Below are 72,089 nucleotides of genomic sequence, written 5' to 3'. Positions count from 1 at the left end.
GGAAACTCTTTTCTTCTCGGGATCTTCGGGCTTCGGGACTTGCTTCGGGTCTCGGGGTTGATACCGGGGCTTCGGGGGGTTAAAATAGAGCTTAGAGAGTGTATCGCGAGTGGGAGAGAAGAGATGGAGCAACCATAATCGGCTGGCCCTTGATTTCTATTTATAGGGCAAATTTCTCATTTTCCACGTCGTGAACAGTACTTTCACGTCGTGGGCTTGATCGTCACTGCATGCGTCATCGCAAGTTGGGTTTGGCAGACTCCAGGAGGCGTCAGAAGACATGCCACGTCGTGACCACTGATTTCACGTCGTGGTCTCTGACAGTTATGGGGTTTCGCGCCCCGAACTTCAGAAATCCATAACTTTCGCATACGAACTCCGTTTTCGACGTTCTTTATATCGACGCGTAGGTAAAAACAAGATCTACAACTTTAATTTAGACTTTGTCGGCTAATTTTGACTTTATTTTTATTATATTATTTTTATATTATTTTTAGTAGGTCGGGACAAGAAAACTCCGTTATAAACTCATAACTCCTTCGTCTGACATCCGTTTTCGTCTGTCTTTCCGTCGTGGGACTACTATCGACGATATCTTCAATTCTCGTTTAGATTGTTTCGGCTAAATATCGCTCGATCTCATATTCGAACTTCGGGCTGTACACTGCTAAGCCGAAACTTCGAAAAATCATAACTTCCTCATACGAAGTCAGATTTGGGCGTTCTTTTTATGCACGCTCTCGGTTTAACGTATTCTATGACTTTCATTTAGATTGCTAAGGCCAAACATCGCTCTAACGTAAATTCACTATTTACGTCGCGTTGTGTCGTGCCGGTTCTGTCGCGAAACTTCGACAGGTCATAACTTCTTCGTTATAACTCGGATTTCGGCGTTCTTTATATGTACGAAATCATTGTAACATATACTACAACTTAGTTAAGATTAATCCTTCTAAATAATATTCCATCAAAAAGTCATTTTTGATGCTTATCGTCTCTAAATTGAATAGCCCGAATCTACGGGCGTTACAAAAATCTTCTAATTTCATTTCAATATGATGGTAAATATCTAACAAAGTCCTAAAAGCCCTATAGAGCCCAAAAATCAAAATTTATAAACTTTAAAACCTAAAAACTCTAAAAGATTTGTTATGAACCTCATTATATCAAATTTAAATAATTAAGTTATGAGATATTATCAATGACATAAAAATATAATTATCAAACATTAATCATAATTTATTAGTTAAAAACAAATATTTTTAATAAATCAAGAATTAAATAAAGAAACCTTTTTATAAAAATTGGGAGGGGTTTTATAAAAATTTAAGGGGAAATTATATAAATTTGAATTAGGAGAGAGAGGAACTCTCTTATACTCATGAAATCCATTCTTACACTTCACATCCCTCTCTACAATCTCTCTCACACTCCACCAATTACCACACTCAAACTCTCTCATTTTCTCTCCAAACCCATGAAATTCTCCAGCCAAGAACACCTCTCAACCTTCAAATCTTCATCTTCTAGGGTTGTTTTTTAAGGTAATCACAAAAATCCTTCATTTTCCTTCACTTTTCTTTCTTGTTTTAAAGGTTTTTCTTGCACTTCTCATTCTTCTACACCATTCTTTATGAACATTCATGAACATATCCATGAATGTCGAGTTTGATGATGATGGTGGTAGGGTTTCACCCAAGAACAGCATGCATGTTGTTTAATGGTGAAATCCAAGGACCAAAACCTATGTTAAACCCTAAAATACGGATTTTTATAAATTTTAAAGGTTCGTCTACCTTGTGCATTCAAGTTTTTCCTTTGAAAACATCACTATGAACAAAATATGTCCATGCATGGTCTTCAAACCGTGATGCATGTGATGAACACCAAGCTAAAGAGCTTGATGATCAAAGTACATTGTTAATAGTGCATGTAAATGATTTTATTTATAAAAAAAATCTAAAAATCCTTTTCTGTTCAAATCAAAATTTCCTCAGAATCCCAGTAAGATAATATGAGGATTTGAAAAATCCCACGAGTTTTTATCATTTCCTTGATTTATTAAAATTGTTACAAGAAAAAAAAGCCATAAATCATATAAAATACTTTCTGAGGTCTATAAATTCTAGGTAAATTTGTGCTTGACCCCTATGGTAAATAATGATCTCTCACTAACTTGCATCGATTTTTGTTACTGGTTAGTATGGTTTTCAATTTCTATTTTTTTTGTCTCAATAAATCATAAAACCACCTTATAGAATTTGAAAAGCGTATATAATAATTTTCGCAGCTCCTACCCAGTGTGTAAGACTCAGAAAAATATTTTCAGAATTTTGTATAATGCATTCCTATTTTTTCCCGATTTTTGTATTTAAAATGTACTAAAAACAGGAAAAATAGTTCTACTCATCCAAAATTCATGAAAATTTACCAGAACACCTTATAATACATTAGGATGCTACATAAACATTTTGATGATTTTTCACTTCTGTATGATATTTTTCTTCTATTTTCCCAAGATTAAATACACTTAAACCCATGTTTTATTAGAATAAGTGAACAAAAAATCATAAAATTGGGTTAAACAGTTTATAAATCCATTTTTATATTTTTCTCAGCTTAATAATATTTAATAACAGTAATACAAAAAGTTTGGGTAATTTTGGAAACTGTTTTCTATTTGTTTCAATTTTTATTAGAATAAATTAACAAAAATCATAAAATTGGGTTAAGCAGTATAGAAATCCGTTTTTATATTTTTCTCAGCTTACGAATTTTTAATAACAGTAATACAAAAAGTTTGGGTAATTTTGGAAACTGTTTTCTATTTATTTAAAATTTTATTAGAATAAATGCACAAAAATAATAAAAATACGTTAAACAGTTTAGAAGACCATTTTTATATTTTTCCCAGATTACGTATGTCTAATGGCAGTATTATAAAAATCTTGGGAATTTTTATCATTTTGATGCTATTTTTCACAAATTTATATTGTTATGAAGGCTTAAAAATTTGGAAAAATAGTTATTCACATCAAAAATTCAAGGGAAAATTTCTGAAAGACCTCTACTATATTTAAAATGAAGATGCAAATTTTGAGAATTTTTGAAAACTGTTTGATAATATTTTGGATTTTTAGGAGCTTAAAAGACCTTTAAATGTGTGTAAATACCCTCAATTAATATTACAAAAATCTGGAAAATTAATATCCAAAATTGTCTTAATCACATAAGTTATAAAATTTCACCATTTCAGAAAAATTGTAAACAATTAATATAAAACCAATATTAGAACAAAAAAAATGGCATTTCTCTATATGTAGAATTTAGTATATTAGCATTAGATTTCGACATAGAAACTCACTAGCGTTTGTTTGATGTCGTAGGATCCCGGTAGTAAGGCGTTGGTGTATTCCGAGGCACTACTTATACCTACTTGAAACATTGTGAGTATTCACGACTCCCCCTATTTTCGGTTTTTAAATGTTTTGGGGTGGAAAAGCATGTCGTTTATTTAATTATGTTCGTTGTACTTATTTTCAATTGTATCAAAAGTGATTTGCTATGTATGTGTATGCTATTGTTAATTCATGAGGTCATATCGTGTTTAAGTCCCTTGAATCAGTTCACACAAGTCATTAACTCATTTGAGCCCATAGTCATTGTGGATAGCGCGATTAGGAGGTAGACAACTCCTCACTCGTACGATTCGCTTCAGTGCATTTTACCATATTTCCCTATGTTAGCGATAGACATAGAAGAGGGCACCCTCGGTCATTAGGCTTGGGTTGTGAACTCATGGTATAATAATTATGCACATACGAACCTTGTATCTCGTTTTAGCAACAAACTTTATTTCCCATGAGAATATTGTTGGATTAATGTCTAAGTCCATAACTATAATTGGTAAGACTTGACCCGACCCGGCATGGTCCATTTGGGTTGCATGGCATCATGCATTTGGATAGACTATAATGAGAGAAATAACACTTAAGGTTGGTTAATATATTATAAGTTCTAATATATTAATAAGGTTATTTAATTACTATTGATCAAGAATTAATTTGGAATTAATTAAGTGATCAAAAGGAGACTAATTAAATATATGGGTTGATTGTGTAAATCATTCATTGTGATATATGTGGGCTTGTGATCCAAGATTCCTTATGTTGGACTAAGTCCATGGGGTGACCCATGGATACTCCATGGAGGTTAAAATCCATGGAGCATAAGGAATGGGTAAAGTTATGAGTTACATGGTGTAACCCTAATAGCCACCATATAAAAGAATCCCATGGCTCAAGAAATCGTGCACTAATGTGTGAATATGAGGGCTAGACGATTTCAAGGAGTGTTCCATTTCTCTCAAGTCATTCCATGTGCATTTGGTGTTGTGTGAACCATTTGAGGTGTCACACTTGGGGCACTAGGCACTCAAGCTTCATGAAGATATTCTATATCAAAGAGGTATGTATTCAATCTTGTTATATTTATTATTTTGTATGCTAGATTAGGATAATACCTTGGATGTTCATAATTGTATGTATAATAGAGAAAACATAGATCCAAGGTATTTAGGGTTTCATGTACACTTAGGAGTGTTAGAATGCGCAAAACCCAACAGTGGTGTCAGAGCCTAGGCTTGTTTTCTTTTTATACTTGCAAAAGTAGCTGAAAAATCGAGTTGGATGCATATATTCGATTGTTTTGGCTGGAATTGGACTAGGAACATTACCCTAAGACGTTTTTGGACTTATAAACTTGTTTTTGATGTGGTAATGTTCATGCTAATCCAATTTCTAAGATAATTGTCATAATTTCAAGATTTGTATTAGTTTGTATGTTCATGCTAATTTCTTGAAGATTGATGATTTGAATTATCTTGTTCTTATGAGGTTCTTAGATTAATAGAAAAGTTGTGTGAAATAGTTGTTTTCAATCCATTTTAATCTAAGAGTTGATTCCAAAGTGTGTTTTTGTAACTTGTCCTCAAGTTATATGAAAAGTCACATTTAAGAATCATAAAACTCATAAAAGTTGGCAAAGGTTACAAAATGAAGAGTCTAGTTCTAATTAAATGGTTTTATGACTCCATATCTTGTCCTCAAGTTATGGAGGTTCAAGAGTCTCTTCATTAAATTAAAAAAAAAAGTGTAACCTTAATTAGTTCCATAAGTTACAATAAAAAAAAGTTATTTTTTTTTATTAATTAGTTTAAAGTCTTCCATAACTTGTCCTCAAGTTATGGAACTTGAAGAGTTTTTTTTTAATTAAAACTACTTTAAACTCATAAGTTATGGAATTAATTAGTTTTGAATAGTTTCAAAACTTGCCCTCAAGTTTTGGAATTTGAAAAGTTTTCACTTATGAATACTTTAATTCCAAGTTAGCCCTTAGAATTTTAAAAGTTAAAATTCAACCCTTATACTTTATAATATTATAAGTTAATAATATTTATATATATGTATAAGAGTAAAGTCAGTCTTACCGTTAGTAGGCCTCATTCACAAAGCCGGTCTATAAGGGGGGTATAAGGTTACTGCCTATAAAATGGCAGTTTAATGGGTGTCCACTCTCACCCACCGCTTCCTTGACTGGTGGAGGGTCGTTAGCCGAACGGGTAGGACAAGGACTATAATTCTCCTTTCATTAAAAGTATTAATGATAAATACTAAGTAACTAAACTCTTATTAATACCCAATCTTAACTACTTAGGAAAATGTGAATTTGGTGCTAACCCATGAAATTACACTTCGCACTTTGCTTAAGTCGTTAGTGGAGCGTGTGTGGTTAACCGGCACACTAACCTGGACTTAACAAGGTAGGCAAAGGGTAACTTAATATTTATCATAGTATCGGTGGAGCGTGTGTGGTTAACCGGCACACTGATTAAGGGGTAAATATTAAGGGTACCAAGTATATTTGCATGGTTATTCACACCTTGTTTTGTGATCCTCGGCATCCCAGTCACAAAACCTGAAGGGCACACTCGAGATTAAAACATGCCTTTGAACAGTTCATTGAATCTCAAAGATCTAGGACTTTCAAATCCAATTAAAACCTAATAAATTATTTCGTTTTTCATGGTGGAAATTGGTGAATCGCCATTCACCTACCTTCAAATATTTTATAGCTTGGATTACGGCATCCCTCTTCTAAGTTATAAAATAGTTTGTTGGGTCCTAGCCTTAATATTTCATATTGGGTGTCATATTAAGGACTTTAAATCAACTATCTTGAATATCTCCCAAAAAGATGTCTGGTCTAGACATTTATGATCTTCCCAAATCTCTTGAAACAAGCTTTCCTAAATGAAGATGATATCCCATGGATATCATACTTCTTTCACCTCCTCCAATTATTCTCCCTAACCCACAAGTTCCTAAAAAGTTTAAGGTCACTCAAACCCTATTGGCAAGGCAAGGTCTAGGTGTGATCACATCTTGGAGATGTAGTCACATATTGACAAGCCGGGAGATTTGGGTGTCAAAGTCTTGAGAAAGTTGGTGGCTCAACTACTTTCTAAGTCACATAGTGAGTTCTTTTGGGAATCCTATGAAACAGACTAAGACAAGACCCTTAATGATCTTATCTATTTGCTAAGATCAACTTCCTAAAACGCTATGGACATTGACAATGATGACATTGGATATCCAATAAAGCTCTCTCTTCCCAATGGAAAGGGATCGGTCATAGTCAACTCGGTTGACCCAATGGTAAAGAGAGAGGCGAAGTCTGAGATAGTCCCATTATCAAGGGTCCATAGGTAACTATTGCCAAAGGAAGGGGCATTAGTTACGAAGCTGCCAAATTTACCTAAGGATGTTAAAGTCAATAAGTTTGGCTCTACTTCAGGTAAAGTTCATTGTCTAACTCTATTAAGTACATGCTGATTCTGATCGCGAAGATGGATTTCAATCGCATGGTTCGGTGATCAGAATTTTGGGCTATTACTTAAGAGTTATGATATTTATATTGCTTAGGAATAGATAACAACAAGGTTTTCATATGGATTGTAAGGATAAGTTTTTCCGCAAAGTTTTAAAATAAAAGAAAAAGGTTTTGATTTTATTTATTTTAAGTATCCTTACAATGGCATTTGTGAAAAGTTGTTGCTTATAAGATTCCATTGATAGCAATATTGGAAAAATGGATTTGATTCTTTCGGTTGTGGTAGTGTCTAATATTACCAAATAAGGAAAGATTCTCATCACCCAAGGTTCAATTGGACCGAAACTTGGAATCATGCAAGTTGTATAGTATGATGAATGAGAACTTTCAGCTTGGAAAATTAAGACTAACTCCTTATGTGAATAAGGAAAGGACTAAGGGATCGAGTACACATTCTTGTGCACTGGTCAAGTCCACCACAAAAGATCAAGAAGACTATTCGTCATGATTTACTTAAGTTCAGTAAATATGGTTATACTTATAAGTTTAAGTATAAGTCTGTAGCGTTGGAGAAGTTTCAATGTGAGACAGAACGAATAAGAAGAATCAAAGTATGGCAGAAAGATAAAAGTTTCTCAAATCTGAAAAGATGGGAGAGTACTTTAGTATCATGTTTATGATCATCTTAATGATTAAGATACCATATCACAATTGGTCCTCTAAAGTCATCTTAGTGCATTCTTATGACTAAGAAGAGGAGTCATGAATTTTTGAAATGGTTAAATCAAAAAGATGAGTCATACTTCGTTCCAAAACAATTCTTAGAGTCATACTTCAAGATTGTAACTTGAGTGACATATCTTAAAGAGGGTTTGTTAACACTAGTCAAATGTAAGAGTAAAAGGTTATCTACTCTTGTACATTTGAAATTGGTAAGTTGTGATGTTTTGGATAAAACAGAGACCAACTTATATCCTAAAGTCCTTCACTAGCACACGACTTGAGGTTTATAACCTATCGTGTTGAAATTTTTGTGCCTATTCAAGTTGGCTTTGCATAGGAGTTCTGAGAGTTCTCAATTGGTTGCACAACTACTTGGAAGCAAATGCAGGCACCTGAGCTGCCAAATGGTAAGAATTTAAGATTGCACAAGTTTAATCAATATGAGTTTGGATTTGTCACTAACCTTGTCTTGTGATTATGGTTTTGACAAATCCACATGGATAAGAGCACATACACTATTAAATCTAAGTGTCATAAGGTTTCTCTCCGATTCATGAAAATGATGGTGAGGAAACACTTTCATTAAGTAGATTTTAGCTAGATAGCAATTGTGATATTTGCATTCTCAAAGTCGTTAGTGGAGCGTGTGTGGTTTACTGGCACACTAACATGGACTTGTGAGAAGTGGCAAATGTCTAAACAATTGAGACTATGATTACGGCATCCCTTTTCATAGTTCTAAAATTGTTTAGACACACATGTGAGCTATCTAAGAGAGGTGTATGATTTTGATAAAGATTATCAAAACAATCTAGTATCAGAAATCTGAACTTTGGTAAGAAAGTCAGCTGATTTCTGAGTACATGTCAAAGCTAGTGGGAGCATAAGTGTTATGCTAATAATCATCATGTTAGTGGGAGCATGATAATTATGATAAAGGTTGCAAGTTAGCAATGTTAATTATAGAAAACAAAAGTTTCAATTCGTGAGGTTGCAGGGGTTGAAAAAGTTGTTTTGCTATAATTAAGGGAGAGGAAATTATACTTCATTTCAATTCTAAAAGCTTAGATTGAGATTTTAATCGTATTTAATCAAGGATATATATATATATATATATATATATATATATATATATATATATATATATATATATATATATATATATATATATATATATATATATATATATATATATGAATTTCATGTTGGAATGGCTCAACATAAGGAAATTCTATATATATGGGTCCATTATTTGCGTTCTAGAATTCGATTATGATTACGGCATCCCTTTTCATAATCTGAATTTTGAGAACTTGGCCAATTGAAATGGAAATATTATAGCAAAAGACTGGTTTAGTCTTTATGTGAGACATCATGAATCGTGTCCCATATGCTTCGGATATAGGATCGATTACATGTGCTATATGCATCCTTTCTAAAATTTTCCAAATGCCTGGGGCATTATGAAGGGAAAAGGTCTAGAATTGGATATGACTAAAATGATTAAGCAATTGTCGAGGACAATCTAAGGTTTAACAAAGATTGGTTGCTCAAGGACAGTTGGAAGTATAATGTTAATTCTGGAAGGACCATATTGACATAATCTGTAAGGAGGCAACTCTTGTTCAGAAGTGATAGTCAAAATGGAATATGGAAATGTTTCAAAGTTAGAAATTATTCAATCTGTGTAAGATTAGGAAACTTAATGAAAGAAGGATGTTTCCAAGGAGCTGATCTCCTTTGGAATGCTCTGTAATGATTGTTGTCAAGTCTTTCTGACTTCGTGCATAATCATTAAGAGGATCAATGCATATAAGTTTAGAATCTAACAGATTTCAGCAAATGGCATGAATTTGGAATTCTTGCATTTGCAGTAAGGATTTGGGACTGTGAAAAGAGGATCATTGGAGTGATGTTCAATTGATCTATTTTACAAAGTAAAGATCATAGACAAACATAGTATGCATACTTGGTGTATGGCATGACTAGTGTTTAGAAAACATAGTGTACATGCTTGGAGCATGGGACAACTATTGTTTTAAATTCAAGTATAAAGTTGATAAAACCGAAACAATGAATAATGAGTAATCAGTATGGTGATAAATAAAAGTGTTTATTTATATTTATAGGGTTTGATACCATATTTGATTCATTTATTCTTGTGTTTCACTTTGCATGTTTTGACTTCCAGAATAACTAAGTCGCTCTTCCTGAATGATTAAGTTATTCAAACCATCCACAGTCGGTCATATGTTGGAAGTAGATATGAATCAAGACTGTCATGGGTTGGTTTGTAGAGGTCCAAGTTGGTGGACAAAGTGGTGCTACAACACTCATGAGTGCTCATAAGTTCTGAGTGTTGGATTCAACCCGCGCTCATTTGAATCACTTCATGGATTTTATCACGAGTGATCATGAGACGATAATATCTTATATTCTTCAAACCTAGAGATATGAGTTGCTACTATGAGTTGGTTATACATTGATTGCACGAAAACACATTGGTAACTCGATGTTATAAAACGTGCCTTTGTGTATGATTCAACAAGTAGTAGAACAAGCCATATGAGTCGAAGTTTATCCATTCCTTTTACCTTCGGGATAAAAGCGATATCTGTGGGCCCCTCGATGATTTAAAGATGACACATGTGAGTGCTTGGCCAAGCCAGGACTGATTTGATTTGTTCAATCAGTCAGTCATCATGAATCGGAAATCGGGAAACAACAAATGGACAGAGAGAATGATTGATAATCCATGTCTCAGTCCATATGATATCTAGAATGGAGGAACCCTAACTGGCAATCGTAGCTCTTAAAGCCGCTGTCGAACTCTGACCTTGTCAATGACTTGTCCATTAGATAAGGGATCATATATTCCTCCATTCTAGATATCATATGGACTGAGACATGGATTATAATCATTCTCTTTGTCCATTTGTTGTTTCCTAATTTTCGATTTATGATGACTGACTGATTGAACAAATCAAATCAGTCCTGGCTTGGCCAAGCACTCACATGTGTCATCGCTAAATCATCGAGGGGCCCACAGATATCGCTTTTATCCCGAAGGTAAAAGGAATGGATAAACTTCGACTCATATGGCTTGTTCTACTACTTGTTGAATCATACACAAAGGCACGTTTTATAACATCGAGTTACCAAATGCCTTTTCGTGCAATCAATGTATAACCAACTCATAGTAACAACTCATATCTCTAGGTTTGAAGAATATAAGATATTATCGTCTCATGATCACTCGTGATAAAATCCATGAAGTGATTCAAATGAGCGCGGGTTGAATCCAATACTCAGAACTTATGAGCACTCATGAGTGTTGTAGCACCACTTTGTCGACCAACTTGGACCTCTACAAACCAACCCATGACAGTCTTGATTCATATCTACTTCCAACATATGACCGACTGTGGATGGTTTGAATAACTTAATCATTCAGGAAGAGCGACTTAGTTATTCTGGAAGTCAAAACATGCAAAGTGAAACACAAGAATAAATGAATCAAATATGGTATCAAACCCTATGAATATAAGTAAACACTTTTATTTATCACCATACTGATTACTCATTATTCATTGTTTCGGTTTTATCAACTTTATACTTGAATTAAAAACACTAGTTGTCCCATGCTCCAAGCATGTACACTATGTTTTTCTTAAACAATAGCTTTTCCATACACCAAGTATGCACTCTATGTTTGTCTATGATCCTTACTTTGTGAAATAAACCAATTGAACATAATTTCAATGATTCTAATTTCACACTCCCAAATCCTTATCGAAAAATGTGAGAATTTCAGATTCCTATCATTTATCAAAATCTGTTTAGATTTTAAACTTATATGCACTGACCCTCCTGTAATGAATATGTACAAAGTCACAAAGACTTGTCAACAGTGATTATAAGGTATTCCAATGGAGATCAACTCCATGGAAACTAAGTCTCATATTCAAAGTACATTGCTTTGGACATGCTTCTTGCATTAAGTTTTCTAATCTTACACAGATAACTTCCACCTATGGAGACAACTCCATATTCTCATTTTGACTATCACTTCTGAATAAGAGATGCCTCTTTTCAGAATATGTCAATATGGTCCTTCCAAAATTAGCACTATACTTCCAACTGTCCCTGAGCAACCAATCTTTGGTAAACCTCAGATTGTCCTCGACAATTGCTTAATCATTTTAGTCATATCCAATTCTAGACCTTTTCCCTTCTTAATGCCTCTGGGCATTTGGAAAAATTTAGAAATGACAAATATTATAGCACATGCAATCGATCCTGTACCCAAAGCAAATGGTACATGATTCACGATGTCTCACATAAAGACATGATTCTAGACCAGTCTTTTGCTACAATATTTTTATTTGCCATGTTTTCAAAATTTGACTATGAAGAGGGATGTCGTAATCATAATCGAATTTTGAGAACGCAATATATAGAATTTCCTTAAGTTGAACCAATCCAACATGAAATTCATGTATATATTCTTGACTAAAGATGATTAAGGTCTCAATCTAAGCCTTTAGAACTGAAATGAAGTATATCCTCTCCCTTAATTATAGCAAAACAACTTTTTCAATCCCTGCAGCCTCACGAATTGAAACTTTTGTTTTCTATAATTAACATTGCTAACTTGCAACACTAACAATAATTATCATGCTCCCACTAACATGATGATTATTAGCATAACACTTATGCTCCCACTAGCTTTGACATGTACTCAGAAATCAGCTGGACTTCTAGAAATCAATACTTTATTGACTTTCTTACCAAAGTTCAGATTTCTGATACGAGATGCTTTGATAAAACTTTATCACAATCATACACCTTTCCTTAGATAGCATGCATGTATGTCTAAACAATTTCAGAACTATGAAAAGGGATGCCGTAATCATAGTCTCAATTGTTTAGACCTTTTGCCATCTGCTTCAAATCTACTTGGTGGAAGTGTTTCCTCACCATCATTTTCATGAATCGGAGAGAAACCTTATGACCCTTAGATTTTATGGTGTATGTGTTCTTATCCATGTGAATCGTCAAAACCATAGTCACAAGACAAGGATAATGACAAATCCAAACTCATATGGACTGAACTTATGCAATCTTAACTTCTTGCCACCTGGCAGTACAGGGCCTGTCATTGCTTCCAAGTTGCTATGCAACCAATTGAGAACTTTCAGAACTCCTATGCAAAACCAACTTTAACTGGAATGGGCACAGAATATGTTAACACGATAGGTTATAAACCTCAAGTCGTGTGCTAGTGAAGAACCTCAGGTTTTATTCTTGATTAGTTCTTGAAATTCTTTTTAGGATCTTTAAGACTCCCACTATCCTCTTGACATATAAGACTATCTTGCCAAATATTCAAGAGATAGTGCGGATTCTTTATCAAGACAAACACTTCACACAATTGGCCTTAGTTGGTCTTTGTTTTATCCAAAACATCACAACTTACCAATTTCAAATGTACAAGAGTAGGACACTTTTACTCTTACATTTGACAAGTGTTTTAAACATTTCTTTAAGATATGTCACTCAAGTTACAATCTTGGAGTATGACTCTAAGAATTGTTTTGGAACGAAGTATGACTCATCTTCCTGATCTAACCATTTCAACAATTCATGACTCCTCTTCTTAGTCATAAGAATGCACTAAGATGACCTTTAGAGGACTAATTGTGATATGATTTCTAAATCATTAAGATGATCACAAACATGATACTAAAGTAATCTCCCATCTTTTCAGATTTGAGAAAATTTTGTCTTCCTGCCTAATTTGATTCTTCCCATTCGTTCTGCCATACATTGAGACATTTCCAATGTTTCAGAATTATACTTAAACTTGTAAGTATAACCATATTTACTAAACTTTAGTAAATCAAATAGTCTTAACGAGCTTTGTGGTGGACATGACCAGTGCACAAGAATGTGTACTCGATCCCTTTAGTCCTTCACTTGACTCACACATCCATGTGAACAAGTAATTAGTCTTGATTTTCCAATGCTTGAAAGTTCTCATTCATCATACTATTCAACTTGCATGATTCCAAATTTCGGTCCAATTGAAAGTTGGGTGATGAGGAACTTTCCTGATTTGGTAAATTTAGACACTACCACAAATGAAAGAATCAAATCCATTTTCCAATATTGCTGTCAGTGGAATCATATAAGCAACAATTTTCCACAAATGCCATTGTAAGGATACTTCAAATAAATAAAATTAAACAATTTTCTTTTATTTTAAAACTTTGCGGAAAAACTTACCCTTACAATCCACATGAAAAATTGTTGTTATCTATTCCTTAGCAATATATCATAACTTCTTAAGCAACTGCTCAAAATTCTGATGCGATCGAAATTCACCTTCGCGATCAGAATCAGCATATACTTCCTTTAATATTTCTCTCTATTCTTTGATTCTTAAAACATCAACATGTGACCCAGTCACATCATGTAATGAGGATCTCAGAATAGAACTTAACAGAGTTAGATAATGGGCTCTACCTGATGTAGAGTCAAACTTATTGACTTTAACATCCTTAGGTAAATTTGGCAGCTTTGCAATCAACGCCCCTTCCTTTGTCAAAATAAACATATGGACCCTTTGGTAATGGGACTATCTCAGACTTAGCCTTTCTCTTTACCATTTGGTCAACCGGGTTGACTATTGCCAATCCCTTTCCATTGGGAAGAGAATGCTTTTTCTGGATTTCCAGTGTCACCATTGTCACTGTCCATAAAGTTTTTGGGAAGTTGATCTTCTAATCAAATTTGCTTTACTATCGTTCCAAATCATTGCTGATTCAGCAGCACCAAGCAAATAGATATGATCATTAAGGTTCATGTCATAGTCTGTTTCATAGTAGTCCCAAAGGAACTCACTATGTGACTAAGAAAGTGATTGAACATCCAACTTTCTCAAGACTTTGACACCCAACTCTCCCGGCTTGTCAATATGTGACTTCATCTCTAAGATGTGATCACACATAGACCTTGCTTGCCATTAGGGCTTCAGTGACCTTGAACTTGTGGGTTAGGGAGAATAATTGGAGGAGGTGGAGGAAGAGAAGTATGACTTCCATGAGCCAAACTCGGGAAGTCATATTCATTAGGAAAGCTTGGTTTGGGAAGATCATTGTTGTCTAAACCAGACATCAACAATGGGAGAAATTCACGTAAAGTTGATTTAAGTCCTTAATATAACACCCAATATGATATATTAAGGCTAGGACCCAACAAACTATTTTATAACTTGGAAGAGGGATGCCGTAATCCAAGCTATAAAATATTTGAAGGTAGGTGAATGACAATTCACCAATTTCCACCAAGATAAACGAAATGTATTATTAGGTTTTACTTGGTTTTGAAACTCCTAGATTCTTTTGAGATTCATTGAACTTTTCAATGGCATGTTTCAATCTCGATTGTGCCCTTCAGGTTTTGTGACTGGGATGCCGAGGAACACAAAACAAGGTGTGAAGTAACCATGCAAATATACTTGGTACCCTTAATATTTAACCCTCAATCGATGTGCCGGTTAACCACACACGCTCCAACGATACTATGATAAACATTAAGTTACCCTTTGCCTACCTTGTTAAGTCCAGGTTAGTGTGCCGGTTAACCACACACGCTCCACTAACAGCTTAAACAAAGTGCAAAGTGTAATTTCATGGATTAGCACCTTATTCACATTTTCCTAAGTAACTAAGATTGGGAATTTATAAGTGTTTAGTTACTTAGTATTTATCATTATACTTATAATGAAGGGAGAATTATAGTCCTTGTCCTACCTGTTAGGCTAACGACCCTCCACCGGTCAAGGAAGCGGTGAGTGAGAGTGGACACCCATTAAACTGCCATTTTATAGGCAGTAACCTTATACCCCCCTTATAGACCGACTTCGTGAATGAGGCCTACTAATGGTAAGACGACTTGCTCTTATACATATAATATATTAAACTTTTAATATTATAATAGTGTAAGGGTGTATTTTAGACATTTAAAATACTTGGTGGTTTAATCTATTAATTAAACTAGACTTTTAATTTAATTAAACTCAAACCATATATTTATGGATTAATAATACTCTTTTAATTAAACGCTTTAATTAACTATTAATAAAGTCCATAAGAGTTAATTTGAACTATTCAACAAAACATCATAATTCCAATTATTAAACTCAAAATTAAAACCATTTAATTAATTGTTTAAGTTATGAACCCAAGAGTTTTAGAATTCAATTCTTTTTTTCATAAAAAACTTTTCTCAAATTTCAAAACTTGAGGGCAAGTTTTGTAATTCTTGAAAACCTTTGGATTCCATAACTTATGGAATTAATGGTGTTTTATGATGAAACTTTCCATGTTCCATAACTTAAGAACAAGTTATGGAATTCTTTAAAACATTAACACCAAATTTTGTAACTCCGTAAAAACTTTGAATCAAATTTTTTTAAAAAAAAAAAACTTTCATATCCATAACTTATGGAAGTTTCAAAAACCCTTAAGATCACAACTTTAAAAAACACTTTTGAGCTCCAAAATTTTATGACAAAATATGTAACTCCTTAAAACATTTAGATCAAACTTTTAAAACTAATAAAATAATCATATCATTTTATCTTTTACTAAATTTGACCTAATTCAACTCATATAACAAATGATTCAAATTTTACAAATAATTCGTTTTTCACAAAACAAGTAATTATCTTAAAATTTGACAAACGTCATGTTTTTTTTTTCTTTTTTTTTTCAACTTGAAAATAAAACATTTGCATCAATATACCAGAAAACAACCTATGGCTCTGATACCACTGTTGGGTTTTGAGCATTCTAACACTCCTATGGTGTACATGCAACGCTATAAACCTTGGATCTATGTTTTCTCTATTATACATGCAAATATTAACTATTCCAAGGTTTCATCCTAACTAGCATATTATGAAGCACCTATACTACAAAGTTCTAGTTAGATGACATACCTTTTGATGTAGCTTGATGTCTTCAAGCTTTAAGAGCTTAGCCCCAACAGTGTGGAAGCCTCAAATGGAATCACAAATCACCAAAACACCTTGGAAGAACTTGAGAGAATACGTATGCACACTAAAATCGGCCCACTCTTATTTTCACACACTTGTGCCAATTTTGTGAGCCAATGACCCCTTTATATATTATGGAGGATTAGGGTTACATCCATGTAAACCCTAATACCCATGACATTTCATTTACATAGGATCCATGGGTTAAAATCTCCATGGACCATCCATGAAAGCTTAGTCCAACCTAAATGAACTTGGCCCATTCCATATATATAAGAGTCCATATTTAATTAGTTCTTTTTGATCACTTAATTAATTCTAAATTAATTCTTGATCAATACTAATTAAATAATATGATTCCATATTAATATATTAGAACTTATAATATATTAATATAAATCATAAATATACTATTCTCAAAAGACTATCCATATAAATTGTGCTGGTAAAGTGCAACCCAAATGGACCATGCCGGGTCGGGTCAAGTACATACCAAATATAGTTATGTACTTAGACATTAATCCAACATTTATGGTGTATGTGTTCTTATCCATGTGAATCGTCAAAACCATAGTCACAAGACAAGGATAATGACAAATCCAAACTTATATGGACTGAACTTATGCAATCTTAACTTCTTGCCACCTGGCAGTACAGGGCCTGCCATTGCTTCCAAGTTGTTATGCAACCAATTGAGAACTTTCAGAACTCCTATGCAAAGCCAACTTTAACTGGAATGGGCACAGAATATGTAAACACGATAGGTTATAAACCTCAAGTCGTGTGCTAGTGAAGAACCTCAGGTTTTATTCTTGATTAGTTCTTGAAATTCTTTTTAGGATCTTTAAGACTCCCACTATCCTCTTGACATATAAGACTATCTTGCCAAATATTCAAGAGATAGTGCGGATTCTTTATCAAGACAAACACTTCACACAATTGGCCTTAGTTGGTCTTTGTTTTATCCAAAACATCACAACTTACCAATTTCAAATGTACAAGAGTAGGACACGTTTACTCTTACATTTGACAAGTGTTTTAAACCTTTCTTTAAGATATGTCACTCAAGTTACAATCTTGGAGTATGACTCTAAGAATTGTTTTGGAACGAAGTATGACTCGTCTTCCTGATCTAACCATTTCAACAATTCATGACTCCTCTTCTTAGTCATAAGAATACACTAAGATGACCTTTAGAGGACTAATTGTGATATGATTTCTAAATCATTAAGATGATCACAAACATGATACAAAAGTACTCTCCCATCTTTTCAGATTTGAGAAGCTTTTATCTTTCTGCCTAATTTGATTCTTCCCATTCGTTTTGCCATACATTGAGACTTTTCCAATGTTTCAGAATTATACTTAAACTTGAAAGTATAACCATATTTACTAAACTTTAGTGAATCAAATAGTCTTAACGAGCTTTGTGGTGGAGATGACCAGTGCACAAGAATGTGTACTCGATCCCTTTAGTCCTTCACTTGACTCACACATCCATGTGAACAAGTAATTAGTCTTGATTTTCCAATGCTTGAAAGTTCTCATTCATCATACTATTCAACTTGCATGATTCCAAGTTTCGGTCCAATTGAAACTTGGGTGATGAGGAACTTTCCTGATTTGGTAAATTTAGACACTACCACAAATGAAAGAATCAAATCCATTTTCCAATATTGCTGTCAGTGGAATCATATAAGCAACAATTTTCCACAAATGCCATTGTAAGGATACTTCAAATAAATAAAATTAAACAATTTTCTTTTATTTTAAAACTTTGCGGAAAAACTTATCCTTACAATCCACATGGAAAATTGTTGTTATCTATTCCTTAGCAATATATCATAACTTCTTAAGCAACTGCTCAAAATTCTGATGCGATCGAAATCCACCTTCGCGATCAGAATCAGCATATACTTCCTTTAAGATTTCTCTCTATTCTTTGATTCTTAAAACATCAACATGTGACCCAGTCACATCATGTAATGAGGATCTCAGAATAGAACTTAACAGAGTTGGATAATAGGCTCTACCTGATGTAGAGTCAAACTTATTGACTTTAACATCCTTAGGTAAATTTGGCAGCTTTGCAATCAACGCCCCTTCCTTTGGCAAAATAAACATATGGACCCTTTGGTAATGAGACTATCTCAGACTTAGCCTTTCTCTTTACCATTTGGTCAACCGGGTTGACTATGGCCAATTCCTTTCTAGTGGGAAGAGAATGCTTTTTCTGGATTTCCAGTGTCACCATTGTCACTGTCCATAATGTTTTTGGGAAGTTGATCTTCTAATCAAATTTGCTTTACTATTGTTCCAAATCATTGCTGATTCAGCAGCACCAAGCAAATAGATATGATCATTAAGGTTCATGTCATAGTCTGTTTCATAGTAGTCCCAAAGGAACTCACTATGTGACTTAGAAAGTGATTGAACATCCAACTTTCTCAAGACTTTGACACCCAACTCTCCCGGCTTGTCAATATGTGACTTCATCTCTAAGATGTGATCACACATAGACCTTGCTTGCCATTAGGGCTTGAGTGACCTTGAACTTGTGGGTTATGGAGAATAATTGGAGGAGGTAGAGGAAGAGAAGTATGACTTCCATGAGCCAAACTCGGGAAGTCATATTCATTAGGAAAGTTTGGTTTGGGAAGATCATTGTTGTCTAAACCAGACATCAACAATGGGAGAAATTCACGTAAAGTTGATTTAAGTCCTTAATATAACACCCAATATGATATATTAAGGCTAGGACCCAACAAACTATTTTATAACTTGGAAGAGGGATGCCGTAATCCAAGCTATAAAATATTTGAAGGTAGGTGAATGACGATTCACCAATTTCCACCAAGATAAACGAAATGTATTATTAGGTTTTACTTGGTTTTGAAACTCCTAGATTCTTTTGAGATTCATTGAACTTTTCAATGGCATGTTTCAATCTCGAGTGTGCCCTTCAGGTTTTGTGACTGGGATGCCGAGGATCACAAAACAAGGTGTGAAGTAACCATGCAAATATACTTGGTACCCTAAATATTTACCCCTCAATCGATGTGCCGGTTAACCACACACGCTCCAACGATACTATGATAAACATTAAGTTACCCTTTGCCTACCTTGTTAAGTCCAGGTTAGTGTGCCGGTTAACCACACACGCTCCACTAACAGCTTAAACAAAGTGCAAAGTGTAATTTCATTGATTAGCACCTTATTCACATTTTCCTAAGTAACTAAGATTGGGAATTTATAAGTGTTTAGTTACTTAGTATTTATCATTATACTTATAATGAAGGGAGAATTATAGTCCTTGTCCTACCTGTTCGGCTAACGACCCTCCACCGGTCAAGGAAGCAGTGAGTGAGAGTGGGCACCCATTAAACTGCCATTTTATAGGCAGTAACCTTATACACCCCTTATAGACCGGCTTCGTGAATGAGGCCTACTAATGGTAAGACGACTTGCTCTTATACATATAATATATTAAACTTTTAATATTATAATAGTATAAGGGTGTATTTTAGACATTTAAAATACTTGGTGGTTTAATCTATTAATTAAACTAGACTTTTAATTTAATTAAACTCAAACCATATATTTATGGATTAATAATACTCTTTTAATTAAACGCTTTAATTAACTATTAATAAAGTCCATAAGAGTTAATTTGAACTATTCAACAAAACATCATAATTCCAATTATTAAACTCAAAATTAAAACCATTTAATTAATTGTTTAAGTTATGAACCCAAGAGTTTTAGAATTCAATTCTTTTTTTTCATAAAAAACTTTTCTCAAATTCCAAAACTTGAGGGCAAGTTTTGTAATTCTTGAAAACCTTTGGATTCCATAACTTATGGAATTAATGGTGTTTTATGATGAAACTTTCCATGTTCCATAAGTTAAGAACAAATTATGGAATTCTTTAAAACATTAACACCAAATTTTGTAACTCCATAAAAACTTTGAATCAAATTTTTTTTTAAAAAAAACTTTCATATCCATAGCTTATGGAAGTTTCAAAAACCCTTAAGATCACAACTTTAATAAAAAACTTTTGAGCTCCAAAATTTTATGACAAAATATGTAACTCCTTAAAACATTTAGATCAAACTTTTAAAACTAATAAAATAATCATATCATTTTATCTTTTACTAAATTTGAGCTAATTCAACTCATATAACAAATGATTCAAATTTTACAAATAATTTGTTTTTCACAAAACAAGTAATTATCTTAAAATTTGACAAACGTCATGTTTGTTTTTCCTTTTTTTTTCAACTTGAAAATAAAACATTTGCATCAATATAACAGAAAACAACCCATGGCTCTGATACCACTGTTGGGTTTTGAGCATTCTAACACTCCTATGGTGTACATGCAACCCTATAAACCTTGGATCTATGTTTTCTCTATTATACATGCAAATATTAACTATTCCAAGGTTTCATCCTAACTAGCATATTATGAAGCACCTATACTACAAAGTTCTAGTTAGATGACATACCTTTTGATGTAGCTTGATGTCTTCAAGCTTTAAGAGCTTAGCCCCAATAGTGTAGAACCCTCAAATGGAATCACAAGTCACCAAAACACCTTGGAAGAAGTTGAGAGAATATGTATGCACACTAAAATCGGCCCGCTCTTATTTTCACACACTTGTGCCAATTTTATGAGCCAATGACCGCTTTATAAATTATGGAGGATTAGGGTTACATCCATGTAAACCTTAATACCCATGACCTTTCATTTACATAGGATCCATGGGTTAAAAACTCCATGGACCATCCATGAAAGCTTAGCCCAACCTAAATGAACTTGGCCCATTCCATATATATAAGAGTCCATATTTAATTAGTTCTTTTTGATCACTTAATTAATTCTAAATTAATTCTTGATCAATACTAATTAAATAATATGATTCCATATTAATATATTAGAACTTATAATATATTAATATAAATCATAAATATACTATTCTCAAAAGACTATCCATATAAATTGTGTCGGTGAAGTGCAACCCAAATGGACCATGGCGGGTCGGGTCAAGTACATACCAAATATAGTTATGGACTTAGACATTAATCCAACAGGACTGTCACGAGATTTCTGAGGAAAGTAAGTGGACTCGACGAGTCGCAAGGGTGCACTCGGCGAGTCGGGTCAAACATGGACTGTTGACTCGAGTTTGACTTTTGTTGACTTTGGGGCTTTGATAAACATAAGTAGTAGAGACCATGGAGGGGTAAAATGGTCTTTTATCCACTTCAAAGAGTTAAAGAGAGGAATAATAGCCTTCGGTCATTAGAGTTGTGATTAGAGTATCACTTGGAGATATCCATCCCTTGTGTTAGGTGGAGGCTAGTTCGAGATTCGGGAGCGGGGTCTTTACTTGCTGCTGGTTAGGTGAGTCTTCTCACTATACATTACCTAGAGTGGTATTTATGTGTAGACTGGAGGGTCTTGTATGCTATGTGTATATATGAGATTATGTGAATTGTGTTATATGTATGCTATGTGTTGTATAGACCGGACCGGAGGGTCTAACGATATAGAACGGACCGAAGGGTCCAACGATATAGACCAGACCGAAGGGTCCAACGATATAGACCGGACCGAAGGGTCCAACGATACAGACCAGACCGAAGGGTCCAACGATCTACGGGACTGGAGGGTTCCGCTGAGACACATCGACCGGAGGGTCGTACTATAGCCTCGAGTGGCGTATGTGTTGTATGTGGTATTTTGGGGAACTCACTAAGCTTCGTGCTTACCGTGTTATGTGTTATGCGTTTCAGGTATCTCAGAGGATATCGAGAAGGCACCGGCTTGATTGTACACACCAGAGAGAGAGTTATGTTTTGAGGATCCTGGATTACTAATGGAGTTGTGTTTGTAATTTGAATAAACGAGATTTCTATACAATTTGCTATGAAAAGTATGCGTTTTTAGAATGAAAATTTTGTTTGAAAAATTACGGTGTTACAAGTTGGTATCAGAGCCTTGGTTTGAGGGATTCGGATGCACCTTCGGGCGTATCTGAACTCAAACTGAGGATTTGAGGGAATTTTCATAAAAGAAACAATTTTTCTAAAAAGAGTAAAAGATTTTTGAGAATCAGAATGGAGCAGTGTGTACGATCAGCCAACGCCCGAACGGTGATTTCCCAAAATACCCTTACATTATGTGTTATGAGGTATTATGTGATATGCTATGCATGCTAGAGATAGGCTAGGTATTCATATTTTAGGACTAGAGTTGCCTGATTTGTGATGCCTTAGCCTAGGAGTTGCTGTTATATGTGATGTGCCTTCGAGTATGTGTTGAGTATGAGTATCCAGCAGGAATCCTTTTAGAGAGAGATCTGAGTAGAGGAGTAATCTAGGAGAGATACCTAGATGAGCATTTGAGGAGCCTACTGAGAGAGTAGTCAGATGCCCGTGTGGGGTAAAGTTTCTTGAGTTCAGTGATATCCTTTGAGTATGAGGAGAGCAAGTGGGTAATAACCTAGAGTGGTTTTACATGTTGGTAGAGATTATTCAATGCCCGAATGCTGCTTGCTTCGTGCTTTGTGGAACTCTTGATGATGGGAGTCACCTACTAAGTGAATATGACGATATTCATGAGGTAGATGGCTGGCATCATAAGGAGTTCTTCAGCAGCTGATGGCGGAGAAGTGTGAGAACCTAGGAAGAGCCTAGGAAAGGGTGACCCTAGTCAGATGAGTACGCTGACAGAGTAGAGCATTTCGCAGAGGAGCAAACACACGTGACATGATTGGTGATCGAGAAGGTTGAGCAGCTACTTAGGAACTCGGGGATGGTCCGTGCAGAAAGTATGGGTAGATGTGGCAGGTAGTATGGGCCCGTACTATTGAAAGCAGAGGACCCATACTCGATATAGGGAACATTCTGGAGGATCTAAGTAGCAGATCGAGAGGTGATTTCATGGTTCGAGTATCATGATTTGTAGCAGATCGAGAGGTGATTTCATGGTTCGAGTATCATAATTTGTAGCAGATCGAGAGGTGATGTCATGGTTCGAGTACCATGATTTGTAGTAGATCGAGAGGTGATTTCATGGTTCGAGTACCATGATTTGGAGCAGATCGAGAGGTGATTTCATGGTTCGAGTATCATGACTTATAGCAGATCGAGAGGTGATTTCATGGTTCGAGTATCATGATTTGTAGCAGATCGAGAGGTGATGTCATGGTTCGAGTACCATGATTTGTAGCAGATCGAGAGGTGATTTCATGGTTCGAGTACCATGATTTGTAGCAGATCAGGAGGTGATTTCATGGTTCGAGTACCATGATTTGTAGCAGATCAAGAAGTGATGTCATAGTTCGAGTACCATGTTTCGTAGCGGATTGAGAAGAGATAACATGGTTCGGGTACCATGATTCATAGCTAATCGAGAGGTGGACACATGGTTCGAGTACCATGACCCTTGGTGGTTAGTGTTACTGGTTCTACCAGTTATTCCGTTGTGATTGTCTAGACTGAGATCAGATGTGAAAGAATATGGGGCCAGAGGGCCATGATGATCGAGTTTTAGTGGAGCATCCCTTAAAAGGGAAATCGAGTTAGCTTCGATGGATTGCTGGTGAGATGCCAGTGGGAGTCGCAAGACTCAGGGGTGAGTAGGGATGGTGCGTTATGGGAGAATACGGTTGGGCTGAGTGACCGGCCGATGGTGGGAATGTCATTTTCTGTGACCTGAGCGGTACTATTTCTGTTCCTGTGGGAAACAGGAGAGGTATTGAGATTTTCGGTTTCCAAGGTTGGGGGTGAGCCCTGTGGGGTAGCTTTGGTTACGATCTTTCATCAGAGTATTTAGGCAGTATGTCTGCCGAGAGGTAATGTTAGAGCATGAGAAGGTTGTCAGCGAGGACTGAGATGGTTAAGGGCGAGGATGCACCCTATTTGAAAATAGTAGGGCATATATCAGCTGCAGTGGCAGGCGATCAAGAAGAGGATATTGGGGCGGTGGCTCTTATTGTCTATGATGAGTATCGAGTGTGGTAATGAGGAATCCACTCTTATTACAACCCACATGATGGAACGTTGGTTGAGGAGTCGAGAAGGAGGAGTATGACAGTCCATTATTTCAGATTAAGAGTCAGAGTTACTACTGGACAGTTGAGATGTCCGGTAGTGGGATGGTGCGAGATTCTGAATGACTAGAGGCAGTCATGATGAGAATTTTCTGAGGATTTCATCTGAGATTCGGGGTAGTTGGAGTTGTTTGATCTCCATCGGGGAGATCATCGAGCATTGTGTATCACCTTCCAAGGGTAGGTGCGATGTTACTGGTAAAAACAGTCTGTGGGATAGATTGTTGGTGAACCAATTGGTGATGGTTCGAACCCTGAGTGGGGGAGAACCGGGTACCTTTGAGGAGATTAGAGGTTGTTCAAGAGTGGTTGGAGAACTGGATATAGAGACCTGCAGTGCGGATTCCTGAGACCAGGGTTATTGGTGATCAAGGCGAAGTGTAGAGCGAGATAGTGCATGTGGTATGTGTTAAGTAAAGGATGAGTGTCTCCACGGCAGGTGGCTGTCGATCGAAGACCGTGTGTGGCATGAAGATTAGTGGTGAATCCTGAAGGAACGCATTGTTGTATCTGTGTATGATGCGGTAAGTAGGAGATCAGTGGTTGAGACATGACATCATGAGGTTCTGTGATGGTGTACCGAGGTATCCGAGTACGATGTTCTAAATTTTGGACTATTTTGAGACTTGAGTTATGGGATGACGAGTGGTGTATCAGGTGTCTACGGTTCTAGTGGGAGCCCTTCCAGCTAGTTGACATCAAACGAGATTATTCGAGAATGTGGATTGCAGCAGGGAAAGGTGTTTTGTTATGGCAGATGTCGTCAGAAATAGCAATGCATAATTTGGGTAAGTATGTACACCTATGGTTGGTCCGCAGGGCATGAGTTAATGATCGCAGTGTGGCGTCGACCTGAGGATGAGATTGTGAAGTGGTAAGAGTAAGGTTGTGGTGATGCTACGGGGAGCCGTAGTACTCATTATTCAGTGAGAGGTTGTGGTGATGCTGCGGGGAGCCGTAGTACTCACTATTCAGTGAGAGGTTGTGGTGATGCTGCGGGGAGCCGTAGTACTCACTATTCAGTGAGAGGTTATGGTGATGCTACGGGGAGCCGTAGTACTCACTATTCAGTGAGAGGTTGGGGTGATGCTATGGGGAGCCGTAGTACTCACTATTCAGTGAGAGGTTGTGGTGATGCTACGGGGAGCCGTAGTACTCACTATTCAGTGAGAGGTTGTGGTGATGCTACGGGGAGCCGTAGTACTCATTATTCAGTGAGAGGTTGTTGTGATGCTGCGGGCAGCCGTAGTACTCACTATTCAGTGAGAGGTTGTTGTGATACTGCGGGGAGTCGTAGTACCCACTAGTCAGCAAGAGAATGTTGCGACGAAGTACTCTCTGATCAGAGCATGAGACAGAGGAGTTTTGGGCTTGGGTAGCCCTAATATTTGAGTTTTGTGGGAGCCTGGTGGTCGAATCAGGGGTGAGACTGGAATCTCCATAATTGTCGGGAGTTGTTATATTCTGAATTGAGTAATGGTTGTCGCAACCAAAGGGAAGTGGATAAGTGAAGAACGCATGAGTTGCGGGTCATGAGTCATGAGTTGAGTGGTTCGTTGGGACGAGTGGTTCCAATTCTGTGCCGGATCAGACTCTCGAGTTGAGTTCGATTCTAGTAGTGTATCGAGTAGACAGAATGAGATTCCAGATTCAGAGATGCATTTCATTTGGAAGGGGGTATTGTTCCATATGGTGCCTTGGACCAGAGTTGGTCAATTCGTTGGTATGAGAAAACCGTGAAACGCATGGAACTAATAAGTAGTGGACGACAGAGATCGAGAGTGATTCGAATACAGTATCCGCTTGAGGTACAGCGAACTCCGTGACTGGTGTGTGTCACACTGGGCCGAGATAGTTGTTCTGGAAAGGAAGTAGACGAGACGTTTTGGGACATGCTAGGGGTAACCTTAGAGGTTCAGCTGCTGGGTCGGGTGAGGACCCGGTGCTCAGTTTTGAGAGGGGAGCTGAGGTTTATGTTTGTTAGATGTCGGAGGATGCTTCAGAACAAGCATGATCATTATCTGTGTTTGAGGTCAGGGTGTTGAGGATTCGTTGTTCAGATGGGTTTGATTGCAGTACAGTGGATGAGTCCCTGGTGTGATGTGATCCTTTCATTCCTTGGTATATGATCTGGGTTGTTTATCATGTTTGGGACGAGTGATCGGTAGCCAGTTTTGGGCATGGACTTGTTTTTATCGGTCCCCACCAGAGAATCAGAGGTGCAGTGAGCTATCGGGGTTTATTATTCGAGGAGCGAATAACGAGTTGACACCTGAAGAGAGCGGTCTGGCTGTGTATCGAGATACTAGAGTTTCCAGACTCTTGAGAGTCAGGAGGGGTAGCGTAGTGGCAGTGAGTCTGTCCTTTTCCAGAGAGGAGTTCATGTTGGATTCAGGTGCCCAGAGAGAAAGATAGTTGTGTGGTATGAGATCCTTTGGATGGTGCTGTTCGATTATTGGATTAGATCTATATGTTGTTGAGAAGCGATTTCGAGGGCGAAATCTAATTCAAGTGGGGGAGAATTGTAACATCCAGATTTTCAGGGACATTATTGTGTATGTTAATCTTGAGATTTAAGGAGGGACTCGACGAGTTGAGGGACCAACTCGCCGAGTCAAGTCGAGTTTCTCCCGTGGATTTAATGAGTGGACTCGACGAGTCCGAGGAGAGGGACTCGCCGAGTAGGCGCTGATTTGAGAAACCCTAATTTCCGGGGTTTGGGACATGTTTAAAGGCACTTATAGCCTCATTTTCGGCCACCCTTTCTCTGGAAGCAAACCCTAAAGGTCATTTGAGCTAGAAAGTGAGAGAGAAGCTATATTGAGATTTTTAGTGCATCATTTGAGAAGAAGAGAAGGAGATCAAGCAAGGATCAAGAGGGGGAAAGTTGGATCCAGTGATAGATCGTCCAGAGCTTCTGAGGAAGGTAAAAGTCTGCACCTTTCTCATTATTTTGGTTAGATCTCATGTGTTTGGAGTTCTAGGGCTTTTACCACCTTTGGTTTGGGACTTTGAGTAAAATGGATTAGCTAGAAGCCCAGTCCTCAGATCTGGACCTTGTGAGGTCCTTAGAGTCCAAAGGTCCCAACTTTATTCATCCAAATGAGGATTGTTGTGCTTAAGACCTTAAAAAGGGCTTGTTTTGGCATTTTGAGGCATTTATGCCATGTATGAACGTAAAGGTCGAGACTTTATGTGTCTCTGGTGTATTAAAGGGCTAGATCTAGGGTTTGGAATGAGAGATCTGACTTTGGACGTCTGAATGAGGAATCAGACCGAGGGGACTCGTCGAGTCCATGAGTTGACTCGACGAGTCAGTGAGGGTTTGTCCCGATGAGCTTGAGCATGCGATAGCTCGACGAGTTGGGCGTCAACTCGACGAGCTGAGCTAGACTGTCACGAGATTTCTGAGGAAAGTATGTGGACTCGACGAGTCGCAAGGGTGCACTCAGCGAGTCGGGTCAAACATGGACTGTTGACTCGAGTTTGACTTCTGTTGACTTTGGGGCTTTGATCAACATAAGTAGTAGAGACCATGGAGGGGTAAAATGGTCTTTTATCCACTTTAAAGAGTTAAAGAGAGGAAGAATAGCCTTCGTTCGTTAGATTTGTGATTAGAGTATCACTTAGAGATATTCATCCCTTGTGTTAGGTGGAGGCTAGTTCGAGATTCGGGAGCGGGGTCTTTACTTGCTGCTGGTCAGGTGAGTCTTCTCACTATACATTACCTAGAGTGGTATTTATGTGTAGACCGGAGGGTCTTGTATGCTATGTGTATATATGAGATTATGTGCATTGTGTTATATGTATGCTATGTGTTGTATAGACCGGACTGGAGGGTCCAACGATATAGACCGGACCGAAGGGTCCAACGATACAGACCGGACCGAAAGGTCCAACGATACAGACCGGACCGAAGGGTCCAACGAGCTACGGGACTGGAGGGTTCCGTTGAGACACATCGACCGGAGGGTCGTACTATAGCCTCAAGTGGCGTATGTGTTGTATGTGGTATTTTGGGGAACTCACTAAGCTTCGTGCTTACCGTGTTATGTGTTATGTGGTTCAGGTAGCTCAGAGGATCTCGGAAGGCACCGGCTTGATTGTACACACCAGAGAGAGAGTTATGTTTTGAGGATCCTGGATTACTAATGGACTTGTGTTTCTAATTTGCATAAACGAGATTTCTATACAATTTTCTATGAAAAGTATGCGTTTTTAGAATGAAAAATTTGTTTGAAAAATTACGGTGTTACAATTGTAAATTTGTAATGGTTTTTAATACTATGGTTGGTGTTGTCTTTTAACTTTTGCTATGAAACCCTTTATACTGCCACGCCTCGTGTTTCCGCTTTAGCGGGGTGTGACAGAAATGGTATTAGAGCCGAAGGTTATAGAGAATACCGGTTTTCCTTTGGAGAACCACAACTATAGCCAAAAAGAAAATTCAAAACATTTTTAAAATATAGAACATACTACTGGTATAACTAATTCGAGTACGCATTATTGGACTTTAATTAAGTATAGTCTGGCCAACTATGCTTAATTAAGGAAAATTAATGCGAGTTTGGAAACGGTTATAGTAGAATTATGTTCAAAACAATTTTCAACTTAAACTTTTGAAAAACAAAATTTTTCTGTGTGCGTACGGGCATTGCATATTATAGGCATTCATCTAGATACACTTAGAAACTAAGTTCACTTTTATAACAATGCCTTTATTTATAAATACTCTTATCCCTTATCAAGTGCTAGGTTAACCACTTAGGTTATATCACTAGCCACTCTAGGAGCAATGCACTTAGTAGTGAGAATGGGTGTCCCTCTGTAGCTATTGACTTTAGATGTAAGGTTAGTAGCTAGATATACACTAGTAATAATCTTGAGTCGAAACCTATATCAATTATTCCTCAATACCTCTTCATCGTCTTCTTACTAGAGTTACAACTAGGAAAAAACGTTTCGATACCGACACGAATGATAATTGGAGAATCGCGTAAGGAGGTAGATGAGTCGCCACTAAGTAATCACTTGGATACCATTGGCGGGCATTCCGGATTCGACTCACGAGGAGACATAGAGGTTTAACCCATACGTGAGACCTTATTACTACGGTACGATTTAGCTCTACGTTGTTTCCACCTTGAGCTTAAAACTTAACATAGGATGCCCCTTTGACCTCTATAAAAGGTCGTAAACTGCATTGACACCATAAAACGTTTTTCAAACAATTCTTCTTGTCCTTTATCTTGGGGAAAAAGACATCGGTACTCGCCTTATACTCGCCTTGTACTCGCCTTAGCATTTGGGTACGATCAGCTGCACTAACATACTTATTCCTTACTTCTTAATCTTCCATCGTAAAGTTATTTTGCTTCATCGGTTTTATTTATCATCGATAAAATATTTTATAACCACTTCATTCAACTTAGTAGACATTTCCTAACAGTGTAAGCCATATTCTCGCTAAAAATCTTTTGACAACTTGCTTTAACTTAACACTTTTCTTCAAAACTCAATTTAACCAATATTGGTTTTAACATTGCTATTTCAATTTCATTTCAAATCCATTTCAATGGATATATGTGCTTTTAAGGGCATATAAACCATTTTAAACCTTGCTTACCATTTTGGCACGTTTTCGAAAAACTTAGAAACATTCTTGTCACACCCCCAAACCAAGGATGGCGGAAACGTCCGGGGGTGGAGGACTTTATGTATAGTATCATAACAACAATTGTAATAGTGATCAAAGTAAACACAACCAACATAAATATAATTGAAAAAGTTACACCATAGTATGAGTTTACATGTTTTCAAATCAATTACATTATGTTGACAAAAAAATGAAATGTTTGACGCCTTACGTCCCATCCTCGAAAGCACTTGGTTACCTGTTTATTGATTTCCTGAGAATACAAGTAGTTTTGAAAGAGTGTCAACAATTAAGTTGGTGAGTTCATAAGCTTTTGAAGGTGATGCTAAAATCCTTTTCTTGTAAAAGTGATGTTTGTTCATGAAAGATCCCATATTTTCTTATGTAATGCATTGTAGTCTTAAAAGTCAAGATCGAAGTGTACAAGTATTTTACCATACTTAAAGAAATTTATGCAAGTTTAAATCGACATAAACTCGTTAAATTTAGAAGTAAAACCCGTAAATCTTATGTTTTGTTAATACCACATGTGAGTTATTGTAACCATACTATGACTCAGACGGCCTCATAATACGACGTTCTTCAGGCGTCGCAAGTTAAATGATACTTGTCACCCCAGACCTGCCGGTCTAGCTGTTGCATGCAGCTCATGTGTGGGTTTGTCAGACCCAATATAGATCTATACACAACTATCACGTTCTCCCTACAAGAGACTCTGGTTACAATTTACAGGACTTTTGATTTCGTTACTTGGATGTAACGTGAAGCGAATGTCTCACAAATTTATTCATTAACAGATTTACGTGAACTGAAAACCTTAGGTAATGAGTTTGAAATGTAATGAAACATAAACTATACCTATTATAGTTTCTTATAATCGCTTATAATGTAAAAGCAACATAAACTATACTACCATAGTTTATCAAATGTTTGTATACAATGGATGTAAACTTTGTTTATAACAATTAATTAATTACCATACTTATGAAGGTAAAAATCCATTTGTTTTCTGATGTCTGTCAATACACCAAGACGAAATGACATATAATGTAAAAACATATATTCACATAATGATACACACCTTGCTCAACAAGTTACAAGGTGTAATAAAGTTGATAACCTTTTTCTAGTGTTAACATTTCTATTCCTGTTCTTAGAAGATTTATAGAAAAATCATCACAGATCCAAATTAGAATCCGTAAATTCTGAGAGTTTGGAAAATGTGTCTAGTTTGTTCATAAATTGTATTACAATTTTTGGTGACCTCCAACTTGTGTGATAAAGTCCATATTCACAAACTGGTCCAGATTTGTTCTTGGAATGATAGGCAGTTTTACAAAAATCACCATAAATTGTAGAAAAATCGTATGGAGATGTGCGAGTAGTCATTTTAAAGGTATGAACCCGAAATATTTGCACCTAACACAGTTTTGAAAACTAAAATGTTTAAGTTGACCAAAACAGTCTGTGAATGGAGTTAAACTTTTCTGATGAAAGCTATTGGATGAGTTTAGTTGTGTTCTTGGTGTTTTAACTTGTATTCCCCCCCTTAAAACTTAAGAAAAACGTGAAAAGATAGGGTATGAACTCACCTTGTGTGTTCTTAGTGGATGGATGTTGAAGAAAAGAAGTGTTCTACTCAAGAACACTAAGAAGATGCCTTGAAGGTTCGAAGATCTAACATGAATGTGATGATGTTTGTGTAAGATATCTATGATTTGAGTAGAAGGAAGTGAAATAATCATGTGGAGGATGATAATACTTACCAAAAGTAGAAGAAAAGCTTGGAGAATGGCCTTGAATCTCGAAATTTAGAGAGAGAGTTGAGAGAGAATTGTGTTTGTCTTTTGGAGGAAAAATGAGAGAAATGAGAGAAATGTGAGGAGAGAGGAGGGTTTTCCAGCCCTTGACCAAGTGTGTGGCTGGAAAATGGTGGGAAAAGTACTATGGAATGACTAGGTATGGTGGAAGGACAAGGGTGGGTCATGGAGTGGGCATGGGGTGGTTGCTTGTGTCATACACTAAAGCAAAGTTAACACTCCACCTTAAGTATCTCACCCACTAATCTTGGACAATGATTGCACTCAAAAACGTGATTATTCATGAAGTATGGGGTTTTATATGTTAAAACATGATTTTGGGTGAAAATCCCACACAACAATAATGGAAAACGAGCCTAAAATGAAGTCGTAGTCGAAAACCGGGAAGAAAAGCTGAATCTGCGAGGCTTCTCGCATGGGGGACCGAAGGTGCGAGGGTCAGAGGGGCGAAGGCGAAGGGGAGGGTTCGGTCCGAAGGGACCTTCGGGTTTGGCTCGCAGGCAGCTTCGGGTTCGGTTCTTAGCACTTCGGTTCTTAGCAGGTTCGGTCCCTATAGGGGACCTTCGGCCCTAAGAGGGTTCGCTCCCCAAGGGGTGGTTTCGGTTCCTTTAGGCTATTTTACCCATTTTTACCCCGTTTTAAGCGATTTTCGACCCGGTTAAGGGTCGGGATGACTCGAATGATTTCAAAAATTTATAGGAACTTTTGAGAGATATTTGGGAGAGATTTCGGAGAGATTTTTAATAGAGAGAGATAGAGTGAAAGAGATTGGGAGAGGCTTCTTTTGTGACCTGTTTGAGTGTCCGACTTCGCAACGCAAAGTCCGTAAACCCCGTTAAGCCATGTTTAAGGATCTTACACACTCCCGATGAGTATGCAATAGTGTTTTATCGCTTTGGTTCATTACTTACCACAGTTTTAGGTTAAATAAATCTAGATATACGAACTTTTCAATTGATGATTTCTCATTAGAATAGCGAGTTGTACAGAAATTTCATAACGTAAACCCTAGAATACAAGGGTTAGTTGAGTTGACCGGTTTGACTTGTTGACTTTTTTTGACTTTGACTTGACCAGAATTTGATGGTTGTCACAATTCTCTTTTATAAAAGTGTTTAAACTCTATGCTATAGAACTTAAACATATGACGTTAAAGTTCATATTATGTGTAAAAGCTTCATCGGATCTTCAAACCACTTTTGTTTTATGTCTTTTGACTACTTTCTCATTTAGGCATTGTACTTTACTTAAATGTGTTTTCTTGAATCCCAACATGGTATTTTCATAACTCTCTACTTCACACATGTTTCTAAGATATCTCTAATTCCTAAATTTCCAACACACATCATTTGTTTATTTTATTTAAAATTAGTTTTATAATCTGTGTTTATAAAACTGTTCACTTTTAAACTTTGAGCGACATACTTTTGACAATGCACAATTATTCATCTAAATATGTTAAGTCTTTACCTTATCCGTTTTAACCATTGTTGGACCCCAGTCAAAAAGGTCAAAACTATCAGATTTTCAATTACAAGTTTTAGTGTTTCTTTTTTTTTTCACAAATGGAGTTTAACTTAATGGATAACTCATGATTTTTAGCAAACACTTTAAAACTTTCACATCTCTATTTAATCATCAACATACATCAAATATTGAAGTTTGAAATATATCTCAACCTGGTTTTAAATCTACATATAGGTATTGTTCTTAGAATTTTAACAATAGCAATCATTGCTGCTATCTTCCTTTTCTTTCCCCCGCACTTGATTTATTGCTCTCCTTATGATTTTAGATCTTGCACACCCATAATAGTAACATAATAAATTGTCTAACTTTGTTTCTGTCTATTTTGCTTCTCCTGGTATCATGTTCGTACAAATAAAGACTAGAAGTCTACCGTTTCGTTTTGAGAAATTAATACATGTATAGTCATGAGGCATACCTTTGATTTAGTCAGCTTTGATATATTCAATTACACCTTTTATCATATACATCTTGTTTTTATTTTGAAATCTACTATGAACAAGTGATCCTTATTTACATTTGCTCTTTCGTTCTAAATTCGGAAACTTGATTTAAAATGCAAGTTTCATTGTATTTTTCCTCATAATTAATACACAAGATGAATACCCTTATGCTTATATTTTTTCTATATCCGGAAAATATATGTGAAGGATATGTTTCCTTATGTTTCTTCTTTTAATTAAATACATCAAAAGTTTTGAATTTTACGATTACCTATTCTCTAAATGATTGTTTTTATAGAAACACTAAACTATGAATGCACTATTTTCAAAGATTGACATTTTTACACCTTTCTTAAAATAGTATTTTACTTTGGAATTTTCAGTGAGTTCCTAAACTCTCAAACTTGTTTTCATAAGTATTCTGACTCCTCGTAAACTTGAATTTGTCCTGACTTAGACAATTGGACAATTTCTAAAAAATTTAATACAAATATTTCTATACAAAATCCTTTAATGACGACTTAAACCTTTAACCTTAATTAATCTTTATATTATTTTACTACTTCGTTGGATCGCCACACATGTATCTTCATTATCTTGGAATTATTACACATTTTGATAATAGTTAGATTAATTATCATTTCTATACACACATTTTGATAACAGTGAGATTTTTATCACTTCTAAACACTTAAAATGCTATCTACACAATGTGATTTAATTTATCATAAACTTTCATCGCCTCCATTTGCAACAATGACTCTCTAAATATATTTATTCTTCGAATATGATTTTATTATTGTAAGAGGTACCGTAGTAGTAATTATAGCCTCAGAGATCCTCAATCATTTCGTAATTTATTTTGTCAACGACACTTAAATAGCCTTTACATTTGAGATGTACCAAAACATCGTTGCCTACCCTTAGTACGTATTTTTAGGAACTTACCCTCGATCGTTTCCCTTTCATTCGTGCTACCGCCTTCTTATTTCGGAATATATCTTTTTCAGATGTAATAGCCAACCCGGAAGTGAACAAATTGTTCCTAATCTCTTCTTTATTAGGCGGCAAATTTACACTTAGTGCTAATTTAGAATGCAACTTAAGGATCAATGCGGATTTAACGCTCTGTGCAGTTGTGCTTCAGCAAAACTTATACCGCTCTCTTAATTCAGATAATATCTAACTAGATGATCTTGTTCGACTAGGTCGCCGTGGTTGGATCATGATTCCATGAACCAAATTTTCCATAATCTAGACGAAAGAACTCGAATTAAGGAAACACTAAATTAACTATAGCTAAGGAATTGGGTTCTTCCTTTGAGGAAATAAACCCAAAATAATCAAAGAACACTTCAAGTCACCACCTCTCCAGCTATACAATTGTATTCAGCTGAGTTCTAATAGAATACGTCACGAATAGAATTTCGAGGCGAAATTCTTTCAACCGGGGGAGACTGTGACAACCATCAAAATTCGAGTCGGTTCTAGATTTGATAAACTTAGTTGCACGTATAGGAACGACACATACTAGACTTAGTAACTAGAAGCTAAGTTATACCCTACTAGAAACTTGGAAACAAGTAGAATCGAAGGATACAATGTGACAACTGTCAAATTCAGGTCATTCTCGGACTCATTCAACTTTTTATAAACCATATATGCACATCATTCCATGAACTAGTAGTATAAATTAGGTCAAAATCTTGTATAAACTAGGATCCAACTAAAATCTAGGACTAATATACTTGACTCATACGATTCTAGTAAGTTGTCTAGCTACTGTAGGAAATGTCAATACCCGAATTAGAACGAACTCCAAACATTTGTTACAATTGAAAAAGAGTAGAAAACCCTAAAAATAAATTAAAATATTCTAATTTCATTTCAATATGATGGTAAATATCTAACAAAGTTCCAAAAGCCCTAAAGAGCCCAAAAATCAAATTTTATAAACTTTAAAACCTAAAAACTCTATAAGATTTGTTATGAACCTCATTATATCAAATTTAAATAATTAAGTTATGAGATATTATCAAATACATAAAAATTTAATTATCAAACATTAATCATAATTTATTAGTTAAAAACAAAGATTTTTAATAAATCAAGAATTAAATAAAGAAGCCTTTTTATAAAAATTGGGAGGGGTTTTATAAAAATTTATGGGGAAATTATATAAATTTGAATTAGGAGAGAGAGGAACTCTCTTATACTCATAAAATTCGTCCATCCTCTCTCTCATACTCTCTTTTCCCTAAAACTTCAATCAATAAATCCATTCTTACACTTCACATCCCTCTCTACAATGTCTCTCACGCTCCACCAATTACCACACTCAAACTCTCTCATTTTCTCTCCAAACCCACGAAATTCTCCAGCCAAGAACACCTCTCAACCTTCAAATCTTCATCTTCTAGGGTTGTTCTTCAAGGTAATCACAAAAATCCTTCATTTTCCTTCACTTTTCTTTCTTGTTTTAAAGGTTTTTCTTGCACTTCTCATTCTTCTACACCATTCTTTATGAACATTCATGAACATATCCATGAATGTCGAGTTTGATGATGATGGTGGTAGGGTTTCACCCAGGAACAACATGCATGTTGTTTCATGGTGAAATCCAAGGACCAAAACCTATGTCAAACCCTAAAATATGGATTTTTATAAATTTTAAAGGTTCGTCTACCTTGTGCATTCAAGTTTTTCCTTTGAAAACATCGCTATGAACAAAATATGTCCATGCATGGTCTTCAAACCGTGATGCATGTGATGAACACCAAGCTAAAGAGCTTGATGATCAAAGTATATTGTTAATAGTGCATGTAAATGATTTTATTTATAAAAAAATCTAAAAATCCTTTTCTGTTCAAATCAAAATTTCCTCAGAATCCCAGTAAGATAATATGAGGATTTGAAAAATCCCAAGAGTTTTTATCATTTCCGTGATTTATTAAAATTGTTACAAGAAAAAAAAGCCATAAATCATATAAAATACTTGCTGAGGTCTATAAATCCTAGGTAAATTCGTGGATGACCCCTATGGTAAATAATGACCTCTCATTAACTTGCATCGATTTTTGTTACTGGTTAGTATGGTTTTGAATTTTTTTTGTCCCAATAAATCATAAAACCACCTTATAGAATTTGAAAAGGGTATATAATAATTTTCGCAGCTCCTACCCTACATCGACGACTCAGAAAAATATTTTCAGGATTTATGATAATGCATTCCTATTTTTCTCCGATTTTTGTATTTAAAATGGACTTAAAACAGGAAAAATAGTTCTACTTATCCAAAATTCAAGAAAATTTACCAGAACACCTTATAATACATTAGGATGCTACATAAACATTTTGATCATTTTTCTCTTCTGTATGCTATTTTTCCTCTATTTTCCCAAGATTAACTACACTTAAACCCATTTTTTATTATAATAAATGCACAAAATATCATAAAATTGGGTTAAACAGTTTAGAAGTCCATGTTTATATTTTTCTCAGCTTAATAATGTTTAATAACAGCAATACAAAAAGTTTGGGTAATTTTGGAAAACTGTTTTCTATTTGTTTCAATTTTTATTAGAATAAATTCACAAAGATCCTAAAATTAGGTTAAACAGTTTAGAAATCTATTTTTATATTTCTCACAGCTTACGAATGTTTAATAACAGTAATACAAAAAGTTTGGGTAGTTTTGGAAAATATTTTCTATTTATTTAAATTTTTATTTGAATAAATGCGCAAAAATCATAAAAATGGGTTAAACAATTTAGAAGACCATTTTTATATTTTTCGCAGATTAAGTATGTCTAATGGAAGTATTATAAAAAGCTTGGGAATTTTTATCATTTTGATGCTATTTTTCACGAATTTATGTTGTTATGAAGGCTTAAAAATTTGGAAAAATAGTTATTCACATCAAAAATTCAAGAGAAAATTTCTGCAAGACCTCTACTATATTTAAAATGAAAATGAAAAGTTTGAGAATTTTTGGAAACTGTTTGATAATATTTTGGATTTTTAGGAGCTTAAAAGACATTTAAATGTGTTCAAATACCCTCAATTAATATTACAAAAATCTGGAAAATTAATATCCAAAATTGTCTTAATCACATAAGTTATAAAATTTCACAATTTCAGAAAAATTGTAACTAATTAATATAAAACCAATATTAGAACAAAAAAAATGGCATTTCTCTATATGTAGAATTTAGTATATTAGCATTAGATTTCGACATAGAAACTCACTAGCGTGTGTTTGATGTCGTATGATCCCGCTAGTAAGGCGTTGGTGTATTCCGAGGCACCACTTGTACCTACTTGAAACATTGTGAGTATTCACGACTCTCCCTATTTTCGGTTTTTAAATGTTTTGGGGTGGAAAAGCATGTCGTTTATTTAATTATGTTCGTTGTACTTATTTTCAATTGTATCAAAAGTGATTTGCTGTGTATGTGTATGCTATTGTTAATTCATGAGGCCATATCGCGTTTAAGTCCCTTGAATCAGTTCATACAACTCATTAACTCATTTGAGCCCATGGTCATTATGAATAGCGCTATTAGGAGGTAGACAACTCCTCACTCGCACGATTCGTTTGAGTGCATTTTACCATATTTCCCTATTAGCGATAGACATAGAAGAGGGCACCGTCGGTCATTAGGCTTGGGTTGTGAACTCATGGTATAATCATTATGCACATACGAACCTTGTATCTTGTTTTAGCAACAAACTTTATTTCCCATGAGAATATGAACGTTGCATCTCATTTGGGCAACATACTTTATCTCTCATGATGACAACGAACTTTGTTTATGCAAACTTATTTACTCATTTTGCAATATATTTCTATTTTTGGAAACTTTATTTCCCATGAGAATATGAACGTTGCATCTCATTTGGGCAACATACTTTATCTCTCATGATGACAACGAACTTTGTTTATGCAAACTTATTTACTCATTTTTGCAATATATTTCTATTTATGGAAACTTTATTTCCCATGAGAATATGAACGTTGCATCTCAGTTGGGCAACATACTTTATCTCTCATGATGGCATCGAACTTTGTTTATGCAAACTTATTTACACATTTTTGCAATATATTTCTATCTATGGAAACTTTATTACTCGCTTTAGCAACATACTTCTTTTCTTGAAAACTTATTTACTTATTTTAGAAATGAACATTGTTTATGGAAACTGTAATGCCCGCAGATTCGGGCTAGTCAATTTAAGGACAATGAGCGTCAAAAATGACTTTTTGATGGAAGATTATTTAGAAGGAGTAATCTTAAATAACTTGTAGTATATGTTACACGGATTTCGTACATATAAAGAACGCTGAAATCCGAGTTATAACGAAGAAGTTATGACCCGTCGAAGTTTCGCGACATAATCGGCACGACACAGCGCGACGTAAATATTGAATTTATGATAGAGTGATATTTGGCCTTAGCGATCTAAACGAAAGTCGTAGAAAACGTTAAACCGAGAGCGTGCATAAAAAAAACGCCCAAATCTGACTTCGTATGAGGAAGTTATGTTTTTTCTAAGTTTCAGCTTAGCAGTAGACAGCTAAAAACTCGAATTTTAGATCGAGTGATTTTTAGCCGACACAACCTAAACGAGAATCGAAGGTATTGTCAATAGTAGTACAACGGTAAAAAGATAGATGAAAACGAACGTCGGATGAAGAAGTTATGAATTTTTAACGGATTTCCTGTCCCGGTCTGTAAAAAATAATAATATTAAAATTAAAGTCAAAATTAGCCAACGAAGTCTAAACGAAAGTTGTAGAGAGTAATTTCACCTACGCGTGCATATAAAGAACGTAAAAAAGGGAGCCCGTATGCGAAAATTATGGGTTTTCCCTATACTTTTTATTTTGAAGAGCTTTGAAGTCTTCGTTTCTTTTATGAAGTGATCGGACGAGCTTCATGTGTCAGCGTTTCCTTTCACGAAGTAATTGAAGGAAATTCGTAAACTGCCTAATGAAGTGTGTCGGCAATAGACTACTACTAGGTATGTCTGGGGTTATGATGCCGGATAGGGTGAGTCTGGGGGTAAAATACCTCACGATATTCAAATCACTGCTAGGCAAAGTTCGATGCCGGATAGGGTGAGTCTGGGGTAAAATACCTCACGGTATTCAGATCAGTGCTAGGCAAAGTTCGATGTTGGATAGGGTGAGTCTGGGGGTAAAATACCTCACGATATTCGGACCACGGCTAGGCATTGTTAACTAGATAACTACCCCTGACTTAATTGTCTTGTGGTTCTTTCTTTTACAAACGAAGGTTCGTGGTGAAACTTATTCATTTCCCTCGTTTGATGTCTTTATCGATCCTCGTTTGCTGCTATCGAATTTCTGAAGCAGCTTCGTCAGTTTGTTGTTCATATCGATCCTTTAGGCTATATCTTGTAAGATCACTGTATAGGATCAGTATGTGGGGATCGACATTCGTTAGTGCTTGTAGTATAAACCTCGGGTAGCGATGGACTTCGTGCTTATTCCTTAGGAAAATTCCTTGGGAATGAGTGGTAGATAATTCTTAGGGTAGATCCTTAAGAAATGAAGAAGATAATGGGGATGGGTAATTGGGTTAATTGTTTGATGATAAAACATAATAACTTTATTATTGTGGGTTGAAAACCCTATGTACTCACCGGGTTTTCCAACCTGACCCACTCAGTTTATTTGTATCACAGGTGTCGATACAAAGCTACTTTACACTGAGAGATTTAAAGGAGATGTAGATCACTAGTGCAAATAAATGTAAGGTCTGTTTATGCTTATGTTTCAGTTTTCACGATGACATCCCAAAGTTTTAATATGAACAAAATACAATTCTTCGGAAATGCTTTTATAATGTATTTATCATGTTTTTTTGGGAACAAATTCCGCGATATATTTATTTAAAAATATACTCTGATTTTCAAATAAAGCATAAACAAATCGGTCTTTTCTGGCCGTGAAATTTGGGGATGTCATAGTTGGTATCAGAGCATTAGTTTAAGCGAACTAGGAATTTGTAGGATTTCTAGACATAAACTTAGAATGCTAAGTGATGATCGTGAGATGAGTGTCTACCATATTTTAAGACACGAGCACTAGTATATTTTAGGAAAGATGCCTAAAATGCTTTTATGTGCTAGATGTTATATGTTTGCGATATATGATATTATTTGTTCGGATCTATGGTCTGTTGCCGACCGGATCTGGAAACCTTATGTGTTCAGGATTCTAAGCGTATGACTATGATATTAGAACTAGCATGTAAACGTTTCGGAGTGATAAGGAGATTTATACGTCTATCGTAAATAAAGCTTTCCTATCTTAAATTCTCGCCCGGTACACCGAACGTCTGCTTGGGTGTACAAAACGTTATGGTGAAGACTCGTACAGAATTGAGTAAATGGAGGAAATGAAAGGTTTATGATAGTGAATGACACCTATCGGAAGATATCGTAAGAGTGGTATCCTGCCTTTAGAATGTGTCTGATAAAATAACGAAACGTTTAAAGGAGTACGGTACGTCTGAAGTACACCTTCGATTAGAAGGATGATGGAACGATTGGTGTAATTCTCGAAGTTGTCCCATCGTCTGGAATTTCCATCACCAACCGAGTTGAAGTAGAATTGATGATTGAAGATACGCATGGAAGAAGTCCTAGTACAGTCCAGGAAATTTTTTATGATTAATTGAACGCATTCGTATGTGTTAAATTGTTTTGTGATTTTAGGACTTGGGGACTGCGAGACAATACTTGGGACAAGTATGAGTAGGTGTGCATAGCAGTAGAGATCTATACTACTGGAAGCACAGGACTCACACTTGGATCAGGGAAAGTCACAAGGTTACCAAGAAGCTAGTAATTGATTTCGTTTTTGTTCATGTATGTCGTTACCATCATTTCGGTAATAACTAATGAGATGATTGTTATTCCGACCCTAGTGGTCATATCAAATTGAGTCCGACTGAAATGAGTTTGTTACGTGGTTCAGAGAACCAAGTTCGATGTAACATCTGACTTAAGTCAGAAGATTGAAATCAATGCGATCAATAGCATCGCGCTCGTTGTTAATGAAGCTTAAAGCTAGAAATGCTACATGCTAAAATATGATTATATCACATTAGAATATGAAGGAAGGTATACTCCATTATGGAATTTGTCTCTAAGAGACCCAAGTCTAAGCATTGCATTATACGATGAGAGGTCATTAGAACATGACCCATCGGTCTGTTACAATAAATGAAGGAAAGTACTTATTCTAAGAAGAAGAAGGAGTCCTCAATAAGGAATTATTTTGTAACTCGAAGGTTACGATTGAAAGTCCAACATAGTACGAGGAGTAAATACAAGATTTGAGCACCGCCTGTAGTCAAGAAGTCCAAGAGTTAGATACTCATTTGAAATAACATAGATTACAGTTATTACTTAGGATGGAAAAATAACGTATGGAATCATTATACAAGCCCGATTTCGTTGATGATTCCAGGACGTAATCATCCTAAGGGGGAGATAATTGTAATGCCCGCAGATTCGGGCTAGTCAATTTAAGGACAATGAGCGTCAAAAATGACTTTTTGATGGAAGATTATTTAGAAGGGTTAATCTTAAATAAGTTGTAGTATATGTTACAAGGATTCCGTACATATAAAGAACGTTGAAATCCGATTTATAACGAAGAAGTTATGACCCGTCGAAGCTTCGCGACATAACCAGCACGACACAGCGCGACGTAAATATTGAATTTATGACAGAGCGATATTTGGCCTTAGCGATCTAAACGAAAGTTGTAGAATACGTTAAACCGAGAGCGTATGAGGAAGTTATGATTTTTCTAAGTTTCAGCTTAGCAGTAAACAGCTAAAAACTCGAATTTTAGATCGAGTGATTTTTAGCCGACAAAACCTAAACGAGAATCGAATGTCTTGTCAATAGTAGTACAACGGTAAAAAGACAGACGAAAATGGACGTCGGATGAAGAAGTTTTGAATTTTTAACGGATTTCCTGTCCCGGTCTGTTAAAAATAATAATATTAAAATTAAAGTCAAAATTAGCCGACGAAGTCTAAACGAAAGTTGTAGAGAGTAATTTCACCTACGCGTTGATATAAAGAACGTAAAAAATGGAGCCCGTATGCGAAAGTTATGGATTTTAGAAGTTTTGGCTCAAAAATCGAGAAAAACACAAAATCCGAGAAATTTTGCATGGTCCGGAATAGGCCACGTCACCCTCGCTCGTAGCATGCCACATGTCCGATTTGCTGAGTCATCCGAGGCCACCTGGCGAGGCGTGTCGCACCATCCTCGCACCGAAGGCTCGGCCAATCAGAAGCCGCCTCGTGCCTTCCCCGTGTCCGATCTCAGTGAGTCAGCAGATGCGTGTCCGATCCGGAGAGCCGTCCGAAGCGTGGTCCAATAGGCGTCCGACGCGTGCCCCTTCGCGTGTCCGAGTCTCGCACGAGGTACCTGGCCCTCGCATCTGACGCCGCGTGGAGCCTTCTCAGCCGCATATCTTCGGTCTCGCACCCTATAAAAGGGGGGCTGTGAGACTTGCCGGGTAATGTTTGATTTTTGCCCATTTTTCACTCCTTATTCCATATTTTGGCTAATTCCACTTCCCCCGAAGCCCCGGTATTATTTTTAACACCCGAAACATGCCCCAAAGTTCCCGAAGAGCCCGAGAAATTTATCTTTTCGGTTTTAAAGCTCAACCCTCGCAGAGCCCGGTTTCTCAATAAAACTCCCGGTTTTATTCGAAACGATTGTTTTAGGAAACGAAGTGCTGCCCGATTATCGTTAAATCAAGTGAGTGCATATTATTTTCATCTTACACATAGATATGAAGTATTTTATATAAATTACATGCTATGTGTGCATATTATCTGTATACTTGCTATTTATGATGGATGAACAATTTTATACATGTTTTAATTTATTTAAACTGTATATGTATTTTATATCTACAAATATGTTGGGTAAAACATGGGTAGATGAACTAGATGATGTGTGATGAAATAAAAATTGATGAGAGGTATTGATGTTTAAGATGATCTAGTCATCTAGCAGAGTATAGACAACGACCACATACTATTCTACATAGTCCAGTGGAACGTTAGCAGACTCGTAACCTGTAGGTATTTTTGAACTAAGTGTCCATTATGTGTTTTTGAACTATGTGTTCATCAGGTATTTTTGAACTACGTGTTCATCCGATAAGTATCATGTACAAAGTCCTTCTTTTTGACACTATTACGTGTCGGGGTACGGGAGCGTATGGGAGTACTTTATTAGTATTTTCCCAATACTTTTTATTTTGAATAGCTTTGGAGTCTTCGTTTCTTTTATGAAGTGATCGAACGAGCTTCATGTGTCAGCGTTTCCTTTCATGAAGTAATTGAAGGAAATTCGTAAACTGCCTAATGAAGTGTGTCGGCAATAGACTACTACTAGATATGTCTGGGGTTATGATGCCGGATAGGGTGAGTCTGGGGGTAAAATACCTCACCATATTTAAATCACTGCTAGGCAAAGTTCGATGCCGGATAGGGTAAGTCTGGGGGTAAAATACCTCACGGTATTCAGATCAGTGCTAGGCAAGGTTCGATGCTGGATAGGGTGAGTCTGGGGGTAAAATACCTCACGATATTCGGACCACGGCTAGGCATTGTTAACTAGATAACTACCCCTGACTTAATTGTCTTGTGGTTCTTTCTTTTACAAACGAAGGTTCGTGGTGAAACTTATTCATTTCCCTCATTTGATGTCTTTATCGATCCTCGTTTGCTGCTAGGGAATTTCTGAAGCAGCTTCGTCAGTTTGTTGTTCATATCGATCCTTTAGGCTATATCTTGTAAGATCACTGTATAGGATCAGTATGTGGGGATCAACATTCGTTAGTGCTTGTAGTATAAACCTCGGGTAGCGATGGACTTCGTGCTTATTCCTTAGGAATGAGTGGTAGATAATTCTTAGGGTAGATCCTTAAGAAATGAAGAAGATAATGGGGATGGGTAATTGGGTTAATTGTTTGATGATAAAACATAATAACTTTATTATTGTGGGTTGAAAACCCTATGTACTCACCGGGTTTCCCAACCTGACCCACTCAGTTTATTTGTATCACAGGTGTCGATACGAAGCTACTTTACACTGAGAGATTTAAAGGAGATGTAGATCACTAGTGTAAATAAATGTAAGGTCTGTTTATGCTTATCTTTCAGTATTCACGATGACATCCCAAAGTTTTAATATGAGCAAAATACATTTCTTCGGAAATGCTTTGATAATGTATTTATCATGTTTTTCTGGGAACAAATTCCACGATATATTTATTTAAAAATATACTCTGATTTTCAAATAAAGCATAAACAAATCGGTCTTTTCTGGCCGTGAAATTTGGGGATGTCACATAAACTGTTATCAATATTCTGATTATCATCATTTCAAACTATATTATGTTATAAACTTGTGAGTACTCACCAACTATTTTTATAGTTGACGCTCGTTTTACATGCTTTTTCAGGAATCATCAAGTAAGTGGCACTTAGGGACACATCACTTTTAGAAGCATTCGCATGTGTTGTATTTCAATTTACATTGTAATTTCTTTTAAAAGTTGTTCAAACCCATTGTAAATTTGTAATGATTTTTAATACTATGGTTGGTGTTGTCTTTTAACTTTTGCTATGAAACCCTTTATACTGCCATGCCTCGTGTTTCCGCTTTAGCGGGGTGTGACAATTGGTAATGATAGTTTTCATCCATTTAAAAGGCAATTGTCAAATGTTTAGATAATAAAGTGATTATTTGTAGTATTTGATATGAATTGTCTTGTTATGAGTTGGTTTAGATCAATAGGAAGAATTATATTATAATTGTTTTTGATCCAAAAAATTGATCTAATTGTTCATGTTATGTGTTATTGTAACTTGTCCTCAAGTTATATGAAAAGTCACATTCATGAGTATTAAAACTCATAATTGTTCATAAGTTATGAATGTGAAAGGTCTTGAAAAGTTTCAAAACTAGCCCTCAAGTTTTCGAATTTGTAAAGTCACACTAATGAGCACTTTGATTCCAAATCCTAGAGTTTTTAAAGTTAAAAGTCAAACCTTATGGATTTTATTAAATTAATTGAAGTGTTTAATTAAAGGAGAATTAATAATTCCATAATGACATGGTTTAAGTTTGATTAAATTAAGAGTATAGTTTAATTAATAGAGTAAACCTCTAAATATTTTAAATGTGTAAAATACACCCTTATACTATTATAATATTAAAAGTTAATACTTATATATATATATATATATATATATATATATATGTATAAGAATGAGTAAGTCTTACGATTAGTAGGCCTCATTCACGAAGCCAGTCTATAAGGGGGGTATAAGGTTACTGCCTATGAAATGGCAGTTTAATGGGTGTCCACTCTCGCCCACTGCTTCCTTGACTGGTGGAGGGTCGTTAGCCGAACGGGTAGGATAGGACATTAATATTCATTGAAAGTATAATTTAATACAAAGTAACTAAATTTTATTAAATTCCCAATCTTAGTTACTTTAGGAAAAATGTGGAAAATGGTGCTACCCCATGAAATTGCACTTAGCACCTTGTTAAGTCATTAGTGGAGCGTGTGTGGTTAACCGGCACACTAATCTGGGACTGACAGTGCGTGGCTAAGGGTAGCTTGATGTTAATCATAGATCAATGGAGCGTGTATGGTTAACCGGCACATTGATTAGGTAATTTGTAACATTGGGTGTACCGAGCTAATTTATATGGTTATTCACACCTTGTTTGTGATCCTCGGCATCCCAGTCACAAACTTGAGAGGGCATAATCGAGATTTAAACATGCCATTGAAAAGTTCAATGAATCTCAAAGGATCTAGGAATTTCAAATCCAATTAAAACTTAATTATCAATTTCATTTTTCATGGTGGAAAATGGTAAATCTTCATTTACCTACCTTCAAATATTTTACAATTGGATTACGACATCCCTTTTCGCAATTGTAGAATATTGTGTTGGGTCCTAGCCTTAATATTTCATTTCAGGTGTTATATTAAGGACTTAAATCAACTAACTTGAATTTCTTCCTCATAAATTTCTAGTTCTGACAACTATGGTCTTCCTTATCCTTTTGGAAAAGAATTTCCTAATGAAGATGATATCCCACATGGTAATCAAGGTGAAAGATTAATCCCTCTGTCGTACATTAGTGGGACTGGAAATCATACTTCACTTCCTCCACCTCCTCCAATTCTTCTCCCTAACCCACAAGTTTAAAGACTTGAAAAGTTCAAGTTCACTTAATCCCTATTGGCAAACAAATCCAAGGATGGAAAGTCGACATATGCTGGGAGAGTTGGGTGTCGAAGTCTTGAGGAAGTTGGCTATTGACTTGGTTCTTCAGTCACTCCCTGAGTCATATAGTGAGTTTTAAAGGACTATTATATGACAGACCATGACATGACCCTTATTGATCTTACCTATTTGCTTGTTGCTGCTGAATTAGAAATGATTTGGCGCACGGGTAAAGCAAAGTTGATTGGAAGATCTACTTCCCCAAGCCATTTCTTTCTATTTCCATTTGAAGGGACATTAGAAGCGAAGCTGCCCTGACTACCTGAGAGATCTACGAGATGGTAAAGTCAAAATGTTTGACTCTACTTCAGATAAGTCTGCTATCTAACTCTATTAAGTTCCTAATGATTGATTCTTAATACGTGATGTGAAAAGATTGCATTTTGATGTTTTGTAGAATCAAAGGAAGCTTAAAGGAAGAGTATGCTGAGTCTAATAGCGAAGAAATGAATTTCAATTGCATGGTTTGGTGATCAAATTTATGAGCTACTGCTTAAAGAGTTATGATAAATTGCTTAGGAATAGATAACAACATAGTTTTTAGTTGTATTTGCATTGTAAGGACAAGTTTTCCGCAATTTTATAAATAAAGAAAAACATTTGCTTTTTAACTTACTTCAAAAGTATCCTTACAATGGCATTTGTGAAAAAATTGTTGCTTATGTGTTTCCATTGATGGCAATATTGGAAAGTGGATTTGATTCTTTCATTTGTGGTAGTGTCAAATTTACCAAATAAGGAAAGATTCTCATTACCCAAGTTTCAATTGGATAGAAACTTGGAATCATGCAACTTGTATTGTATGATGAATGAGAATTTTCATCTTTGGAAAATTAAGACTAATTCCTTGTTCACATGAAGATGTGAATCAAGTGAAGGACTGGGAGAGCTGGTGCACTTGGTTGTGTGCTGGTTAGGTCCACCACAAAGATCGATAAGACTATTCGTCATGATTTACTAAAGTTTAGTAAATATGGTTATACTTACAAGTTTAAGCATAATTCTGAATCATTGGAAGGGTTTCAATGTATAGCAGGGCGAATAAGAAGAATCAAATTAGGCAAAGAGATAAAAGTTTCTTCAATCTGAAAAAATGGGAGAGTACTTTAGTATCATGTTTTATGATTATCTTAATGATTATGGAAAACCATATCACAATTGATCCTCTAAGGACATCTTAGTGCATTTGTATGGCTAAGAAGAGGAATCGTGAATTGTTGGAATGGTTAAATCAAATAGATGAATCATACTTCGTTCCAAAGTCAAATCTTAGAGTTTCACTCCAAGATTGTAACTTGAGTGACATAGTCTTAAGAAAGGTTTATAACACTTATCAAATGTAGAGTAAAATGTTTCTTACTATTGTACATTTGAAATTGGTAAGATGTGATGTTTTGGATAAAACAAAGACCAACTAAGACCAATTATTAGAAGTGTTAGTCTTGATAAGAAACCGCACCAACTCTTGAATATTTGTTTGTCAAGTAGTGTTCCTTGACAAAATGAATCTTATATGTCAAGAGGTTAGTGGGAGTCTTAAGATTTTTGAATAGTTTCAAGTACTAATCAAGAATAAAACTGTTAGTTAACACTAGCACACGACTTGAGCTTTATAACCTATTATGTTGACATATTCTTGTTTATGTGCCCATTCCAATAAAAGTTGAATATGAAGGAGAGTTCTATGAGTTCGCATTTGTTTGCATAAGGCATAGCACCTTGATCAATGGAAGGTACATTGATATGTAAGGGTGAGATGCTAAACAACTTGGAAGACATGGTAGGCCCGTGTGCTACCAGATGGCAATAAACTAAGATTAAACAAACTCAGTCCATATGAGTTTGGATTTGTCATAAACCTTATCTTGGGATAATGGTTGAAAATGACAGATCTATATGAATAGGAACACATACACCATTAAATCTAAGTGTCATAAGGTTTCTCTCCAATTCATGAAAATTATTATGAGGAAATGCTTTCACTAAGTAGATTTTAAAGGATTAGAGTTAGCAATTGTGATAGTTGCATTATCAAATTCGTTTATGATTACGACATCCCTTTTCATAGTTCGAATTGTAAGAAATGGAAAATTGTTTGAACATTCGGGACTTATTAGGTTAAGTTCTGAAAAGTTCAAACACACACTTGTGCTATTTAATCTAAAAGGTGTATGGGCTTGAGAAGTCTGATATAGACTTATCAAAGCACCGACTATCAGAAATCTGAACTTTGGTAAGAAAGTCAAAAAGTATTAATTTCTAGAAGTCCAGCTGATTTATGGGAACATGTCAAAGCTAGTGGGAGCATAAGTGTTATGCTGGTAAAGATATAATTATCATGTTAGTGGGAGCATGATTATTATGGTAAGTATTGCAAGTTAGCAATGTTAATTATAGAAAACAAAAGTTTCAATTTGCAAAGATGCAGGGTTTGAAAAGTTGTTTTGCTATAATTAAGGGAGAGGAAATTATACTTCATTCCAATTCTAAACACTTAGATTGAGATTTTATTCAAATTTAGTCAGTATATATATGAATGTTATGTTGGAATGGTTCAACATAAGGAAATTCTATATATGGAAATGTTAATTGCATTCTCAAATTCGATTATGATTACGACATCCCTCTTTATAGTTCGAATTGTGAGAACATGGAAAATAGAAACATTATAGCAAAAGACTGGTCAAGGATAATGTATTTATGTGAGACATTATGAATCGTATCCCATATGCTTCGGGTATAGGATCGATTGCATATGCTATAATATTTATGTGTTTTGAATTTTCCAAATGCCTAGGCATTAAGAGGGAAAAAGGAGCAAAACTGGATATGACTAAAATGGTTAAGTAATTGTCGAGGACAATCTAAGGTTTACCAAAGATTGGTTGCTTATGGACAGTTAGAAGTATAAGGTTTGGAAGGTCCATATTGACAGGTTTTGAGAAAGAGGTAACTCTTCTTTAAAAGTGCTAGTCATATGGATTTATGGAAATGTTCCCTAAGTGGAAGTTAATCGTAAAATCTATGTAAGATTAGAAACCTTAATGCAAGAAGGATGTTCGAAGGAATGTACTTTGAATATGAGACTTCACTTCCATGGAATTGGTTCAATAACCAATGTCCAAAGGGAATACTTTGTAAAGTTACTAGCATAGTTTTGTGACTTTGTGCATTGACATTACGAAAGGATTATTGCATTTAAGTTTAGAATCAAACAAATTATAGTAAAAGGCAAGAATTTGGGATTCTTATACTTACTATGGGGATTTGGAATTGTGAAATGAGCATCATTGAAATGTTTTCAATTGATCTATTTCACAAAGAAATGATCATATATAAAAATAGTGTGCATGCTTGGAGCATGGGATAACTATTGTTTTAATTCAAGTATAGAGTTGATAATTCGAAACATTTTACAATGAAAAATGAGTAATCAATATGGAGATTAAATAAAAGGTGTCTTATTTACACTCAAAAGTTTTGGGGCCATATAGGATTTAATATTATTCTTGTGTTTCACTTTGCATGTTTTGACTTCCCGAATAATAAGATTGTTCACATGATCTGCAGTCGATCATACTTTGGAAGTAGGTATGAAGCAAGACTGTCATGAGTTGGCATGTAGATGTCTAAGGTGTTAGACATAGCAAAAGTCTACTACACCATTCATGAGTGCTTGTGAAATAAGATTTAAGCATTGGATCAACCCATACTTACCTGAATCACTTCATGGAATTTATCAAGAGTGATTGTAAGATGATAATATCATATAATCTTCAAACCAAGATATATGAGTTGTTGACTACGAATTGGTTGTGCATTGATGATACGAAAACGCATCAGTAACTTGATGTTATAAAACGTATCGTTGTGCATGATTTAATGAGTAGTTAGTACGAGCATATAATGTCGAAGTTTATCTGTTCCTTTTATCCCAAGAGGATTAAAAGCGATATCTTGGGCCCCTCGATGATTTTGTTTTGACCTATGTACTGGGCTAGGTCAGAACTAAATTGATGTGTTCAGTTATGTTCTATGTCAAACTAATCGAAATCGGGAAACAAATTGCTGCACAACAAGTATGACATTGTTCCATGTATTTGTCCAGCTGATATCTTGTAGAACAGAGGATATATGATCACTTATCTACGGACAGTCACTGACTAGGTTAGAGTTTGACAGTGGCTTTTAAAAGCTTACGATTGTTAGTCGGTTCTTGAAGTCGTACTTGCAGTTATAGTTATTAGACTTATCCAAGTGTAACACCCAAATTTTTCAAACAGATTTTTCATTTCAAAATCGCATACTTTTCATAACATATTGTATAGAAATCTCGTTTATTCAAAATACAAGCACAACTCCATTAATAATCCAGGATCCTCAAAAATACAACTCTTTCTCTGGTGTGTACAATCAAGCCGGTGCCGTCCCGCGATCCTGAGAAAACCTGAAGCACATAACACATAACACTGTAAGCACAAAGCTTAGCGAGTTCCCCAAAATACCACATATAACACATATTAGCCACTCGAGGCTATAACTCTGTGGGCCTACTGGCCCTAACTCTATGGACCCTCTGGTCCTAGCTCCGTGGACCTTCCGGTCCTAACTCTGTAAACTCTGGAATACACACAGCATAAATCACATAGAAATAATGCAGTGCAACACATCACATACATAGCATACAAGATACTCTGTCACATAACTCTACTTACCACTCAAGGTAAAGTATAGTGAGAAGACTCACCTCGCATGATGTCGGATACCCTCTCGTGCTCGGTAACCCGACCTAGCCTCCTCCTATCAAAACGATAACATCTCAAATAAAAATCCTCTCATGTTCTCATCCCTAATAATGGGTAGAAGACCATTCTACCCCTCTCTGACCTCTCTTGAATCAGCTTGACGAAAACCCCAAGGTCAACTGAAGTCAACTCTAGTCAACGGTCAAACTTTTGACCAGACTCGTCGAGTGCACATGGGTGACTCGGCGAGTCCAAGCGTGTCCTCTGAATCCTCCTATGGCCTCTCTCGGCTCGTCGAGTTAACCCTTCAATCAACGGGTTACCACGGGTCACAGTCGCGGGGTAACCCGACTCGACTCGTCGAGTCCCCTTATGGACTCGGCGAGTTTCCCCCATGGCAACACTCAAAAGACCTTCTGAGGCCAGATCTGTTTCTCTAACCTATAGATCTGACTTCCCAATGCTCAATAATCACGTAAAGGTCCAATCTTTACACTCATGCAACACACATAAGGCTTCTTTTGGTGAAATAGCTTCTAAAATGGCAACCTAGGTTCATATCTCCAAAGGAACAGCATAAAGCCGAATGATTGGGACTCTCTGGACCTCTTAAGGTCCAGATCTAAGATTTTCTCCACATTGGGACCTCATATGCATCATATACTATCCAAGAAAGGGTAAAGAAAACCCTAGATTCAAGGATTTACACAAAAACAGAAGGAAAGGGGCGAAATACTACCTCAAAATGGAGATCCTTGCTTAGATGTCTCAGAATAACAACCTTCTTTGGTCCTTCAAGCTGGATCCCTTCACTTTATTTGAAAAACCACACCAAAATTACTTGATTTCATCACAAGAACTCTTCCTTGGCTCCAATAGCGATTTAGGGTTTCTCACAGGAAATATGAGGCGCACCCAAGGTCATAAGTTCCTTTAAAAAGGCTCCAACCCCAGAACTTAGGGTTTTCTCTGCCCAGTACCTACTCGGCGAGTCCATACTCGGACTCGTCGAGTCCGCTCATTAAATCCACGCGGCAATCTCGACTCGACTCGGCGAGTTGGTCCCTCAACTCGTCGAGTCCCTCCTCAAATCTCAAGATTAACATACACAAACTTGTCCCTGGAAATCCGGTTGTTACAATTCTCCCCCACTTGAATTAGATTTCGCCCTCGAAATCACACCTACACCACATATAGATCCAATTCATTAACCGAACAGCACCATCGAAAGGGTCTCATACCACACCACTTTCTTCCTCTCTGGACACCTGAATCCAAACAGGAATTCCTCCCTGGAAAAGGATAGACCCATCTGCCACTATGCTACCCCTTTTGACTCTCAAGAATCTGGAACTCTAGTAGCCTGACACACAGCCAGACCGCCCTCTCCAGATGTCACCACGTTATTCGCTCCTCGAATAACAAACCCCGATAGCTCACTGCCCCTCTGATTCTCTAGTGGGAACCGATAAAACAAATCAACGCCCAAAACTGGTTACCGATCACTCGACCCAGACATGATAAACAGTCCAGATCATATGCCAAGGAGTGGAAAGATCACATCACACTAGGGGCTCATCCACTGTACTGATGGGTTTTGAGCATTCTAACACTTCCTAAGTGTACATGCAACCCTAATAACCTTGAATCTATGTTTTCTCTATATACATGCAAATTTCTTTTTCAAGGTTATTTCCTAACTAGCATGGCATGGGTATTACATAAAACATAAAGACTAGTAGAAATACATACCTTGTTGTTGCTTGAATTCATTCAAGACTTTGTGAGCCTAGCACCCCAAATGTTGTGCCTCAAATGCTTCACACAACACCACAAAACTTGGAATAACTTGAGAGAATGTCACTTAGCCTCAAAATCGGTTATGCCCTCTCTATAAACACTTAGTGCACATTTTGCATGCTATAGGGTTTCTTTTATAGTGTGTCATAATTAGGAGTTACAAATGTAAACCCTAATTGTCATGACTCTTCATTTCTCATGACCCATGGGTTTGTAACTCCCATGGACTATCCATGGAGCACCATATGGTTACAACCAAACCCATAAACCATGGATCATTAATCCACCATAAAAGAATTGATGATTGTCATAATCAACCCTATATATTTAATTAGTCTCATTTTGATCACCAAATTAATACTAGATTAATACTTGATCAATACTAATTAAATAATACTATTATTAATGTATTAGAACTTATAATATATTAATAATCATAAGTGCCTTATTCTCTCATTTAGTCTATCCAAGTATTGCAATGCCATGCAACCCAAATGGACCATGCCGGGTCGGGTCAAGTTCATACCAAATAAAGTTATGGACTTAGACACTATATCCAACAGTCTCCCACTTGGATAAGTCTAATAACTATATTTGCAAATATGACTTCAAAACCCGAATAGCAATCGTAGCTCTTTCAAAGTCTCTCAGAACTGAGATGATGATGATACGCCATTTAAGATAAGTGATCATATAATCCTCTGTTCTCATGATATCAGTCGGACAAACACATGGAACATGGTCTTACTTATTGTCCAGCATTTGTTTCTCGATCTCTGATTTGTTTCGACATAGAACTAAATTTAACACATCAATTAGGTTCTGACCGGGCCCGGTACATAAGTCAAAACCAAATCATCGAGGGGCCCAGATATCGCTTCTATTTCTAGAAGGAGCAGATAAACTTTGACTGATATGCTTGTACTAACTACTTGTTGAATTATTCACAAAGGCACGTTTTATAACATCGAGTTACCAATGCGTTTTCGTACAATCAATGAATAACCAACTCATGGTCAACAACTCATATCTCTAGGTTTGAAGATTTATATGATATTACAATCTCACGATCACTCGAGATAAATTCCATGAAGTGATGCAAGTGAGCGTGGGTTGGATCCAATACTCAGCCCTTATGAGTACTCATGAATGTTGTAGCAACCATTGCATTGTCCAAAGCACTTTTAGACAAATCATACAAGCCAAATTCATGACAGTCTTAAATCAATACTTACTTCCAAAGTTTGACTGACTGTGGATGGTTTGAATAATAACATAATTATTCTGGAAGTAAAAACATGCAAAATTGAAACATAGTAAACAATCAACACAATATAGTAACACCTTACTCATAAATAAATAACAACTTTTATTTATCATCAAATGTCAATTACATTTTACAAGTTTCAGGAATCTAATTATTGAAACTAATATCATCCTTCAGCCCAATGCACCTCGCATGCTGTAAATGCTTAACCCTGCTCAGTCCCTTCGTGAGGGGATCTGCCGGGTTCTCATCTGATGATACCCTCTTAGCCACGAGGAGTCCTTCTTCTATTCGATGTCTGATGAAATTGTATTTTCTGTCAATGTGCCTAGATCTCCCGTGATCTCTCGGTTCCTTAGCCAAAGCAACCGCACTTTCGCTGTCACAGAAAATTTCCATTGGCTCCTTTATAGCTGGTACAACTCCAAGGTCTCCGATGAAGTTCTTTAGCCATATCGCCTCCTTAGCTGCTTCACTTGCTGCTATGTACTCTGATTCACAAGTAGAATCAGCTACTGTCTCCTGCTTGGAACTTTTCCAAGTAATTGCCCCTCCATTTAGGATAAAGACCCAGCCTGACTGAGAGCGGAAATTATCCCTATCTGTCTGGAAGCTAGCATCGCTATATCCTTCCACTCTCAAGTCATCACTGCCTCCGAGGGTAAGGACCCAGTCCTTAGTCCTCCGCAGATACTTGATAATGTTCTTTACCGCTGTCCAGTGTGCCTTGCCAGGGTTCCCTTGATATCTACTGACCATGCTCAAAGCAAAGGCCACATCAGGGCGAGTACAAGTCATAGCATACATGATCGAGCCCACAGTGGAAGCATATGGTATATGACTCATCTCAGCTATCTCAGCCTCTGTACTCGGACTCTGAGTCTTACTCAGCTTGGCATGACTCTGGATGGGTAATTCCCCTTTCTTGGATTCTTGCATGCTGAACCTCTTCAGCACCTTATCCAAGTAAGTACTTTGACTAAGTCCAATTAGTCTCTTACTCCTATCTCTCAATATGCTTATCCCTAGGATATAGGCAGCTTCCCCAAGGTCCTTCATAGCGAAACACTTCCCAAGCCAGGACTTAACCTCCTGCAAGGTTGGGACGTCGTTTCCTATGAGAAGTATGTCATCCACATACAACACCAAGAAGCTAACTATGCTCCCACTAGCCCTGACATACACACAAGACTCATCCTCACTCCTAGAAAAGCCAAACTCTTTGACTTTCTCATCAAAGCAAAGATTCCATCTGCGAGATGCTTGTTTCAATCCATAAATGGATTTATCAAGCTTACACACTCTATTAGGGTATCTTGTATCGACAAAACCCTCTGGTTGAGCCATGTAAACATCCTCAGTGAACTTTCCATTAAGGAAAGCGGTTTTGACATCCATTTGTCATATTTCATAATCATGAAATGCAGCTATGGCTAACAATACTCTAATAGACTTAATCTTAGCTACTGGTAAGAAGGTCTCATCATAATCAACTCCCGGAGTTTGAGTAAAGCCCTTCGCAACCAGTCGCGCTTTGTAAGTATGTACCTTCCCATCCATGTCGGTCTTCTTCTTGAAGATCCATTTGCACCCAACTGTCTTACGACCTGGTACATTGTCAACCAAGTTCCAAACTTGATTGTCATACATGGACTGAATCTCGCTGTCCATAGCCTCCTTCCATTTAGCAGACTCACGGCCTGCCATGGCTTCCCTGTAATTATTAGGTTCATCCAAATCTATTAGTGTACTATCACTAATAAATGTATCACCTTCAGTGGTGATGTGATAACCATAATAAAAATCAGGTGTGTTCCTCACCCTAGTGGAACATCTTGGAGGTACAGACTCATCTATCGGATCAACAGGAGTTTCCTCCTCAGGTTGGTCGATAGCATTTGAGGTTCCTTCACCACTTGACTCTTGAAGCTCTTCAAGGTCAATTTGCCTCCCACTGTCCCCTTGGCTTATGAATTCTCTCTCACGAAAGACTCCTCTTCTTGCTACAAAGACCACATTATCACTCGGTCTGTAGAAGAGGTAACCAAAGGATCTATGTGGGTAGCCGATGAAAATACACCTCTCACTTCGAGGTTCAAGCTTATCATGAGTCTCACGCCTCACGAAAGCTTCACAACCCCAAATCTTGATGTGGTCCAAATTGGGAACTTTCCCAGTCCACATCTCGTGAGGTGTTTTGGCAACCTTTTTAGTAGTGACTAGATTAAGGATATGGGCGGCAGTCTCTAAGGCATACCCCCAGAAAGAGATTGGTAACGAAGCTCGACTCATCATGGAACGAACCATATCCAGCAAGGTTCGATTGCGCCTCTCAGCTACACCATTCAACTGTGGTGTTCTGGGAGGTGTCAATTGTGAGACAATCCCACATTCCTTAAGATAGTCAAGGAACTCAATGCTAAGATACTCTCCTCCCCGATCGGATCGGAGCATCTTGATGTTCCTGCCCAATTGATTCTCGACTTCCTGCTTAAACTCTTTGAATTTTTCAAAGGTTTCTGACTTATGCTTGATTAAGTAAATATATCCATATCTACTGTAATCATCAGTAAAAGTCACATAATAGCGATTAGCATCCCTTGTAGCAACTCTGAAGGGCCCACACACATCCGTATGTACAAGGTCCAACAAACCTTCACCCTCATCACAAGTACCTGTGAAGGGTGACTTTGTCATTTTTCCAAGTAAACAAGACTCGCAACTATCATCTGACTTGAGGTCAAATGATTCCAAGACTCCAGCCTTTTGGAGTTGGCCTATGCGCTTCTTGTTAACATGTCCAAGACGACAATGCCACAAGGATGCTTTATCCAAGCTATCTTAAGAATCAATATACAACACATTATTTCCTAGATTGTCTACAACATTCACGGCTTCATATACACTATCACAAGGTAATGCTTTAAAGTAAAATACATCATTGTAATAAACATTAATAGCACCATTTTTATTATCAAATGAAAATGAAAAACCTTGTTTGTACAAGCCATGAAAAGAAATAATATTTCTCGCCATTTCGGGCGAGTAACAACACTTATTCAAATCTAACATTAACCCATTATTAAGCAATAAAGAATAAACTCCTATCTTGGTAACAGGTGATTCTTTCCTGTTGCCCATGACTAAGTTTATCTTCCCGTGCTCCACTTGCTCACTTCTTCTTAGTGCCTGCAAATCAGTACAAATGTGAATACCACAACCTGTATCAAGCACCCAAGAATTAGCATTAGATGAGTTATTAGACAATATTGTGTAAAGACCTGTATGGGTGGGTTTAACCTTCCCATCCTTTACATCTTGCAGATATTTAGGGCAGCTTCGCTTAAAGTGTCCCTTATCCTGGCAATAGAAGCATTGTGCTTCCTTTGGGTTTGAAGAAGGAGTAATGGGACCTTTCTTTGTCCCACTTGAAGAGGAACCATCAAGAGTCTTACCCTTGGTACCCTTCGAAGGGCTTTTCCTCTTATTACCCTTTCCCTGCCCAATAGCCAGAACAGGGGCTGTTGAAGGAGTAGAAGTAGCAACCGCTTTACCCTTAAGGCCATTTTCAGCTGTCCTTAAGAGTCCTTGAAGTTTGCTAAGTGTGACTTCCTCCTTGTTCATATGATAAGTCATACGAAACTGATCATAACTTGGAGGTAAGGAATGGAGAATGATGTCAATCGCCGTTTCCTCAGGAAAGTCAACATTTAGCTTCAGCGAAACTGATCATAACCGGTCAACGAATCTTTGCATCTTCTACAAGTGACCGGTGATGGGTTCACCATCCTTCATCCTTGCGGTTATCATGGAGGAGATGATTTCATACCTCTCCTGACGCGCGCTCTGATGGTACCTTTCCATCAGATCCAGGTGCATCTCATAGGGGTAGAAATCTTCATAGGATTTTTGAAGTTCAGGAGTCATGGTGGCCATCGTGATGCATGCTACTTTAGTAGCATCCTTTTCATGTACAACAAACTCCGCAAACTCTTCAGGAGTAGCAGTGGCTTCATTCACAACCTTAAGCTCCCTGTCGAGGACATATTCTTTGTCCTCATAGCGGGTAATCATTCTGATGTTTCTGATCCACTCATTGAAATTGGATCCATCAAAGATGACCTTACCACACAAGTTCATAAGGGAAAAGGAGCCTGTTGGGTTGGAAGACATCTGAAAGGAAAGAAAGACAAGTTTCATTAGATTAGGAATCCTTAATAATTCACCCAAATGAAATATTAAGGCTAGGATCCAACAAACTATTTATAGTTGGAAGAGGGATGTCGTAATCCACACTATAAAATATTTGAAGGTAGGTAAATGACGATTTACCAATTTCCACCATAAGAACGAAATATTTTATTATTAGGTTTTATTGGTTTTGAAACTCCTAGATCTTTTGAGATACATTGAACCTTTCAATGGCATGTTTGAATCTCGATTGTGCCCTCTCAAGTTTGTGACTGGGATGTCGAGGATCACAAACAAGGTGTGAATAACCATACAAATTGACTTGGTACCCTCAACAATATTACCTAATCGATGTGTCGGTTAACCACACACGCTCCACCGATCTATAATAAAGTCAAGTTACCCTCTGCCACTCTTACTAGTCCATGTTAGTGTGCCGGTTAACCACACACGCTCCACTAACGACTTGGTAAGGTATAAAGTGTAATTTTATGGGCTAGCACCAATTTCACATTTTCCTAAAGTAACTAAGATTGGGAATTTATAATGTATAGTTACTTTATAATTCATTATACTTTTAACGAGTATTTAAAGTCGTATCCTACCCGTTCGGCTAACGACCCTCCACCGATCAAGGAAGCGGTGGGTGAGAGTGGACACCCATTAAGTCACCATTTTATAGGCAACAACCTTATACCCCCCTTATAGAACGGCTTCGTGAATGAGGCCTACTAACGGTAAGAATGACATATTCTTATACATATCTATATAATAAAATTATAATAATAGTATAAGTGTTGATTTTTTAAACCTTTTAAAAATCTAAGGTTTAATTTGGAATTAAAGTATTAAAGTGTAAGACTTTTTCAAATTCCAAAACTTGAGGGCAAGATTTGAAACTATTCCAAGTCTCTTCAATTTGTAACTTATGAGTTTTAATGGTTCATAAAAAAATGAAGACTCTTCATTTTATGAAACCTCTTTAGTTCTTTAATCACAATTTAAAGAAGTGACTTTTGGTTATCCATAACTTGAGGACAAGTTATGGACACCATCATTGCCATTAAGATCATGAATTAAACACACATGGAGGTTACACATAATTCCTATGATCTTCTAAAACTCATAAGAACACAAATTCATGTCAAGCAATTTCAAGAAATCATATAAACATATACAATACTTGAAAATTGATAAAAGTCATGTAAAAAGGGTTAACATAATCATTATCATTTTGAAAAACAGATTTTACAAGTCCAAAACAGATTGGGATAATGATCTTAATCCATTTCCAGCAACAAAACTCGAAAAAACTGCCCAATACGCTCCTACTCGTCGAGTGCATTATTCTACTCGTCGAGTAGGATGAATTTGTTCATGGACTCGGCGAGTCCTCCCCATGGAATCGGCGAGTCCAGTCGTCAGAGTGCAGAATTTTCGATTTTTAAGCAGTTTTGCATCAAGTATACAGAAAACAATCCTAGGCTCTGATACCACTGGTGGATTTTGAGCATTCTAACACTTCCTAAGTGTACATGCAACCCTAATAACCTTGAATCTATGTTTTCTCTATATACATGCAAATTTCTTTTTCAAGGTTATTTCCTAACTAGCATGGCATGGGGATTACATAAAACATAAAGACTAGTAGAAATACATACCTTGTTGTTGCTTGAATTCCTTCAAGACTTTGTGAGCCTAGGACCCCAAATGTTGTGCCTCAAATGCTTCACACAACACCACAAAACTTGGAATAACTTGAGAGAATGTCACTTAGCCTCAAAATCGGTTATGCCCTCTCTAGAAACACTTAGTGCACATTTTGCATGCTATAGGGTTTCTTTTATAGTGTGTCATAATTAGGAGTTACAAATGTAAACCCTAATTGTCATGACTCTTCATTTCTCATGACCCATGGGTTTGTAACTCCCATGGACTATCCATGGAGCTCCATATGGTTACAACCAAACCCATAAACCATGGATCATTAATCCACCATAAAAGAATTGATGATTGTCATAATCAACCCTATATATTTAATTAGTCTCATTTTGATCACCAAATTAATACTAGATTAATACTTGATCAATACTAATTAAATAATACTATTATTAATGTATTAGAACTTATAATATATTAATAATCATAAGTGCCTTATTCTCTCATTTAGTCTATCCAAGTATTGCAATGCCATGCAACCCAAATGGACCATGCCAGGTCGGGTCAAGTTCATACCAAATAAAGTTATGGACTTAGACACTATATCCAACATGTACTGCAATCACAACCCTTCTGAACAACGAACCCTCAACACCCTGTCCTCAGACACGAACAATGACCATGCTTGTTCAGAAGCGTCCCCCGACATCTGACAAACATAAACCTCAGCTCCCTTCTCAATATCCCTTTCAAGACTGAGCACCGGGTCATCTCCCGACTCAGCAATTGAACCTCAAAGGGTTACCCATTGCATATCTCAACATGTCTCACTAACTTCCTTCCCACACCAGCTATCTCGGCCCGGTGTGACTCACACAAGTCACGAAGTTCGCTTTTCCCCAAGCGAATACGAAATTCATTCACCCTCGACCTCTGTCGTCTACTACTCATTAGTTCCATGAATTTCGCGGTTTTCTCATACCCACGAATTGACCCACTCAGGTCTAAGACACCAGATGGAACCAATACCCCCTTCCAAAGGAAATTCATTTATGAATCCGGAATCTCATTTTTTTCTACCCAACGCACCACCAGAGCCAAACTCAGACTTAAGAGTTTGGTCTGACCCAGAGTCGGAACCACTCGACTTGATGAAGCACTCAACTCATGACTCATGACCCGCAACCCGTGCGTAAACCGCTTCTCCAATTCCCTTGGGTTGCGACAACCACAACTCAATTCAGAGTATAACATTTCCCGACAAATATAGAGACCTCCGTCTCTTTCCTGATCTGGCCCCCAGGCTCCCGAATACTCAACCCAAATAAGGCTACTCAAGCCTAAGAACCCTCCTGCGTCATGCTCTGATCAACAAATAACGCGGCTCCCTGCCGCACCGTGACACCCTCTTACTGACTAGTGGGTACTACGGCTCCCCGCAGTATCACAACACCCTCTCGCTGACTAGTGAGTACTACGGCTTCCCGCAATATCACAACACCCTCTCGCTGACTAGTGAGTAGTACGGCTCCCCGCAGTATCACAACACCCTCTCGCTGACTAGTGAGTACTACGGCTCCCCGCAGTATCACAACACCCTCTCGCTGTCTAGTGAGTACTACGGCTTCCCGCAATATCACAACACCCTCTCGCTGACTAGTGAGTACTACGGCTCCCCGCAGTATCACAACACCCTCTCGCTGACTAGTGAGTACTATGGCTCCCCGCAGTATCACAACACCCTCTCGCTGACTAGTGAGTACTACGGCTCTCCGTAGCATCACCACACCTCTCTGCACTGACTCATTGAAATTGCAGCTCCCCGCAGCCTTACCGCACTTACTCTTACCACTCCACAATCTCATCCTCAGGTTGATACCATGCTGCGATCATTAACTCATGCTCCGCGGCCCAGCATAGATAGGTACACACACACCCATCCGGGCTAAGCATCACTACTTCGGACGACACTTGATACACCACTCGTCATCTCAAACTCAAACTCAAAATAATCCGAGATTTTTAGACATTAAACTCGGATACCCCGAAATATCATCACAACGCCTCGCAGTGTCTTGACTCCACCACTTATCTCATACTCATGGCATCATACTCAGATACCGTATTGCTTCCTCGGAACCTCGCAACCGGTCTTTCTCTCGTGCCACTTGTAACCCCGGAATACTCCATCTCCCAATTTGAAACACGAAGAAATTGCCAACGACTCAGAACACGAAGATGACAATCCGAAACTTCCTCCTCTATTGCTCAAAACTCATGCAAGAATACTCTTAACGACCCTGAAGTTGGTTGCCCAAACAACTTCTTCCCTTCCCATACTGCATATAATAGCCCATACTCTGATCCAGAAATTCCCAACCACCGAACTGCCCTCACAAGCCAACCACCTCGAATTCACCATTTAACCTTGAAGGATTCCTAACCATCATAAGGTCTCCGACCAACAGCCACTTGCCGTAGAGACACTCATCCTTTCTCAAACACGTACCACATGTACTATCTCACTCTGCACCTCTCATTGACCACCAATAACCCTGGTCTCAGGAATCCGTACCGCAGGCCTCTCTATCCAGTTCTCTAACCGCTCTTGAACAAATCTCTTATCTCCTCAAAAAGTACCCGGTTCTCCCCCACTCAGGGTTCGAACCATCACCAATTGGTTCGCCAACAATCTAACCCACAGACTGTTTTTACCAAAAACATCGCACTTACTCTTGGAAGGTGATACGCAATGCTCGATGATCTCCTCGATGGAGGTCAAGCAATTCCAAATACCCCGAATCTATGATGAAATCCTCAGAAACTTCTCATCATGACTACCTCTAGTCCTTCAGAATCTCGTACCATCCCACTACCGGACATCTCGACTGTCCAGTCGTAGCCCTGACTCTCAGTCTGAAAATAACGAACTATCATATTCCTCATCCTCGACTCTTCAAACAACGTTCCATCACGTGGGTTGTAATAAGAGTGGAGTCCTCATTACCACACTCGATACTCATCATAGACAATAAGAGCCACCGCCCCAATATCCTCTTCTTGATCGTCTGCCGCTGCAGCTAATACATGCCCTACTATGCTTAAATAGGGTGTATCCTTGTCCTTAACCATCTCAGTCCCCGCTGACAACCTGCTCATGCTCTAACATTACCTCTCGGCAGACATACTGCCCATATACTATGATGTAAGATCATAACCAAAGCTACCCCACAGGGCTCACCCCTAACCCTGGGAAATCAAAAATATCAATACCCCTCCTGTTTTTCCACAGGAACAGAAATAGCATCGCTCAGGTCACAGAAAATGACTTCCCCACCATCGGCTGATTGCTCAACTCATGCCGTAATCCTCCATAACCGCCATCTCTACACGTTATTGAGTCTTGCGACTCCAATTGGCATCTCACCATCAATCCCTCAGAGCTAACTCGATTTCCCTTTTAAGCGATGCTTCACTAAAACTCGTTCATCATGGCCCTCTGGCCCCATACTCTTTCACCTCTGATCTCGGTCTAACCAATCATCGCGGAATAACTGGTAGAACCAATAACATTAACTGCCACGGACCATGTGGCCGCCTCTCGATCTGCTATGAATCATGGTACCTGAACCATGTTATCTCTTCTTAATCCGCTACGAATCATGGTACTCGAACCATGACATCACCTCTCGATCTGCTACAAATCATGGTGCACGAACCATGAAATCTCCTCTCGGTCTGCTACTTATCATGGTACACGAACCATGAAATCACCTCTCGATCTGCTGCAAATCATGGTACACGAACCATGGAATCACCTCTCGATCTGCTGCAAATCATGGTACACGAACCATGAAATCACCTCTCGATCTGCTGCAAATCATGGTACACGAACCATGAAATCACCTCTCGATCTGCTGCAAATCATGGTACACGAACCAAGAAATCACCTCTCGATCTGCTGCAAATCATGGTACACGAACCATGAAATCACCTCTCGATCTACTACTTAATACCTCCGGAATGTTCCACGTATCGAGTATGGGTCCTCTGCTTTCAGTAGTACGGGCCCATACTACCTGCCACATCTACCCATACTTTCTACACGGACCATCCCCGAGTTCCTAAGTAGCTGCTCGACCTTCTCAATCACTAAGTAGCTACTCTGTCAGCGTACTCATCTGATTAGGGTCACCCTTTTCTAGGCTCTTCCTAGGTTCTCACACTTCTCTGCCATCAGCTGCTGAAGAACTCCTTATGATGCCAACCATCTACCTCCTGAATATTGTCATATTCACTTAGTAGCTGACTCTTATCATCAAGAGTTCCACAAAGCACGAAGCAAGCAACATTCGGGCATCGAATAATCTCTACCAACATGCAAAACCACTCTAGGTCATTACCCACTTGCTCTCCTCATACTCAAAGGATACCACCGAACCCAAGCGACTATACCCCACGCGGGCATCTGACTACTCCCTCAGTAGACTCCTCAAATGCTTATCTAGGTATCTCTCCTAGATTACTCCTCTACTCAAATCCCTCTCTAGGGGATTCCTGCTGGATACTCTTACTCGACACATCACAGATAATAGTAACTCCTAGGCTAAGGCATCACAAATCAGGCCATTCTAGTCCTAACATATGAAATACCTAGCCTATCTCTAGCATGCATAATATCTCATAGCATATCTCATAAATATCTCATAATACAAACGTAAGGGTATTTTGGGAAATCACCGTTCGGGATCTGGCTGATTGTACACACTGTTCCAACTCGTATTCTTTTAGAAACTCTTGCCTGCTTTAGAAAAATCATTTCTTTGAAATTTTTTCTCAAATCCTCAGTTTGAGTCCAGATTTACCCGAAGGCGCATCTGAATCCCTCAAACCAAGGCTCTGATACCAACTTGTAACACCCAAATTTTTCAAATAGATTTTTCATTTCAAAATCGCATACTTTTCATAACATATCGTATAGAAATCTCGTTTACTCAAAATACAAGCACAACTCCATTAATAATCCAGGATCCTCAAAAATACAACTCTTTCTCTGGTGTGTACAATCAAGCCGGTGCCGTCCCGCGATCCTGAGAAAACCTGAAACACATAACACATAACACTGTAAGCACAAAGCTTAGCGAGTTCCCCAAAATACCACATATAACACATATTAGCCACTCGAGGCTATAACTCTGTGGGCCTACTGGCCCTAACTCTGTGGACCCTCTGGTCCTAGCTCTGTGGACCTTCCGGTCCTAACTCTGTAAACTCTAGAATACACACAACATAAATCACATAGAAATAATGCAGTGCAACACATCACATACATAGCATACAAGATACTCTGTCACATAACTCTACTTACCACTCAAGGTAAAGTATAGTGAGAAGACTCACCTCGGATGATGCCGGATACCCTCTCGTGCTCGATAACCCGTCCTAGCCTTCTCCTATCAAAACGATAACATCTCAAATAAAAATCCTCTCATGTTCTCATCCCTAATAATGGGTAGAAGACCATTCTACCCCTCTCTTACCTCTCTTGAATCAGCTTGACGAAAACCTCAAGGTCAACTGAAGTCAACTCTAGTCAACGGTCAAACTTTTGACCAGACTCGTCGAGTGCACATGGGTGACTCGGCGAGTCCAAGCGTGTCCTCTGAATCCTCCTATGGCCTCTCTCGGCTTGTCGAGTTAACCCTTCACTCGACGGGTTACCACGGGTCACAATCGCGGGGTAACCCGAGTCGACTCGTTGAGTCCCCTTATGGACTCGGCGAGTTTCCCCCATGTCAACACTCAAAAGACCTTCTGAGGCCAGATCTGTTTCTCTAACCTATAGATCTGACTTCCCAATGCTCAATAATCACGTAAAGGTCCAATCTTTACACTCATGCAACACACATAAGGCTTCTGTTGGTGAAATAGCTTCTAAAATGGCAACCTAGGTTCATATCTCCAATGGAACAACATAATGCCGAATGATTGGGACTCTCTGGACCTCTTAAGGTCTAGATCTAAGACTTTCTCCCCATTGGGACCTCATATGCATCATATACTATCCAAGAAAGGGTAAAGAAAACCCTAGATTCAAGGATTTACACAAAAACAGAAGGAAGGGGCGAAATACTACCTCAAAATGGAGATCCTTGCTTAGATGTCTCAGAATAACAACCTCCTTTGGTCCTTCAAGCTGGATCCCTTCACTTCATTTGAAAAACCACACCAAAATTACTTGATTTCATCACAAGAACTCTTCCTTGGCTCCAATAGCGATTTAGGGTTTCTCACAGGAGATATGAGGCGCACCCAAGGTCATAAGTTCCTTCAAATAGGCTCCAACCCCGAAACTTAGGGTTTTCTCTGCCCAGTACCTACTCGGTGAGTCCATCCTCAGACTCGTCGAGTCCTCTCATTAAATCCACGCGGCAATCTCGACTCGACTCGGCGAGTTGGTCCCTCAACTCGTCGAGTCCCTACTCAAATCTCAAGATTAACATACACAAACATGTCCCTGGAAATCCGGTTGTTACACCAAGTAGGAGATTGTTGGATTTGGTGTCTAAGCCCATAACTATAACTGGTATGTACTTGACCCGATAGTAGCATGATCCTTTTGGGTTGTCTTCACCAGTGCAATTTGATAGGATGGACTTTTGAGAATAAGGTTATTTGTGATTCATTAATATATTATAAGTATAATATATTAATTGAGAAATCATATTATTTAATTAGTATTGGTCAAGAATTAATTTGGAATTAATTTAGTGATCAAAAGAGGCAAATTTAATATAAGGGGTTGATTATGTAAATAAATCATTCTTGTAGTGTGGGTCAATGATCCATTAGGATGGGCTAAATAGCTCATGGATAGTCCATGGAGCTTTAACCTATGGAGCCTAAGGGATATGGAAGGTCATGGAGCTTTAGGGTTTCATGGATGAAACCCTAACCTTTGCAACACTATATAAAGATCCCCATAGAGCCAAAATCGTGGCCATATACATTCTTAGAAAGAGAGAAACGATTTTGTGCAAGATAACTTATTCTCTCAAGCCTCCTCTTGCATATGGTGTTTTTAACACATTAGACGCATCACACTTGAAGTGCTAAAGCTTTCAAAGGCCAAGAACTACAAGTCGTAATAAGATGTAAGTCATCTAACTAGTTGAATTGTTCAAATTGTCATATTGTATGCTAGTTGTAGGCTTAAAGCTTTGGAAACATTACTGCATGCATAATTAGAGAAAACATAGATCCAAAGGTTTTAGGGTTGTATGTCAACCATAGGATGTTGTAATATACAAAACCCAACATACAACACCAGAGAGAAATCTCCACCTTAGTTTGATGCTGGACATCCCTATGTCCCACCTAACATGAACTTTCACTTCACAATCAATGACAAAACCAATCCTGAAGACACTCAATGTCATTTTGGAGAACTTCGTGTCCTAAACAACAACTGTTTGTTGAAGAAATTATCCCAGAATCCTCACGACTCTATGAAAATATGCAATCCATACAAGTCATTGGATCGCTATATCCCGACTCAGGATATGACTTGGAGGGAGAAATCATTATGGACAAACTAAAAGAGCCCCAAAGTAAAATATCCCAGGAAAGGTGAGTACTGCATATATTGTGGTATCTCACTGAACATAAGTCTCTCCACAAACTTCTGTTAAATCCATCACTAAAATACAAACTCTTCCCTAAGGAGTAAGAACAGACATATTTGAGACCTAACAATACTCAAAATGTCAAGAACTCTACAGCTTTGATGATTCCTCTCCTAGACCCATAACAATGCCCACACTCTTTAAAAGCCAAAGAGCTAAACCGGACAATTCTTTTCAAAATAAATCTGCGCAACAACCTTCTAACAAAACCAAATCCAATTCTATGCAGAAGATAAATAAGGAACAAAAAATCCCAAGTCCCAAAAGGACTCAAAGTCACAAAAGGACTGAAAATCCCAAGACTGTCGTGTACAAAAATCCTGACCAAAAACTCAAGGCAGTAATGGTTGATAACACTCCTGCTATCAATCAAAAGGACAAAGAAAAGTCCGAAATAAAACTGAATCTGGATAAAAATATGGTTTATGTTCCTAAATCAAAATCCAGGCAAACATTTTGGATAAGTGAAAAAAAATTAAGCATTAGTTCTTATCCATCTGTTAAGAAGCCTGTCAAGAAACCCAAAAAGAAGAACCTTTCTTCAAAAAGGATATGATTATGAAGCATACAAAAAACAACACATCATCAAAAGTCACAACTAAAACACACACTGCATACGTTCAATATTATTATGGTGTTGCGGGCCTCAAACTAATTTTGGTGTCCATATTATTTAACTAATAATGCAGACAATGTTCGGTGAGGATCACGAAACATAATTTTCGATAGATAGCGTCTGCTCCTTGCACATGACAGGAAGGTTGGAATACCTTCATGATTTTAAGGCAGTCACAAATGGTGGTCACGTAACTTTCCGAAATGATGCAAATGGAACCATTCGAGGATATAGAGTCCTAACAAATGGAAAATTCTCAATTCAAAGAGTTTCCTATGTCGAAGGGTTAAAACACAATCTCATCAGTATTGGGAAACTCTGTAGAGCTGGTCATCACGTTGAATTTATGATGAATATAGTTACTTAACGAAGAAAGATAGATCATGGTGTTTAATCAAATCAAAGACTGCTAGAACAATATTCCCATTAATCATATCTCTAGTCATCGGTAAACCACAACTGTTTTTTTTGTAAAAATCCATCTCCGAGGTCAGCTGGCTATGGTACAGGAAGCTTGCTCACCTCAATTTTCGATCCATCAACAATTTGGTTACCGGAGAGATGGTGCGAGGATTTCCTCTTCTCAAATTTGACAATGACACTTTATGCCCTGCTTGTAAATGTGGAAAGCAAACCAAGGGAAGTCATCCTTTGATACTTGATTCTTCCATCACTGAACCTTTGGAGTTGCTTCATATTGACCTCTATGGTCCCTCAACGGTGGCAAGCCTACATCATAAGAAGCACATTTTGGTCATAGTCGATGATTACACTCGTTTCACATGGGTGTTTTTCTTAAGGCTAAATTCAGAAACACCGCAAACCTTGATGTACTTCATCAGGGAAATTGAATTACAAATCAAGCTTCCCATTCGAAGAATCCGAAGTAACAACGGAACTGAATTTACAAATCTATTGCTTAATGACTTCCTAGTGTCAAAACGCATTATTCACAACTTCTCATCTCCTTACACACCGCAGCAGAATGACATCGTAGAAAGAAGAAATAGAACTCTAGTAGAAGCTGTAAGGTCAATGTTCAACTTTGCAAATCTGCCTCTCTACTTTTGTGGAGAAGCATTCTCAACAACATGCTTTGTACAAAACCGGAGCATCATCAACAAACGACTCAACAAGACTCCATATGAAGGTTTGAACAATCATAAACCAATTTTTTTTTCTTTCACATTTTTGGTTGTAGGTATTTTGTAGTCAACAACAAAGAGAATCTAAGCAAATTTGCACCCAAATCGGAAGAAGGAATATTTTTAGGATATTCAACAAACAAACTAGCATACATAGTTCTAATTAGAAGAACAAGAATCATAGAAGAAAGCTTTGACGTGAAATTTGATGATTTCTATGTCCGGAAGACCACTCCTCTCAATTAATCAAAGTTTATCATGTAGTATGACATACCAATTGAATCCGGACCTCTCAACATCGTAGAAGTCAACTATGAAAAACTCTTCAATCCTCCAGAAACTGCAAGACTTTCCGAAGTCTTAATCTCTCCTTCTGCGTAATTATAACAAACCGAAGAATCCGGTCCTTCAGTATCTAAAGACTCTTAAAACATGACTTCCACCTCTCCGCTTGAGGGGGAAAAGCAATCCATCAATTCCTGTAACAATTCCAACCATCGAGGTTCCAGTCATAGATGAAGCAATCCCATTTTTCAACAACAATAATTCAAGGAGTTATGAAGAATCCAAAGACTCAGAAGAAGATGTTGAAAAGATAGTGGCTGATGAAGTTCTGTCACACCCCAAAACCGGAACGGCGGAAACGTTCTGGGGCGGAGGACGTCATGTTTAGTATCACAAGACATGCATCATAGTAAGCAAGTAATAAACAACCATTTCATTTAGAAAGAAAGTGTTTACAAAGTATGCGATTCACATAATATAGAATACACAACAAATAACAAAAAGACATGAAGATATACTGCTCCATCTTCTGAATACCAGTGCGCGTACCTGTCTACTGGTCTCCTGAGATCACAAGTTATTTTGAAAGCGTAGATCAACATTTAAGCTGGTGAGTTCATAAGATTTAGGTGATGTAAGTGAGTAGTAAGAAAGTTGTAGAAAGTTATAGTAAGTTGTAGTAAGTTCTGTTTAGAAAAGTTTGCATGTTCCTCCAGAAAATCCTATATTTCCTACTTTAATGAAAGATAAGTAAAAATGACTCAACAGTCCTTTCTATGAGTATTAAATGGATACAGGTTATATAAAACTCAGAGTAAACAAACAATCGGTTGTGTGTATTTGCCCTAAGCCCACAACCAAACAAGGAACAGGAAATGAGGCGGAAGGCACACATCCCATTGTTTGTTAGATCATTGTTGTATATAACCATTGCGTATTCACTGGGTACTCACGGAGTTAACTATAATAGTTCCTTTATGAAAAGATTCCTTAAGAAAACCCTTATTTCTTATAATAAAATGGTAACCACAGTAGTTCCTTCTATAATCACTTAGTTTATACTAGCT

Source organism: Lactuca virosa, chromosome 3, assembly GCF_052849685.1.
Source record: "Lactuca virosa cultivar CGN04683 chromosome 3, Lactuca_virosa_CGN04683_v6, whole genome shotgun sequence".
In the NCBI taxonomy this organism is placed as follows: domain Eukaryota; kingdom Viridiplantae; phylum Streptophyta; class Magnoliopsida; order Asterales; family Asteraceae; genus Lactuca; species Lactuca virosa.
Note: the sequence above shows the minus strand (reverse complement) of the source record.